Consider the following 72089-nt stretch of genomic DNA (forward strand, 5'->3'; position numbering starts at 1 on the left):
ACTCACAGAAGAAATACAGATGTATAATATTTGCAAATGTTACATTTCATTTGGGTCAATTCAGATAATCTGTGTGAGTTAAAGAAAAGGAAAAAAAAGGTAAGTTCTTTATTTCAGCCACCAAATCAACCATCTATCTATACAAGCACAGTCTAAAATCTGTCAAGAACAGAAATCAAAAAAACATTGTGCAGTCTAGACTAGTGGCATGTAATCACCACATAGAAACAGGAAGATTTTGATGTAGTGATCTTGTGTCAAATTGCTTCTTCCCTTCAAATTCCATGACTTCCACCCTCCCCTGCATTCAGTTTTGGCAAAATTTCAGATTCTAGTATGACATTGTGAAAACTGGGATAAGATATACCTACACTTGGTCTAAGGGACAAACAGGAATGTCACCTACACAGAAAGCCAAGGAACTTATGCATGTTAACTTCATTGAAATTACCTTTTCATAACTTATACAAATTTCCATAATTACTTATATCTACATTTGTATATATTCTGGACATCTAATAGTCTAGACTGGTTATGTCAAGCTTCTCTTGTCAAGTTTCTCTTAAAACAGTATCAAAATGTTTCTTGCAAATAGCCCAGCAGAGAATGAAATCCCTAGATGTTTCATTCCTAATCGTTAAAAGTAATTATTTATAATAACCATTTAAAATATTTTAAATAATGCATGATTTTGAAAAAGGCAGGAACATATTGTTATTATCATCTATTAGAGAAGGAACTTAGAAGTATGAAAATTAAGTTGCACTCTATTTTCGTGCAGTTTCTGTTTTCAAAATAACCATATTTGGGGGTTCACTTTCTGTCTGCCATTTCAGCAACAAACCACTTTACTTACAGTTATTTTGGCATTTTATTTTGGCTCAGAGGAAGATAAACATCCTGAAGGGTGAAGACATAATTCATTTGTCCTCTTGAAAGCTGAACTTCCTTCGCAGTTGGAAAACCAGAGAGCAGGCAACTGAATCCCTGGATTCTCTGACTCCTTCAAACATATTGTGAGTGGTTTATCTGCTTATGTTGAGAAATTCTTTGAATTTGAACACATTTTCTAAGCAGGTTACTTGGTGAGATCAAATAAAACCCCAAGTCAGCTAATTGTTTCTCAGTCAGGTTTGAATTATACCAACATATTCCAGCTAGTAAGGCAATTTGTTAGGCTGCCTAATCATACAGACAAGCTGTAGCAAGTAGCAATCTTAACAGTAATGCATGAAGAGCAATCATAGTTTCCTTTAAATTTGAGAGGTAAAAAAGAACAATCACTTTGGCTTTCAAAACAACTTTTTTAAAAAAGAGTCTTGTTTTTCAGTAATGTGTATGATACAGAAGTCATAAACAGGTTTCCAGGTAGCACGTGGCTAAGCTGTACCATCTTAAGCAGGTCGCAGAAAGCTTTTTTTGGGGGATGAGAGTTTGGAATTCATCTCTTTCTTGGATCTGTGCTGATACAGAGAGGAAGAAAATGAAATAAAGTATGTTTCAGAACAATGTACCAGTAAAGAAAATTTATTTTTCTACTGAGATATAATTTTTATTTTTGTTCAGTACAGAATTCTAGAACATACTGCCAAAGTCTATACCATGGTAAAAACAAGCTGCATTCAAGCCTGAATGCTACAGAAAGTTCAAACTGCAGAGAAAAAAACATAAGTCTTCTTCTGGAGAGCCTGTGACTCTATATTCCAGATGCTAAAGAATTTTAAATGAAGTTATTAAACTGCTGCACCTAAGCAACACATTTTTCCTGCAATAATATAAATTGTGAGCCACAGACATCTTTCTCAATGTGCCTTTTTCTACAATTTCTAAAGTATCTTTTTTGTTTGCCATGTGAAATAAATATACAAGATATTCTGCACCTCAGGTGTTTTCTGGAATCACAGGGAGAAGAATAGTAACCACTGAGGCCACCAATTTGAAAGAAATAAAGAGCAGAAGTATAAACTCACCAACTGTATCTTCCTAGAGATAGGAAATGCTGCTCCCAGCAGCACAGTGACTTGACAGGAGATATTGTTATCACAGCCAAGAGATGCAGTGCTCACATATACATGTGTATACAAAGCATACATTACTCCAGGGTTCTCACTTGCTAATTACTTGGTTTACTTTACCTCACCTACAACTAGCACAGAGAAGTGACAAGGCTGACTGGCACACTAAAGAAAAGGAGTTTTACCTCGTAGATATATATATATATAGATATATATATATATATATATGTATGTATGTATACTTGCATTACATCTGCAAAATAAATCAAGATTTTGTTTGCTACTAAGCCAGGTTTTTTCCATTAAAGAGTTCAACTTAAATTAATTTATTTATTTTTGTTGTGATGTAAATAGAGAACTGAGGATAAACAGAACTTAAGATAATTGCATCCTTAAGTCTAACTTTCAAGGCACCTGCATGTTGGTATGTTGGTAAGGGGTCATTAGATGTGTTGAACATGTATGTGAGACAACAGAACAACTTGAAGAAATATTGGGTAAAATTTAATTTTAGTTAGGTTTATTCTGCTTATTTGGAAAAAGGTTTATGCAGACCTTAATTATGCAGGTCCCTGTTTTGAATTTTTCAAGTAATTAAAAAGCTGCCATGACCTGAGATGAACACTTCCTAGTGTTTATCTTCCCATATACTAACTAAATGAACAACTTCAATTAATGCAGTTATGTAAAAATGAGGATAAGAAATGACATTAACATGCAAAGCTATTAATTTTTTGTTTTAGTTATTCCACAGCTGCAAACAACCATGTGTTGATGTGCTATGAAGCTGAAGAAACCTCTACAATTCATTGACAGTAATTTATTGAATAGCTCAGAGAACTATTTATTAATGGTGGGGTTTTTTTTATTATTTAGGATTATTTTAGGCATGGTTTATGAACTTATTGACTTCCACTGACAGTTAAATATAGGACATCTATATGCCTTCATTTGATGATGATTATAAATAAAGTTACAGAGACTGGATTCAATCTAAGGGTCCTCAGTCATACTTAATAGTTGTGTGAATGCTCTTAGGTTTTTCCTATATCAAAAAATGCATATTCATAAGAAAAAACCCCCATTTTATTTGCAAAAGGTTTGGGATATTTTTTAATTATTATTGTTTCTTTGAAGCAAAATTCAGTGAATTCATAAAAATGGATATTATTAATAGAAGTAGTAGAGAGAAGGATGGTTTTATATAAATTTTTAGTAATTATTCAAGAGTCAAAGCCTTGAATTATTCAAGAGTCTAAGTCAAAAATGTTCATCCTGAATTTAGAGCTTGTGTTGTCTTAACCTCAGCTGGCAGCTCAGCCCCAAATTGCTACTCGTGCACTCAACACTGGTGGGATGTGGAAATGGAGCAGAAGACAAACAGAAAACTGGTGGATGGGATTTGATAGGGAGAGTAAAAGCCAAGTACACAAGTAAAGCAGAGCAAGGAATTAACTCTCCAGGCAGGCCTTCAGCCATCCACAGGAGAGCAGGGAACCCTTACACATAAAACAATGACTTGGGAAATAAATGCCATCCTTTTGAACACGCACTCTGCTATGAGCCATCCCCACAATGGTGAGAGCAACCCAGAGTTTTATTAATAAATCCCTTGGGGTAGATTAAAGTGAAATTACACTGAATGATCATTAAGCCCTGATATATGTAGGGCTTATTTGAGAACAATTTGGTGGTAAGGAAAGTAGTCATATAGCCTTTTGGTTACTATTATATATAGCAATATAGCAATACGAAACATAAAAATATTACCTAGGAAAAGAAGAGAAAGAAAGGATATGAGTAGAAAGATACACAATCACCATTGATCTGATGAGACTTGATTGTTGCAGCTTAGCTTTCCCTTGGTCAAAGTGGTGGTCCATCAGGACTGGGGTAAGAAGCCCACAAAATACAAAGTCTGTAAAGTTAAATTACACTCAGGCTAAGTTAAGAACAGTCTGGTACCTTCCTGTAGGAGTGAGAAGCTTACAGTCCTCTGGTGCAAGACCTCAGAAATGAGTCTGGAGGTGCTTTGGGGTCATTTGATGGTTTTTGACACCTTCTAAAATATGGCAGCTGCCTCTCATGTCAGCACAATTGAGGCAGTTATGCCCGATCAGATCTTCCCTGGAGACAGGAAGGGGGAATTTTACAACTGAGTTCTATGAAGGAGGGCAGGTAGCATGATAAGAGGCACCCTCTTGGCTTGCAGGATTTGCCTCTCATGTGCCTCAAAGCCTGGCTTGGAGCCTCCAGTCAGTGCCAGTTCACCCCCTCAGTCTTTCGGCAGATTGGCCATTACACACCCAAAACCCTCACCACCTTTCCTGAGAGGTTTAAACCTGGCCACAGCAAAGCCACTTGGTGCCTTCACAAATGGGCAAATGTTTTGAGACATTAACTTTAGAAACTCTTGTGCTCCTCCATCTCCTCACTGTGAGGGTTGTGAAGAGCAGAAATGCTGTGTAAGCCCAGCTCAGCAACGACTGAAATATCCCTGGGTTAATCAATGCTGTTTTGGTCACAAATCCAAAACAGAGCACCATAGTAGCTCTTATGAAGAAAAATAGCTCTCATCCCAGCCAAAACCAATAGACAACTTCACTACAAATGGAGTACAATTAACATCAAGTCATGCAAATTTAAGTATCTTTATAAAAATATAGTGGTAGAAATGTATAAGACATTTTAAAGGTCTTGAAAAGAAAGGTAAGCCTTGGAAATTAAAAATTTATTATGAATTGTTCTAAAATCAATCCATCAGTATAAAACTTTAAGAAGTTTTTCTCAGCTATGCTTCACTGATAATAAAAAAAATGCTGAAAAGAAATGCCAAACATGAGTACAATGAAGAAAATATAAGTTGTATTAAAAAAACTCAAACCGTTAAAATAATGAAGAAAAATAAAACATGTAAAATATATGAACTGAAATACACTGACAAATCAATGTTTTTCTCTAGCTACTGAATGTTTCTTCATAAGGTACATTAAACTGAAGTCCAAAACTAGAGCTAACAATCACTAAGTTGATAAGTCCACATTAAACAGAGGGACACTGGGTGAAGAGCACACACCAAAATATTTAAAAAAAATATTAATGAAGTCAAAGTAATTCCTGCACACTCTTTTTCATATTGTAATAGGTCATTGTCAAATGTGATATATTTTTCATATTCTACAAGGTCAGTAGCATGCCTTCTACTTATTGTAACTATTTCTTTGTGCTGCTTTACAATTTGCATCCATAGAATTCAGCATCCATGTGGGTCTCTTATTATAGGACTTTTGAATACATTACCCTTCTCTGTCGTAATTAATCTTTTAATTGCCTGACCCTACTTCAGCAGAAAGAGTTGGTCAATTAATGCAGATACACATGTCTCTGTGTCCTGTCTGTGCCTGCTGATAGCATTCCTTTTGATACTGCATTTCATGAAAACAATCTTAGTGATTTCTTTTTAGGGTTTACAATACCTTCATCAAAACCCTTATGATTTTCAGTAGGAAAATCCATTTGCTCCATTTGATATGGTAAAACTTGATAATTTTCTCTCATTTTCCTTCTATGAAAGAAGTCATTTTCTCATTCCATTTGTGGTCTAGCTCCCTCTACTCAATACACACTCAACATGCATTCTGCTGGCAGTTCTAGGTACCTGAGGCATTAAAGTCATGGATTGAAGTGATCACTTTCTGTGACCTGTGATGCGGAGAAGTTATTTTCTTAGGAATGTGTATTTGAACCAGTATAAAAACTATCATTTCTAAACACCAGGTGGTTGCATTGACTCAAATCCAGTCTGGAAGCAACTTATTTGAACGACATAACAGCAAAAGATCATCTGACAAAAGGGTATGGTCTCCATTGAAATGCACAGTTAAGCTGTGTGATAATAAAAAGTCTAATTAAATGCTACCCATCAAATTTGAAATCAGCTTTCAGATCAGTAAAAATCTGCAGCAAGTGCTTGAAAGCAAACTGAAAAAAAAGAAAAAGCTCTGACCAAGTTGCCAACACTAGGTGACAAAGAAAGAGAAGTATTCAAATTGAAAAATGCAGTAGTTGTTGTATCCAACTTTTCTGTAGCATTTCAATTTACTTATCAATTATGGGGTAAAGGTATTAATTTTCAGTCACCTATTTAAAATGTGCTTGATGGTTTTATTCAAGGTCAATTGAAAATAGGAAATCTCAAGAAGTGAAATATTATTAGTGTTTTTAAAAATAGAAGCAAGGTAGAAAAAGGGGAGGCAAACCAGTTTTTTAAAAGATTTCCACCATGATTTTTGAAAACTCTGATAATCATTGAAACTAAGCAAAAGAAGGATACATTGGAATCCAAGGTTTCAGTACTAGAAGAATAAGCATATGCTTTTGGCAACTACTTTAATATTTTGAGGTCAGATTGTAGAAGAAATATAAATAATTTTTCTAACTAGTAAATGTTGCTGCTAAGAATGCAATAGACCCATTTTTATCAAATGAGAAGTTAAACAGAAGAACAGAATTTTGAAAAATTCAAAATTGTGCCTTTCAGTCCTATAATTCTGCCAGCTTTTATAGTGTTCTCTTTTTACTAAAAGACAATTCATAAGAAAAAAAATAAAGAAAAAAAACCTCACATAAAGAGCTTTTATATCAACAGCATCAAGTTATTCCAGTAAAAAAGGCAAGGAAACAAAGAATTTGAGTGGTTTGTAGGGAGACAGCTTTCTTTTAGTTGAGCTCAGATGAAACAAGCTTTCAAGAAGGTATAAGATTAGATGTGAGATTTTCTGTGGCAGTTCTTTCAAGCATTTCTTAGCTTTCTGCCATGGAAACAAGTCCCCTAAGTTGCATCACCTTCTCTTAGTTATGGCCAAAACCAGTTCAAATTCATGCTGAAATTTACAGATGGTTAACTAGCATACTTGCCCAGCCATGTTTTCCAAATACACTTCAGATTCTACATTACCTGATTTTATACCAGACACTGACACAATGAACCACCAAGGAAAGAAGCCGTATGAAGTACAAGAAAAATGCCTCTATTTTCCCTTTCCATATTTTAGACAGTCTAAATGTACAGACTGCAGCAATATTGATGCAGCAAAAACAAAAATAAGAAATATATATCAAGGTTTCATGACTTAAGGTATGCTTTGGTCGAGTGCCTATTTTCATCTAGTACAGTATTTTTAGGTATTATAAATAAATATGACCTGCCAGCCATTAAGTCTGACTTAGAGACTGTGACATATGGCTGTTATACATACATAGTCTCTTGGATTCTTACAAAACCTGATTAAGGTCAAGGAACCCTGTGCCTTCCCTCTCTCATTTATATTTTATGATTCAGGAACAAGATGAAGTCCTCCAGACAGCTATTACTGAGTCACACAGTAGATGGAGATGTGTCAGATTATGATCTATCAGGGTCAAAAAGTGGTGTGACTCACCAGATTTTGACACAATTGCCTTCACAGACACTTCAATTATTAGGAAACAGCATGAGACAGCTTAGTTTCACTTCAGAAATCCCTAGGACTTGAAGAGGTATTCACATCTTTTTTTTCCACAAGTTGTGATCATAGCATTAGTAATGTTATTATCAATTCTCTAGGTATCACACAATTAATATATTTTGACATATTCATCATGTGCATATTTGTATTGACATGACTAAGAGCTTTTTTAATTTTCATTATATTTCTCAGCCCAAGGCAAAAGTAGGTCCTTTGCCAGTTTTCATTCTATCTGTGCTAAAAATGAAATTCTATACATGGAAAGAAAAAAAAAAAAGTACCATTGACAAATGGGAACTGAATTGTGAGATATGTTCTTTGTTGTCTTATAGAATCTCTAACACAAAAATAATGAGATCGTCTCTGGCCTGGGGCTTGGATCCTAAAGCTTATGCAGCCACAGGACTTTATGAACTTTTACAGTCTCATCAAAATCAATAGTAGAATTCATGATATGAAAGTTATTTGCATGCTTTGGTCTTTTCAAAGTCAATGCTTTTATTATTTGGATTCAGGCTCAAAGTTTTTAGTGACCAACTGTGTCAGTAGCTCACTGAAAGAGTAACAGAAAAATTATGCCTGTCATGCTGAGTTCAAGAAAAATACTTTCTTCTTTTCACCTTCACTTCATCCTCTGTGTGCTTTGAATATATCAACAGCCTGATACAACAAATCAGCATCCCAGTGGTTTATGAATTTTTTTAAAGTACGCTTAAATCAGCATTCAGCAAGTATAGATTTATTTTCTATTATTGTAACATTGGTTTATGGCTGTTGAAGTACAGAAATGTCACAGATTTTATATGTAAATCATGCAAAAGCACAAAAGTAATACAAATAAAAGAGTTAGTGTGTTGAAGACATCTAGGGTTTACATAACAGACAGACATCGAGGAACTTCAATTAAACAAGAGGTGAAGGATGCAGAACAGAGATCGTCTGTTAATGGGACCAACACTGCCAATGCACAGAAATCACCTAGCTCTGATCTTTGCACTTCAGCAACAGCCAGAAAAAGATGCAGCAGCTGGTTAAAACAAAAACAGGAATATCTCACTGACCCCTTGTTAGAGAGTCAGCAGTAGAAGAGTCCTTACAGAAGCACCGGTGAAATTACAATGTCTATTTGTCTATTTTTTTTTTCACTTCCTACAGATGAAAATTGGCTGTTCCTCTTACATATCTCTTCTGTAACAAGAATTTGATAGCCTAGTGCTCCTGTGTTCTTCAGCTAGGAGCTTCAGATGAGGGAGAAGGAAGATAAGAAAGCCAGTCGCTCTTTTTTGAGAACTTAGTCTAGATGAGACCTTACAAGGTGTCAAATCAATCAGGATGCTCAAACCTCCATCCATCCTAGCCTTGAACACTTCCAGCGATGGAGCATCCCCAACATCTCTGGGAAATCCATTTCAGTGTCTCACCACCCTCACAGTAAATAATTTCATTCCAATATCTCATCAAAACCTACAGTATTTCAGTTTGAAGACATTCCCCCTTGCCATATCACTACATGCCCTTGTTGAAAGTCTCTCTCCAGCTCTCTTGTAGACCCTTTAGGTACTGTAAGACTGCTATAAGGTCTCATTTCTCCATGTAGAACAACCCCAACTCAGCCTGTCTTCATAGGGGAGATGCTCCAGATGTCTGATCAGTGTCTCTCCTCTGGACTTTCTCCAACAGGTCCATCTCCTCCTTATGTTGGGGGCCCCAGAGCTGGATGCAGTACTCCAGGTGGTCTCATGAGTTCTGAAGAAAGGGGGAGAATAACCTCCTTCAACCTGCTGCTGGATATACCTTGCCCCTTACAATTTTATTAAAAATACCCATTAAAAATGCTGACATTTAATCCTTAGAGATAAAGATAAATACAGCTATAAGAGTACTCTTGTATTTTTAAAATTTACCTGCCTGACTTGGATTAGTTTCTTTTGCAGGCAAAAATAATGAATATTTGTATTTCTATGCTTAACAAAGCTGGGTTAATATTGTCAGTACTAAATCTCTTAAATAGCAAACAAGAAATACCATAAAGTTCAATGAGCACATCCTCCCTCTCAGAAAACCCCAGAAGAATACACATAAGGACAGTATATGCAATGTACTTACAAATAGCAAAATTGTAGATTCGGAAGTTCCCAAAGGTGATACGATGGTCATATATCTGAGAGTACTATTAGAGGGTATTTTTTATCTCAGTTCTTTAGGAAAGGTGAATAGCAAAATTAGGATTGAAAGAGCAACTGAATGGAGTAAATCCAAAGCATTTGAAAATAATAAATGAGATTATCATTTGCACATATAAAGATACAGAATAGCTTTAACTTATATTTTGATTCATACGTTATAAACCTTTTTTCAGATTTTATCAAACCGTGGTTGTCAATAAAAATATTGTGTATCTAAGCTCCAAAACCTTCATTCTGATTAACTGAATCTTCAGACACACACTCTATTTAGCTACTTTTCACCATCTTACATATACTCTAAGCTATCGATTACATTTGCAACCACCATAAGTCAACTAAATTTTCTTTCAAAGGCTTTCTTTTCTCTATATTTTTTTTAATATCCATTTTTTTCTTTGCAAACATGTGCTACATAGTTTTTATCTCCATTTCTCCTTCTCCCAAAACCAGGAGCATTGTCAGGAACTAAAAAGAAGAGCACACAACCGTTTGATTTTGGTAATAAAAAACGCTCAGGAGAAGTACTGTCACAATTCTCCCAGCTGGCTCCAAACTGAAGGACCTTCTAACATTGCCTGCTTATATCTAGGTGATATGTACAAAATAGACACAGTGAAGCATAACAAGGTGAAAGGGCAAAGAAGATTACACAGGAAGAGGTGAGAGAAGAAAATCCTCAAGGAGACAAAGGCTGGGAATACTGGTTACACAGACTTAAGTAAAGCCTCTGAAGCCATTTCTCACAGCATTCTCCTAGACAAGCTGGCTGCTCATGGCTTGGATTAGCAGACTCATTGCTGAGTAAAAAACCTGGCTGGATGGCCAGGCTCAAAGAGTGCTGAAAGAGGTTGAATCCAGGTGGTGGCTGGTCACCAGTGGTGTTGCCCAAGGCTCAGTGTTGGTTCCAGTCCTGTTTAACATCTTTGTGAATGACTTGGACCAGGGGATCCAGTGTACCCTTGGTGAGTTTGCAGACAACACTAAGTTGGGCAACAATGTTAATCTTCTAGAAGGTAGGAAGACACTATGGAGGGATGTGAACAGCCTGGATCAATGGGACAAGGCCAGTGGTATGAGGTTCAGTAAGGTGAAGTGTCAGGTCCTGCACTTCAATATCAACAACCCCATGGATCCAATTTTAGTTGTGTAGAAGTTCTGAAGCTACACAGACTGCTCAGTTATTCTAATACATAGACTGACTAGTTCAATATACAGTTATCAGAAGCCAGTGGAAATTTCCTCTTTATTTTCAGTTCATACAGGTTTGTTACAAAGTGTGTCTCTACTTTCAGTGTTTCTATTCAGAATGCAGCCTTAAGTATTCTTTCTGCCACTTGCTCAAATTCAAGTAGCTGCTATGAATTCCTCTCTTGTATCCAAAGCAAGTCATTCTCATGTCAAACAGATGGAGAAATATTTTCTTAACACTTGCTAAGTTTCACTGCACCATGTATATGCACTTCAAAAATACAGGAATTTTTTTCTTTGCAAAATTTTGTTTCCTCAAAAATGACTGGGTTAACTGGGATTTCTCCTTATTCTCAGAACGTTAAAACATTACACAACTATGGGAAGGCTGCATCCAATTTCAGTCCTGAAAATGAAGGACTTGTGCATTTGTCCCTCAATGGCTGATTAAAACAATTAAAAAAAAAAGGAACTATTTAAAAAGAACACTGTTCTTTTAGGAGATTCTTGATTTCCTGTCTTACTCTTGGTCCTGGGGTGACTGTGATGCTGAATTGTATTCCCATTTGTCTGTTTAGCCCAGAAATAAGTTCTGCACCTTTAAAACCAGATCCAAGAGCAAACGGAGGGGGAAGTGGCGACAGGCATTTTTGTGTGTGCAGAAACTTCATTTTCACTCCCTCGGAATTCTTTTTCTCTTGAGGTGTGGTGTGCAGCACAGACAGTGGGAGAGAGCTCTCCTTTGCTTTTAGTTGTTTTTTTTAGCTAGCTGAAGCAGAAAAGTTCCCCAGACAATGCCTTTTTATTCTTTTTGGACTGATCAGTCCTGCTCTGGACTGAAAATCCAGAAGAACACCGGGACCTCACACCTGTAGCCATCCAGGGCCCAGGATGCGGCATTTTCCAGCGCAGGAGGGACAGATGAAAGAACGAGCAAGCCAAGCTACAGCCGGTGACAAGGACTTTCTGAATTTGCCATCTCTTCAGAACAGTGAGACATTTTATTTTTTAATATTATTCATTTTTCCATGTTTTTGAGTACTTTGCTTGTTAAATAAACAGTTTTATTCTACTTGTCTCAAAAGAGGTTAACCTCCCAAAGTGACTGGCTGGGAGAAGGGCTGCTTGACTTTGTTTTCTAGAAAAGACCATTTCAGAAGTTTCCTCACAAAATTTGCGCTAAACCAAGACACTCTGTCAAAAGTATTCCAAGCACTTCACCATGAGTTCTGGACTGGGTTCTGTTGGAACCCAGGATATACCTCTGGCTGCCTTGGAGGACTCGAGACCTTGGCACGGAGTCAAAAACACCTGTGCCTTCAATTTTAACCCATGGAAAAAGGTACCAACTTTGTACAAAGAGTTACAAGCCACAAGAGTTTGAATAGAATGATAGTGAATTTATCACGAAGTGAAAATGTAGAATTTTGGGGATTTTTAAAATGGGGGTTCAAGAGGCAAGATGGAGGAATCTGGGTGTGTTCTGTCTTTCTCCTTCTTCTTAGTCTCCATCTTCTGCTGTGGTGGGGTACTTTTGGATTGGTTTAGAGTAGAGACAGACTGTCTAACATAGGTGATAGTTATTGGAAAATTATTGTAAATAAAGTACACATAGTTTTTAGTATAAAAAGATAACACCTTGTCACCCTGAGGACAGTCATTGTGTCCCAAGCCAACCTGCTAGACAGACCTCAGCGGGTCAGAAAGGCAATGCATTAGATAAAAGCAAATAAACAATCTTGAGAACGAGAGCCAAGGAATTCTGTCTTCTTCTTTGGTCTCATTGCTGGGAAAAAGAGACTTTCCAACACCTCTGGGTCATCTCCACACCAGAGACCTCGTCAGACACCTAGTGAATATATTATCTCCACAGCCACTTCTTCACACCTGGGAGACCAACAACAGGGTTTTGTTTAACTTCCACTAACAGCAGTAACTATTGTTCCATGGCAAAAGGAAATATATAAATTACAAAGGGAATTGTCTGGGAGAAAAGTGGAAGTTCTTCGTTCTCCCAGACATGAACAACTAATTGTAGATCATGTGAAGGACATGGTTTTCATTGGAAGGCTCAGCTTCCTCAATATTTAGCTCTGCTGTCTTCGGGACTGTAGTACTGGACTACCTTTTCATAAGCTATTAAAATAATGAAGTTGCCCGGTTTCATTGAGGCCTCATGCCCATGTTTTCTGCAGAAGTCAAGTATGGCAGAGGGTAGCAACTAACATAATAGTTATGTTATAATAGTTATACCAAGATTCTGACATTACTTGTCAAAGTTTTCACAGCTGTCCAGGTAAAAATAGGATGTGTATCCCAAAGATCCAGTCAAAACCAAGCAGTCAAAACCAGGCAGAGTAGCAATGAAATGTGAGAGTAATAGCCATATTCCTCTTCTAGACATACTTTAATCAAGTGCCTGCAATTATACCTCCATCTTGTGTCTGGGTGAAGCAGCTATGTGACCTACTACTGACTGAAATAAAGGAGGTGATCTATAAATAAAGGTGTAGAAATCTACGTCTGATTTTGGCAACTTCCTCTTTGAGACACTCCTTTGTTTTTCTCTAGGAGAGGAAACTTTTTGGCTCTGGAAGGAAAAACTGAAAATTACATAAAATTATCAGTTGTGTTCAAATTACTCCTTCCTCAGAGGTTCACAGGCCAAATGTTCACAAGTCTTCCAAATATTTTGAAGGAGAATACTCAATTCAAGAAACAGGAGAAATACTATGCAAATTTCTTGAAGGAATTACAGCTAATCAGGCACAAAATAACCACAATTCGATATTCTCTTTGAAATCAAGTTGAACAGTTCCAAGATTAAAGAGATTTGACAATGCCTTATATGAATGAAGCTGAGCAATAAATAAAGCAATGGGCTCAGCTAAAATGTATGGATAGATAGTTGTTGATATTTTTAGGAAAAAATAGTTCCTTGCAGAAAGAGAGGAAACAATAAATCAACAATTCTGGAAGAAGTGTAACCAAGATTAAGAAGAGAATTAGCATACACAGATACACTTGACTTTGGTTGGGTGGTGATAATATGCTTTCAATGGCTCATGTCTTACTGGAATTATTTGGTTTTAAGAATATAATTATAATTGGTCTCATAATTAACTGATGTGCATTAGATCAATCTAAGCTTTTGTGTGTGGTACCTTCCTAAAAGTCTGTTCAGAAAACAGAATTAGGTTTGGAAAGGATACTAAACAACCTATAATTAAAATAAAACTAGCTATTTTAGTAGGTTGTATAGTAGGAAACCTTTTTTAAATGAAATGTCACGGCCCCTGGCTACAAAAAGAAGACACTGAACATAAATGAATTAAGTCTAGAAAAAAAAAACAGTATCCTTGTTAAACATTAACACTGGATAACTGTGGAAGAAATTGTGTTACAAACAATCAAAAAATTCTCATATAGCAAAGACTTGATTGGCAACTGCAATTTAGCAGATTTGTGGTGAGAAAACATTGCATTCATTGCTGTTGGAACTTTTTACAGTTATATGGCTGGGACAAGGAAAAAAATATGTAAGACATTAAACCTCTGGAAATTGGTACTGTGCATAAAAAAGGTTTTTTCTTATTTCTACCTAAAAGCTGAGAATAACAAAACCAATAGGATCTCAGCAAGACTGAGAAGCTGCATTCAGAGAAAAGAGGCAAAAACCCACTTGCACGTAACACTCGTCATTCTTGATCTCAAACTGAAAACAAAACAAATTACCAAGTTCTTCGAACTGATTGCAGGCTTGTCCTATGTTTTGCCTTTATGCAACATAAGAGTGTATCAAACCTATAGAACCTCAGATTTTTGCCGCCAAAGCAAAAGGGGTCTTAAGGAATCACTACAATATCAGGTGAATATGTTCTTCAGCAATATAAAGAAGATAACCTCATGGGAAGCTTATCAAGTTGTGACAGGAATAGTTATTCCCAAGAAAACATGACTTAAATGTATTCAGTAGTCTTGAAAATTCAAGAATATGACTGGGCACACAGCACAATACAAAATAACTTGGTCAATTCCTTGCATATGACTACAAATGTGAGTCTAGAAGGCTTTTTTTCAGATTTCTGTGGAGAAAAAAATCTATATGAAATTATGTTGAACTGCAAAATACTGGATTGAAGCAGGAACAATCAACTGCATGATTATCGGATAAGGAACAATATCATAGGATGCAGCTGTTCATGAAAGAGAAGCTGTGAATGAGAGCAAGACATGAGACCAATTGAAATCAGTATTGCCCCAGCATTCTAACCAAGATAGATGCAACACTGGGAAAATAAACAGTATTGTATCTCATTCAATCCTCAGGTATAATACTTTGAATGCTTTTAAAATCTAAATTTTTAGTCAGATAAACCTGCTAGAAAAGCATCAATAGAATAATGTTTCCCAGATCTCCCACTGAAGAAAAACTGAATGAAATAGCCTTTTGTAGGGAAGACTGTGGAGGACATGCAGCAGAAAACACATTCACATTGAGATATGGGCATGGTTGTTGACGAGAGAAATGGAAAAATATACATTCAGATCGCACTGTCATCAGATCACACAGATCATACAGACTTGCATGTACTGGTACCCAAAACCTTTTTATCAAAGGACTTCTAGAAATTGATAAACCGTAGTTCAAACTGATTTTCACATCAGGTAACAAGAGAGTTGTGGTGAATGGTCTTGAAAGGTACAAGTGGCTTGCTGACTGGATAACATAGTTCACCTGAGTGCATCCATACCCATATTCTAAAAACTCTACCTATAATAACTAGTATTCCCAAAGTAATTTTAGCTATGCATCAGTTAGGATGTTTACTCACCTACCAAAAATTTTATTAGATCAGGGCATTAGTTATTATTCTGAAAGGTATTAAAATACCTGTAAGAAATAGGAGAATTAACATGCCAAATTTCAAGTGTATCTTTGCCATTCTTGTTACTTTGATAGTCATCCTCAGGAAAATGGTGTATTGCAAATCAGAATTAAGATAATCATCCCCATGAAGCCATAAGATGTATTTACCAGGAATTTCTGTCTTTTAGATTTATTCCTGAAAAAATAGGAAGGATATGAGCACAGCATGGGCTGTAGAGAAAAAATTACTTGTCAACAATATTGATACTGAGAAAAAAGGTAAAAGAACTATATGAACTTCAGGGAAAGATAACCAAAGTTATTTGGACGGAGCATTGGAAAATGTATAAAATACAGGAAATGAGCCCTAAGCTTCTGTCGAGACCAATCTAAATAGAAGTCTGCCTAGTCATTTAAGGATAGACATGACAGTGTAGCTCTTTCCTTTTCCTTTGCCTTTTCTAACAAGGGAATATTATTTCTAAAGGTCAAAATGTACTATAACTCTAGTCTTCATGCAGAAAGAAAAGGTAACCACTCTTCTAGCCATCCCCAAAAACAGCCTTTTATTCTTCCCAGCAGTTTGATATGTGTTTTATCTGGCTAACAGTAGAGACACAGACTATAGTAAAGATCAATAAATGGGAAGGTGTTGAAAGATAGCAAAGTAGTGTAGCTGGGTAGCCCACAAGGGATGGTGATGACACGGCCAGTAAGAGACCACAAGGAAGGTTCAGGGCCCTCAGGTGGTGTCAGGACACAACTGAACTAATCCTGGCCTGTCTGTAGCCAAGTCTTTGCTTTTCTAAATATAACAGCAGTCATCAAAGCACTGCTTCATTAATTTACCCTTCTATACATCAAACTTTTTCTCAGCTTTATCAATTATGTTGTGACTATTGTTGCATGTACAACTAACTATAGTTGAGGCAGCCCTGTGTTCAGGACCGTGGGCTGGGGCCCCAAAATGGTTCCCCAGCACAAATTTCTCCCAGGACATTTGCACAATTAGTCCTTCACCATCAGACAGGTGCTAAACCACACAATTGCACCATAACCTGGCCCTGAGCCCAGACTGCAAAAGCCACAGAAGGTGGAGAGAAGAGGTTGTGCTCAGGGTGTGACAATCGCTTCATTAAACTGTGTGAATGAAATCTCTGTTATGACCCTAGAATCTAACGCAAGACAGAGAAACACAGGAGGCTCAATGGCTGTTAACAAGCCATCAATTTTCCTTCACTGCTGATTAAAGGAATGTAATCATGGGAGCTGGTAGCTTTCAGGGTAGCAAACCTCCCAAAAGTACTCAGTATCTATGTAGCACACCCATTTTGCTCCTGGTGAAGGAGTCTGAATGCTGATGGCTCACCTCTAATGATCATCTTTACACAGTTATAGGGGGAAAGAGAAGTACACTAATGTCTGCCACAAGGTTCATATCACTATATTGTTGGAGGTTAGGAATTTTTCTGGTTTTTTCCCCCCTTTTCTTTCTCTCAAGGAATTTTCTTCTATTTGTTGCCTAAGAGATGGGAAAAACCAATATTTAAGAGACAAAAATGGCCAAGAGGGGTGAAGGGGTGAAGCTAGCTGCACTATTTTGGCTGGGGGGCTTTCTCTTGGGAAGGGCAGAGATACCATTAGATTTTGGCTGAGTGGGTCAGAGGGCTGGTCTTGGTTCCTCTCTCTTTCTCTCTCAGGACTGAGGAGGAGATGGTGCTCTTGCTGCTCTGGGGAGAAGTCTCTCCCACTGTGAAGTTCAGCCCTTTTACTGTTCCTTTTCCTGTGAGTGAAGTTTTGCTTGTAAGAGCGGTTGCTGGGCTGGGGCCTTATATATCACCTGCTTGCACTGGAAAGGACCCTCACCATCTACTCGGGTGTCCCAGGGGAGAACCTGGGACCCCAAGCCCAGAGGGGTCACCCTCTCAGGGAGCGCATCCCAGCTGTTTGCGGGAGCATTGTTGTGGAAATGAACGAGGCCAAATTTCAGAAAACGGTTGAAAAAGGCTCTCGTTTATTTAAAAACAAGTCAGAGGGAACAGAGAATCTGGGATAAGCCCAGATCCTCACACAACAGCTCAAAATCTAAAACAACGTGCCAAGCGCACGTTGGGTTCTTTCACTAACAAACACGAACACGAAAGAAGAAGAAGAACCCCAAGAACAGCAAACTCCCCTTTTTATAACAGTCCCGGGTCCAGGATTGGTGGGTTTTGGATCTGCACACCGATTGGTGGAATTTGGGCGCTTTGATTGGTCCTTGTCAATGTTAATTCTGGACCAATCATTTCCCCAGGGCATCGAGTGATTGGTTGGCGCTCCTGCCCAATCACTCTCTGAGTTGTCCACCTTCTACCCCACGAAATCTTGGACACTTTTCTTTCCCCCACAAGAAACAACTCCCCATTCTTTTCCCAACATTATTACAACAAACTCATAACAAGCATGGCTGCTACTGTATGGCCAGGCTGTTTTCTGGCACTGCTTCAGGTTTTTTGCTACACTTCAATCCGATATCCCGTGTCTGCCCAATCCCTCACAGCTGCTGCTGTGTCTGCAGAGTTTTTGCTATATTTTGCGTGCCACCCCAGGATCTCCACCCCTAAGCTGTTCCAGCTACTGCTCCGGGGTTCCTGCTACAGCCCATTTCACCATATGGAGGGGCACCGGGACCAGGTGCCCCGGTGGGTTTGTAACAGAAGACGCTTTTTCATCTCCCGCTGGCACCCTGCCATTGTCCATGTGAGAGAGATGGCTGAACTTGCGCCACAGCTCCCCCTGCAGCCGTGGAGGAATCATTGCACCCATCCCGCCCACGGGGAGCCGCCAGCGCCCCTGCAGGCTGTGACTGGAACTGCTCTGACGGGGAAAGCGCCTGTGGCCGAGAGAAGGCTGGGACTGGGTTTGTGTCCTCTTTGTTGCTGCTGTCACTGTGGTTTGCTTGCCATGCTATACATATACAGGTACTAGTGAAGGACTGTTATTCCTTTTCCCATAATCTTTGCCTGAAAGCCCCTTAATTTCAAAGTTATAATAGTATGGAGGGAAGGGAGTCACATGTCCATTCCAAGGGAGGTTTGCACCTTCCTTGGCAGGCCCCTCTTTCAAACCAAGACATATATAAAGGCTTTTTTTTCAGAGAAATATATAGAATCCAAGCCTGTACAGCATGTTGAAACCAAGACATATATACAGGTGGTTTTTTTCGGAGAAATATATAGAATCCAAGACTGTAAAATATATATTGTTTATTGTAGTTTATAAATCCACTAGTAGCTTGCTATTCTAATTTTCACTAAGTATTATTCCCGTTTCAGTCACATTTTACTACATGCCTAATTTTCCCTCTGGTACTTACAATAATTACTTCTGAGAGAAAATACCAGCAGGAGGTTGTAAAAAAGCTAGATGAAAACACAACAATACTTTATCACCTCTATTATTCAAAAAATATTCAGAGACAGGGTCTTCAGAGCTAGACTGAAGATTGAAAGTAAATATTCTAAGCCTCTTCAGGCCTGTGATAGCATTCAGTAACTGAGAAATATCAACATTTTGCTTAAAATACCGTATTATGCCTCACAGTTTTGGTAGGTAGGTGAGGTAAAGAACTGGAGCTTTAAGTAAAGTAGTCATGATTCCAAATTAAATACAACCATAAAAATATCAATTCCATTGATAATTTTGCTTTGAAAAGCTACCCAAACAGTTTATTCTTGTGTATCTGTCAAACTTAAATAATAAAAATTCTTCATAAGGTGCTTGAAATTTTCCTTCTGAGAAATATACAGACTCATAAATTTATCATTCCTTCTCTTTTTTTTTGACTTACATAGTCTAACCAATTCTTTCTCATTGAAACACAAACATAGTGGAAATAGAACATCTCTCAGCTGTTACAATAGAGAATAGCTAATCAGAACTTAATATGCTGTTGTTAGCAAAGAGATGGAAAAAAATGTAAATATTTGTTCAGTAAATCACTGCACTTGACATAATGAGACATTCAAGACATTGCAGCAGAGATAATAACTGCAAAAGCTGTTATTTTTTTAATGTTTTGTCTAGTCTGCACTTTCCCTCCCAAAAAAGTGGCTGTTTCCTTTTTCAGCACTGTCACAAAAAGTTGTGAAATACCTCGAGAGAAAAAATTCTTAAGATCTCATGGTGAATTTCTTCTAAAATGTAGTATTTCTGTCTTAGTTACTATTGCATACACACGTTCTCAATAGTAAAACAAATTATTTCCTGAGAGCTGTGTTTGATATATTGCAAGTCAGAAATGTAGTACATTATCAGAAGTACATGATCAAAAGATATTCATATTGCAGTAAATTATTTACTATATAAGACATGACTGTTTCTTACTATTCATGTAACTGACAAAGAGTTCTTTACCTTTAGCATCATTCTTGAAGCATAAGGCTCTAAAAAAAGCTCTGTTCACACAATTTTTTTCCAGAAAAAGCAGGTAAAAGCATTCTATGTAAACTAAGGTTTGTATATAGTAAATAGTCAAGTGAAGAATAAATTCAGTTGATGTAAAATTATAAGGAGCTTGTGGAGACTAATATAATAGCTGCTTCTTGAAGAAAATCATAGTATTTTTACCCTACACAGACACTGTAGTTTGTTTTTACTACATCTTACTGTTACTAATACTAAAGTTTACAGATTTTAAATATTTATATTAAATATTCAATGCATTCATCTTAGATGAACACCCCCCCCAAAACTCTCTCTTTTTCCATTACTGAGGCTAAAAATCTTCAGAAATCACACAATTTATCAAATAGGCAAATCCTTTCCTAATGTCAAATCTTCAAAGTTCTTCCTTTTAAGAAGAAAAGGAAGACCTTTGTGGTTTGTAATTTAGATCAACTAAACCTCTGATGTGTGACATTTGTCCAAGAAAGGAATTGGGATTAGAATCTCACAGATTGGAAGGGACCTCCAGAATTCCTGTAGTCCAAGACATTGCTAAAAGTCAGACCAGTCAGAGCAGGTGGTTCAGGGCTATGTTCAGTTGAATTTTAAAGATCTCACAGCTTCCTGAGGTACTTTTTCCGGTGTTTGAACATCCTCATGGTAAAAAATTCCTTACATCAAGTAGGTATAGCCTCTTTTTGCAACCTGTATTTTTGGTATCTCATCCTTATTCTGTGAACATCCACAGAAAATCTGACCCTGTATTCAACATGGTCTCTCAACAGAGAGTTGTAGTCAGACTTAAAATTTCCTCCTCACTTTCAGTTCTTTAAATTGGGCAAATCCATTTCCCTCAGTCTCTAATTTCATGTCATACTACAGCCCACTACCATATTTGTGGCCCTCTTCTAGAATCACCCCAGAACATCACTGTACTTCTTGCAGTGAGAAGTCCAAATCAGACCACACCAGAAGGGGTATCACAGGTGGAAGAGATGCTGAACTCCTCATGGCCATCCTTTTCAGACCGTTCTGTGAGCAGGACTCAAAAAAGAGTGGGGCCAGACCCTGCCTCTGAAGAGGAGCATCAGAACTGCAGGCTTCAGAATTATTCAAATATCAGTCATTCAGCATGGAAGTTTGTCAGGACCAGAAGCCAAGACATGAGACACTGCTGTAATTAACTTCTAACAAGGATCACCAGGTGACAGATGTCTATCCTGTGTTTGTTAATTTCAGTAAACCTGGACACTGCCTGCCTCTACCTTCTTTCCTTCCTGTTTCAAAATTCTTCTTCACCAAAATTTCAACATATAAATTCTGTATTCATTGAAAAATTAGCTATCACTTTTGATCTGAGTTTCAAAAATTGACTGTTTAGTATTGACTTTGAATAAGTTAAGCATTTTATCTTCCATGCATGGAGTATCTCAAAGGACCTGATCAGAGGGCATTAGACTCCTATACTCCCTCTCACTTCAATTTCTGGGTATCTGCCAGGTGCAGTGCTGTACCACTCTAATGGTAAGTTATTTACAGGAGGAGCAGTGTGTGCATCATAAAGCTGTAACAGGACACAGACTGTTGCCCATACCTTTTCCTGCTTCTAGTATTGACTTTCATGGGCTTTAGCTAATGATCTCATTGCAGAGGTGGGTACTTGGGATCTGGTTTTGGAAACTTCTTTTAGAGGGCAGGAAGAGTAAGGTTGCACTTCAAGGAATGACAAGGCAGGAGCCAACTCTGACTGCCAGGGCATTATCTTGCAGCCCTTCAGCAGGATAAGCAATGTCAAATGGCAAAACCAGCAGATTCCAACAACAGTCCTGTGATCTTCAACCAAAGGCAAGGTCAAAAATTCAGCACTGAGGTTAATCCATGAAAGTTCAGTGACTGCTCAGGGAGGGCTTGAGACAGGATCAGACCCTGGCACAACTACAGCATAATTCAGGCCGTGCCTGATTACCCTGACCTGAACTGAGACAGAGTCTTTTAATAGATTACATATTTTTTTTTAAATAAATCAGTAATCCATCTTCTTAAAACCTGATCTTTATCCCTGAGCAGAAATCAAATGAATGGAGGAATAAGTTTTTCATGATATGAGTATTTATGATAACATTTTATCTGTCTTGATGCTTTCTGGTAATAAATTGTTCATATTACTTTTATTTTCATTTTAGACTACATTGTATTTTGACAGACTTGTGGATGTTTGTAAACATGTTTTGTAAATCCATACCATGGGACAAGCCAAGTCCACCATAGAAGATAGAGACATCTAACCATTGCATAACATTGGGAAAAAGATGCTGGAAAGTAGTGCTGTGGAAAGGGACCTGGGCTTCCTGGTCAGCAGAAAGTTGAACATGGGTCAGCAGTGCCCTGGCAGCCAGGAGGGCCAATCCTGTCCTGGAGGGCATCGGCACAGCATCACCAGCCAGGCAAGGGAGGGGATTGTCCTGCTCTGCTCTGAGCTGGGACAGCCTCACCTTGAGTGCCATGTGCACTTTTGGATGACACAATATAAGAAAGACATTGAGCTGTTAGAGAATGTCCAAAAAAGGGCAACCAAGGTGGTGAAGGGTGTAGAAGGGAGGCTGTATGAGGAGCAGCTGAGGTCACATGGTCTGTTCAGCCTGGAGAAGAGGAAACTGAGGGGAGATCTTACTGCAGTCAAAAATTTCCTTATGAAGGGAAGAGAAGGGGCAGACTTTGAACTCCTCTCTGTGTTGACCAGGACTTGAGGGAATGACCTGAAGTTGCTTCAGGGAAGGTTTAGGTTGGTTATTAAGAAGTTCTTTACCCCAGAGGGTGTTTGGGCACTGGAAAAGGCTGCCCAGGGAAGTAGTCACAGCTCCAAGCCTGACAGAGCTCAAGGAGCATTTGGGCAATGCTCTCAGGTACATGATGTTACATTTGGGTTGTCTTGCAAAGGTCCAGAAGTGGGACTCAATGATACTTACAAGTCTCTTGCAAGTCAGAATATTCTGTAATTCTGTAATAAAGCTGTCCATCTCCCAAATAGGACATTTCTTGTCATAGTAAGGCACATTATTTTTGAACTTATTATCCTTGGCATTTCTTACAACATGATTCAACCAACAAATTAAACTGCAACACAGTTTTTAGATATAATTACTGACATAATATTGAATTCATATCTAAGAGGACTTGAAATCAGCTAATAGCAGTAAGAGAATCTCTGTGAAGGGTGCTGAATGGACCCTCTCTTTGACCTGAGATTTCAGTTCTATAAAACATTTTTATAAAGACAGATCCTCAGTATTGCATAAAGTCCCTCTAAAACAGATTAGGCTCAGCCCTCAATCCACACAGAGCTGAAGTCTTTTCATTTTGCCAGAGGGAACAAAAGCAGGCACACAAGATTGAGAAATTGCACACTGCTAGTGTGAGTAAATACAAAAGGTATCAATGGTTTTTATTTATAGATGTCAAACCTTTGATTTTCACATCTCTTTTTAACCAAACATTCATTTTCTTTTTTTTCCTCCTTTTTTCCTTTTTTTTTTTTTTTTGTTGAAGATAAGTGGATAAAGAGGAAAATGTTTTCCTGTTAGCAGCCAAAAGTCAAACTCAGCTTGAAAAACCATACCTGTTGCTTTATGAAAGGGTATAAATTTTCAGCTCACAGAGAACAAATATCAACAGACAATACAGCCTCCTATTAGGGAGCAAGCAATATAAGACACAATATGAAAGTAAAACACACAGACTCTACAAAACTTTAGGTTCGGTAATTAACTTAGAACAAGCTGGAGCTTTATGACTGAGCCAACCCACGAAAAAATCATGGCAGAGCTTGTGGAACTGGGTTAATCACTTATAAATGAAAAACAAACAAACAAACAAACAAACAAAAACCCTTTGAAAATGTACATCTATGGTCATATCAGACAGAAAAAAATCATGGAATTGAAAATCATCCTGCTGTGACCTCATATGCTATGTCCTATCTTTTATCCTCATGTACCACTGGATTTCCTGAATATTCTCCTTTCTTTTCATAGCCTGACTAAGCCAAGATCCTACTCTTCAGAGCAAACTCTCTCCCCACATTGTGGGCTATGGGTCAGATCCTCCAGCCTGCTCTGCACAGAACATATGCACAGATAAAGCAGTCTGTCCTCATCACCTCACTCAACAACAGAGCATTCCTTGCTCATATCTGCAAGTAGAACTTAAATCTTAGGCAATAACATTAGGGAGAAAGAAAAGAGGGAGAAATCTCAGCCACAGACTTTTATCAGAATATAACATTGTAAGCTATAAGGCGTGTTGTTTCTGCTCTCTGAGCACTGGTTAAAAGAAAAATTTTGGTTGGCTTTTTTTTAGCTAAAAATAAATTTATAATTTGAAGTTGCTTTTAACAGGAAATGCAGGCTAAGCCTACAGCTAATAAGTGTCTTTGCAGTTTTTCATTCAAATAAGTAATTTTTAGTATTAGTTATATTATTCTATATTATCTCTAAAGAAAAACATGAAACAATAGTGTCCCTAAGCATTAGGCAGTCTAAGCAGGCATGTTCATTCTTTTAACACATATTTTATAAAAACTGAGTAAGCCTGTTTTACAGCAGTGAAAGTGATTTCTACTCAAAGTAAAGCTTATTCTATCTAAGGAATTAATTTCATAGCCTATTTATATTAAGGATGATAAAAACAATTTTGTAGTTACAATAATTGAGCAATAACAGTACCAATTAACATGTACGTGTGATAGTCAGCCATCACAGAACAATGAATGAATTAAACAAAAAAAATTTCCAGGCAGTAGCTACTGTCAACTTGATGTATTTAACAGACATTTAAGCTACAGGTTCATATCAGGAAATTTTACATATTTTTATATTAATCCTTTTCTCTCACAAATTTTATATATACAAATATATGAAATATATATCTAATTTCAGAATAGCTGTTGAATAACATTCTTTTTAAAATGATTAAACAATTCTATAGATTAATGGAATACAGTAGAAGAAAAAACACGAAAATCTAGGTTGGAACATGGTGGGTTAGATGTTGGTTAATAGAACTGCTTCTAGAGGGCAAATTTTTTAGGAGAAAATGTCCATTTAGATGCACTATTGAAGAGCAAAGGAGTCCAGAAAAACTGAATATTCTTTGTGGAAGAAATCTTAAAGTTGTAGCAGCAGGTATTCTCCATGTGCTGAAAAACAAGCTGGCAGGGAAGAAAACCATCCTGGATCCACAGAGAGTTTGGCTGGAACGCCACAATAAAAGACAATTTACCACCTTTGAAAGAAGGGGCAAGCAAAGACTACAATGATGGCAAGGATTTTATGAAAGGTTCTTTCTGACTTGCCTTGCATAATTCACTATAAGGGATTACTTGTCCTTTTTCTTATTTTGCCCTATGATTTCCACTAGCCACTTCTAAGATAGCCAGTCTTGGTAATCACTTATATTCTTCTTAATTTGTAATTTCTAAAAAAGATAATTTCTTTTATGAAGTATAACATAATGAAGAACATTAAAATAAAAGAGTATTAATTTAGAATATATGAAACAAGTTTAGCTGAAAGCAATTTAGTGAGAATTTGTCTTATCACTTACAAGCTGGCACCAGTATAAATTACCACACACACACACATACAGAGGCAAAGTTTTCAGGATATTATAAATATATAGATTGTGATACTAAGATTAACAGGGAACGCAGAAAATAAAAACTAAGTCCCAGTTAGATGTTTTTGAACACAATAAATTTTAAATAGACTTTTAAAATAAATGATTATTTCATTATTAGAATACATTTAAAACAAAATCTAAATTTTTAGTCCCACATAACACAACTGAAACATTTTACATAGAAATGGCAATACGTCTATTTTGCTTGATTTTAATTCAGACAAGAATGTAACATTTTTCTCCCACTACCTGTTGAAAGACATATTGTCAGACTGAATACAGGAAAGTAAAATAGAAAGTGGAAGACTGATGGTTTGCTAAATTTATCTGTATTTCACACTACCCTCCTGTATATTTTCTGCACAAGAATATGCTCAAGGACATGACCACTTAGAATCTCCTTTTAAAGCACTGAAATGATACATTTTGTGAATATTCTGAATACCTCAAAAAAGACTAAGAAGACTTTCCTCTCTCAGGACTAAGGAACATGCCAAAGAAGGTATCTGGAATAATTACTGTGAATAAAAAGAGGGCAAGGGTAAATTGATGAAAAGGTCTTAGTCTACATCAGAGCACATCACTGGGAAAAAGAAGTTAGTGCTGGGAGCTGGATTCGACTGCCTATACAAAAAAACTGGGTATTAAAACATGCAGAAAGCAAAATAAAAAAATTTTTTAATGAGACCAGAATAAGGAGGATAGAAACTATATCCATGAACAATTACATGAGAAATTTAAAGGAAAGTTTTGATTGAGGGAGAAGGAAAATATGTCAAATATGCTCAAACTAGCCTATGTGAGTAAAAAAAACAGACAAGAAGTTGGAGGAAGCAAAATGAGATATCCAAAGTCTGAAAATTACTGAGGCAAGGAGTATGAGCCTGGGGTAAGAACTATAGCTGAAAAGAGACCAGATGGAAACCATTTGGAAAAGGAGCAAATCAAGGTTACATAGGAGGAATCAGCACACATATTCTTTCTCACACTTGACTAAAAGTCTCTGTGACTTCATGAACACAAATTGCAGCATTTTGCATAGTTAATCCCCTATTTCAGGAGTAGGGTTCCACATAATGAAGTTTTCAGGTAAGATAGAGGGAAGGGCATTAGGAAGAAGGGCAAACTGGAAACCAAATGCTTTTTAAAGACTTTAATATAAATGGAAAAAAAATAGAATTTTAGCCTTATTTCATTATTTTTTAAATGCAATCTATATTTATAACCACAGATACAGACCTGTGTGTCATGTTCTAAACCCAGCTAGCAATCAAGCACCACACAGCTGCTCACTCACTTCCCCTGCACTGGTTCAATGTAGAAGGGAAACTGGAGAAGAAAAAGTGGAAAAATTCGTGGATTGAGATAAAGATGGTTTAATAGGGAAAGCAAAAGTCATGCACACAAGTAAAGTAAAACAAGGGATTCATTCCCTACTTCCCACTGGCAGGCAGGTATTCAGCCATCACCCAAGGACTCTGTCACAGGTAACAGTTACTTGAGGAGACAAACACCATCATGCCAAATGATTCCCTATTGCTCTTTCTTCCCTCAGGCTTATATGTAGAGTATGATTTCATATGGTGTGGAATATCTTTTTGATCCTTTGGAGTCAGATGTCCCAGCTGTGTCCTCTCCCATCTCTCCCTCCCATCCCATCCTCTCCGCCAGCCTCTACACTGGGAGGGCAACACAAGAAGCAAAAGGCTGTGGCGTTATGCAAGCCATGCTGCACAGCAGCAAAAAAATCTCTGTATTATACATGCTTTTTCCAGCACAATTTCACAACCTAGTCTGGTATCTAATATTAGTTTCCATGAAGAATATTAAGTCTACCCCAAAACTATTATGTTTTTTCTTGATTTACTGTGAAAAGCATACCAGAAAGTAAAATCATTCACTTTGGCTTTCAGGTCTATAGACTAAAGCATTTAGTATTTTCATTTTTTCTTCTCTTTCTAAGTATATAGTCTAACCATTTTCCAACTTTCTTTCTGATTTACTGTCACAGTTATTTTGGAGGTAAGTGGATGAGTTCATCTGTGCCATTTTCCCCTTTCCAACTGCTCCTGATAGCACTCAATGTTCTCATTAAACTTGATGCTTAGTCAGCTGCTCACTGTCTTCAGATGACTGTTCTTTGCATTCATTCTCTTCACCCAGCAAGGTGGCAAAACATGGCACAAGTACAGCTGATGCACAAACTGCTGATAGAGGCAGCTCCCTTCCTGAACATCCTAACTGTGAACATATGGCTCACAGTTTATGGTTTAGCCCTACTAGCTTGCTACCAAAGTGATTTGAGATAAAAATGATTACAGCTTAATTAGACTACATTTAAATTTTTGTCCTGGAGAATGAACAGAAGCTACATCTTGATTTCTCCTAGTAATGATAACAGAAGTTGCAGCTGCTTCTATTTTTACCGCCAAAGAAACTGTTATGCTAATTTAATTGGATATTCCACATAACAGAGAAAATATTCAACTAGTAATAGTTGAACTATTGCAACTTCTAATTGAGTTAGGATATATTGTTTTTAAAAAAAACTAGTGACAGTTTAAAGAAGATGTCAGCCTATTAATGTTTGTTCATGCTTTAATTAGCATCTATGGATGCCTGCTCTGTGTGAACCAGAACTTCGATCCATGCTGTAAAAAATTGTCCTCCTAACTGAGAAGTTGAATAAGACCATGCAGAGACTATCTGTATTAAAAAGATCTTTACAACTAATACAGTGGGGCTTCTTTGCCTTTTATCAATGTTTAATCTCAGAAATCTATTAGGGGGCTAGCTGGGTAAAATATAATGCTGGTGATACACTGAGAAAACAGGTTAATGATTTGTCTCAGCTTTAAAATTTGTTTCCTCAGACAATAACTCAATATTTCATGAAGAGCACCCTATACTGTCCAGTTTAATTCTCACAGTCATTAGTGTACTGTGGATCAAGGGGATAATTTGAAAAGAAAAATGCCTCAAACACTCACAGGCACTCACCTGGGAAAAACGTTCTGAAGGGGAAGGAAGATTTTGCAAGTTTCTTTGGAGAGATGATACCATACTAGGCATGAAGGATAGAGGTGGTGACTTCATACAGGCCTGAGCCCTTGCCCTCAGAGAAAGCTAATGGCCTTGACAGGATGCAGATTTCTCAGATTTCTCTAATTCTATAGTTTTGGGGGAGTTTTTAAGATTTAATGTGGACTACTGTTGTTAACAATATCTTCAGAAAGCTATTTTCCCCCATTCTAATGTAAAGTTATAATTACTCTTCAGTGCCCAAAAACTTCATGTTTGTATAACAAAAAAAAGAAACATCAGAACAGTTTATGACTTTGTGTGACTCCAACCTGCTGCTAAAAACCAAAAAAATAAAAAACAAAAAACAAAGCAAAGCAAAACAGAAAACGAACATACAAAACAAACAAACACCACTGAAAACCAAAAGACCAAAACCAATTTTTTTTCAGTGACTAGTTTCTGAAACATTTTACACAATAGTATTTAAATAAATTACTCTTTTTTAAATTATGTTTTTAGAGAAATAGAAAGGAAATCACATTTTCATCCAAAATAGTGATATGGAATTAATATGGAATTACCTTCAAAATTACTATATTTTTGTGGAGTCTTGAGAAATAAAATGCATTCAACTTTTTTTAACAAGTTGCATCAGTGCAGAAAACATTAGTAAGGTGAAAAGTAAATATTTATGACTGAAATTCTACAAATTTTTCTCCCCCAAAATTTTGAGACAAGTGCATAAAAGGATAAAGGATAGAAGCAATACCTGTTTCCAGTCCTGTGGAAGAGAATAACATGGAATGGAATGGAATGGAATGGAATAGAATAGAATAGAATAGAATAGAATAGAATAGAATGGTTTCATTTGGAAAGGACCTAAAATGATCATTTAGTGCAATTGCTTAACCATTTTAGGGCTGACCAAAAGCTAGAGCATTGTTTAAAGGCCATTATCCAAATGCTGGTTCAACACTGACATTCTTGGGGCATTGAGCGCCTCTCTCTTAGTAAAAAAATGCTTTCTAAGGTTCAGTCAAAACCATGCCTGGTGCACTTTTGAACCATTTCCATTCCCACACATGTTTTCACTGGATATGAAGGAGAAGAGATCAGAGCTTCAATCTCCACATTCCGTCCTCAGTAAGATAAGAAAGAGAGCAATAAGGTGACGCCTCAGCCTCCTTTTCTCCAAACTGAGTGAATCCAAAGTCCTCAACTGCTTTCTGCAGGACATTTCTTCCAGCCCTTTCACCAGCTTTGTTGCCCTTTGTGCCAGACCTTTACATCCACCTGAAATGCTGGAGCCCAGAACTACATATAGTACTCTAGATGCCTCCTCCCACATTTCCACACAACCCCAGCCTCCTCACCGGTGTGGCAGCATGGGAAAGAAAAGAGGACTTGCTGTTGTGCAAGTACTGTTAAGCAATATCTAAAACATCCCTGAATTATCAATACTGTTCCCAGCACAAATGCAAAACATAGCCCCATACCAGCCACTCTGAAGAAAATGAACTCTTTTGCAGTCAAAACTAGCATACAACTTCATGAAATACATCTGTGTTTTGGCCTTGCCCAACAGGTTTGTTAAGAGTAATTTACTTCCTTTCCTTCAGTGTTTCAGAAAAACAAAATCATTGTAAGCAAAAGTAGGAAAAAAAAACGAAAACCACCCTCGATGAATAGCATTTCTTTTCCCCAGTTTTCACCATGGCATTTAATTGCCTCCCTAACCAGCAATTCTTTTTTCATTTTAACCCCGTCATAAAAATAAAGAAAAAAATCAGAAAACATAAAATCCAGAAACAAAACAAAAGCGAGATTAAAAGATTCTATAAAGAAAGGAGCCATCTGTTACATACGCACAGTTCACTCTGATCATTAGAACATGATCAGAAACCCAAAACTAGAATGACCTTATCAAGCATTTACATCCTCCATGGAGCGATAAGAAAATAATAATTCTATGCCTCAGAGAGATCTTATAAAAAGCACAATCACAGACTAAACAAATAAACAAGGAAAAACCTTATTTTCCCAATCTACTGCCCATTGGTAAAAGAGATTTTGATTTTGGTGTTGGTTTCTTTTTTTTCCTCCCTTCAACTCATATATAGATATATAACTGACAAATAAGTACTAGGTTCTGCTCCACTGAATGATATCCATATGAAAACAGATATACAAGCAAATAAAATTATTTTGCACATGAGGATGGACAGACTTCAAATGCATTACCACTTTCAACAGAAGCAATACATTCTGTTGCTAAAAATATTTGGGTATGTTTTTTTCTTTAAAAATTACTGCCTCTATTGTGACTACAATCTACTGTAAAATGCCTGCAGCTACTGAGGAATATACTGTTATCTAAATGTTGCATTACAGTGACTTTTCTTTCAAATTCTGGTGCTCTTGGGTTTCACACTAGCCAGAAGGCAATTTCAGTGCAGAGCAGCAGATCACACAATGTGATTCTACTTCTAGATCTTATATCACCTAGTAATAAAAGCCCATACCATACAGTTCCTTTACAAGATTCTTAGCTAAAAGATACCAAACCTTCTCATATAGCAAAATAATCCATGGAATGTAGTTTGTGTGACTACTTGATCCAATGTCAAGCTAGTAAAATTGATAAAATTCTCTGTTATTTCCAAAGGCCAGTCTATTTCATGTAAATGTAGATGGTCTAGGTTTCCCTAATGGAAGCTTTTATGTGAAAATGAACATTTTTATTGCAACCCCTAAATTCTAAATTACGGGTACCAACTCTGACAAAAACACCTCTCTGTGGCCTCAGCAGGCAATTATTACCACATTTAGCAGTAAAGTCCTTCTGAGGTTTAGTAGCAGTGTCAAAAGTAGCAGTGTTAACTTATAAGGAGACCATGTTGCTAAATTATAAGGTAATCTGAGAACAGTAAAATAATTATAGCTTGCTCTATAAGGGACTGTGACAAGTTTCATTCATCTGTTATTTCTCAAAGTGATAATGTGGAAGAGGACCTTGTTATACATGTTCTTTCTTCCATGCCTCTCCTTATTTCACTCTCTGTGAACTGGCAAAGCAAATGATGAGGATAAACTTGCTCTGCATACTGGCATATAGAACCTTTTCCCCCTATCCTTTGCTCATGCCTACCCTCTCCTTCATTCTTTAGCTATTAAATGGATATTATTTTTCCATGTTTACAGTCACTTTCTGACAGATTCAAAGATACTACTTTTACTACAACCGGGACAATTGCTTTATTAGGGAGTGGTAATAACTTTTTAGAACAGTAAAATGACAGGGGTGTGTTACCCAGGAAAAACAATGCAGGCAGAGTAATTGGCCAAAACTAAAGATTTATGTCTTACAGCAGTTATCAATAAGTAGTAAAATGAGGATCCTGTTAGAATATATGATGTGTTCATGGATTATTCTAGGAAAAAATCTAACAATGTGTGTTCAAAAGCATACTGAAGCTAGAGGGAAGTCATTAAAGAACACCTAATTTCTTTAATTTTGAGCTTTGTACTCAGGACTGGTAGGGCTTTATTAATATACAACATATTTAAGGCTTTTATTACTTATTCATGCTACAGGATGATCCTCCAGAGTCTTCCTAGGATTCACAAAAGGCTGCTTGTTAAACAAGAAGCAATAACCTACTGATCTCTAAACAGGGAGAGGATACACAGCCTGTCACTAAACACATCAAAAAAAACTAAATCCACCAGCTAATTAAATAAGTGTCTACAGATAAACAGATGATGACTAAACTATGTTTCAGAAGAAAATCTCTATGTAGTGCCTTCATTATTTCAACATATTTGTTACCTGAATAAATACGACATTCTTCAGACTCCATTCATCTTCTGTCTGATTAATGAAATTGCATTCTACAAACTGAGTTAATTACCCTTGCTCCATACTAACCCTGTGAATATCCCCAGGAAGGTACCTGAGGTTTCCATTCAGTGCCAGAGGACCACGAAAAGGAGGGTTGGCGACATAGCTGTTTTTGGATTGCTGTCAGAAATACTTTGACAAATCAAAGCATTAATCCTGCTTATTGCTTTTCACTCTCGGGCACCACATTTCACCTCTGGATGAAGATTTGATCCATAGGTTTTTAAAAATCCATTAATTCAAACGTATTTAATGTGCAGTCAAAGTTTTTCTGTCTGACCGTTTGTTCTTTTAGTAGAAACTTTTTCTATTAGAGAAACTCTGGAACACAAGGTTGCCATTGCATCAAAGGCTTCGGGTCATGACTCTGTCTGCTAGCAAAAAGATATTTAGATTGTATTTTTTCTCAGAAAAGATAAAACTTACACATACTTAAAGGAGTCCAAAAGCTAAACCTCCAAAGAAAATATAGTTAGAGTGGTGGCAATGTTACAAAAATCTTCGGATTTAATATTAAAATACTTCAAGAAGAGTTATTGAGATTTACTTTCAGCACACTTCCTAATTTATTCAGAGAAATGGACACTTCACAAGAGAAGGAAAAATCCTACATATGCAGGTAGCTCTTTTATGTTGGTGTTGGTATTTGGTTTTTGGTTTTTTTCTTGTTTGTTTGTTTTTCTTCTTCATCACTCATTGACCATTTCCTTAAAACCACTTATTCCCATTTGTGAAAACTCCAAAACAGCAACTTGTTTTGGAGTTTTCACAAATGGGAAAGAGAGAAATTCAAAATTGTCAATTCTCCATTCAGAGAGAATGGAGAGAAATTCTCAGAGAGAAATTCAATATTGTCAATTCTCCATTCAGAGAGAATGGAGAGAAATTCTCAGAGAGAAATTCAAAATTGTCAATTCTCCATTCCATGGCATGAATTCATAAACATGATATTTATTAAGAATACAAATATTTTGATTTATACTGAATACAGCTTCAGTACATGGTATTGAATGTAGACAGAAGGCATGGAATGATTAGAAATGTAGCCTATATTCAGAGATGAGCAAGGCTAACAAAATATTTATTGATTCAAAGAAGCTTAGGGAAAAAAAGCTTTGAAATAAAAAGAAGCACTTTTAAACAACTATATAAATTATACTGTATTTGGAAAAAATTGATCTTTAAAGCTGAGAACAGTAGAAGAGTAACTCAGTAACAAACAGGGTATGAAAGCCAAAGCAGCAATTTCCAAGCCTGTTGCCAGGTTTGGAAATTGCTGCAATTTAATGACATTCCAGCAGCACCTCAATAGATCTCGGGAAGCCTGTTCTCGTGAGGTGTACCAGCAGAAGAAATAGAAACTCTACGCATGTTTTGCAGAAGTTAGGCAATATCTTCATTCCCAAGAAGCTGCTCTGAATATTATTCTGACTGAAATGTAATTCTTTATCCCATATCACTGTGGGTTTCATCCAGCTTCTTCTTAACTATTGGTATATTGTTGATTCATTAGTGGGCATTTTGAAAGGTTGATCACTGATTGCTTTGTACATATTACAGCAGAAAATGAAGGCTGAAGGGTAGGACATATATTTTTATATCAACCCTCTATTTTCATCCCTAGTTATGTTAATATACTGGTGTGTACTTTGGTGAATAAACTTTATCAATTACCAATACAGTGTTTCTTCATTGACACATCCTACTGCTTTTCACTTACATTAATAGTGCTATCCAAAATTACTCCTTTACTGTTTTATAATACACACTGTACTCTTTTCCCATTTGTCTCTATTGTGTTGAATTGTCTCTGTTGTCTTCCCAGGCTAAGATTCGTCCATACAGTTGTATTGAGAAAACAAGGGAGTCAACAGACATCCACACATCTATAATCATACTGATTATATATTTTCTGTCATCTGTTCTGATGACACAGAGAAGCCATGCATGAGAGTGACTCAGTTAATTCAGTAAACTAGACACTGTAAAAAGCATATAGTAACAGATTTTAGTCAAGTAAATTAGGAAAGTACTCATAAGGTACATGAAAATGCCTGATATTGGAATAAAATTATGGCTATTCCATTACTGGAGGAGCATGAAAAGTATCATAATTTACACAGGAATGTTTTTCAGCAAATCATACCATTAACTAATCCACATACAAGAAAGAAAATAAAAGCAAAAATGTTTAGCATGTTGTATCAAAGCCTGGAAAGAGAAATTCTAATCCCTCTCCCCAGATGGTTAAAATAAATTACCTTAAATAAAATTCATTCATACTGAAAAAATATGTCAAAATGGGATATCATAAATTGTATTGACTGCAAAGTTCACACTTACAGCCAATCAAGACTTCTAAAAAATTCTCACTGTTGATATAGCTGGGATGAAATCACTCCTACATAGAGCAGCACAGGAAGGACAGAAAAAGAACCCAAATGCAATTTTGTTGAAATAGATGAGAAATCCTTCCTTATTCCCTTTGAAAAGATCATGATTAAGAACAACATTCTGTCAGACCCAAAGGGGAGAAATATCTGTAATACTGCTGTGATAAAGTATACTGCCACTGTTTCCCCATGAAATATGTTGCAAACATAATTCTTCCTCTGTGATATGAAGTTGAAAATTAGCTTTCATGTCAGTGCTACTAAATCAGAGTAGATTTGTAGCAAGCATGGAATGTCCAAAAACTTAATTAGTTCACTCACTATTAATTGAAAATACCAAAGGAAATGGGTTTCCAGTGACAGAACTCTAAATTTCCAATGTCTCTGCAGTTCTACCGTATCAACAAGTTCTGCTGAGTTCTGCAGTGCCCCCAGTTCAAAATAGTTTAATATAGAGAGTTTGGGCATTTTGAAAGATTTGTTACTGCTTTGTATGCATTACAACAGAAAATTAAGGCACATGGAAAATAAGGAATTGACACAGTCAGTGTGGCTTCAGCAAGGAAAAGTAATGCCTGACAAATTTGGTGTCTTTCTATGATGGGACTGGAACATTGGTGGATGAGAAAAGAGAAATTGACCTAATTTATCTGGTCTTGTGCAAAGCCTTTGCTGCTGTCCTGCTTGCCATCCTTGTCCCTAAAGTGAAGACACATGGATTTGACAGATGGGACACACAGCTGATAAGAAATTGGCTGTATGGTCATCCTCAAAGATTTGCAGTCAATGGTTTGATATCTAAGTAGACACCAACAACAAGTGGCATTCCTTGGGCATTGATATTAGGATCAGCACCATTTAACATCTTTGTCAGTGATGCGTACTGTCGGATCGAGTTCATTCTCAGTAAATTTGCTGATGACACCAAGCTGTGTGGTGCGGTCCACATGGTGGAATGAAGGGATGCAAATTCCAGAGGCACCTTGACAGGTTTGAGAGGTCAACCTGTGAAAATCTCACAATGTTCAACTAGGCCAAGTGTAAGGCCATGGTCCTGGGTCAGGACAACCCCAAGCACAAATATACAGGCTGGGCAGAAAGTGGATGGGGAGCAGCCCTGCGGAGAAGGACTTTGGAATGTTCATGGATGAGAAGCTCAACATGACACATCATTGTTTACTTGCAGCCCAGAGAGCCAGCTGCATCCTGGACTGCATCAAAAGCAGTGTGACCAGCAGGGCAAAGGGGGGAATGGCCCCTCTACCCCGCAGTTGTGAGACCCTACCTGGAGTGCTGCATCCAACTCTGGGGTCCCCAACAGAGGAGGGACATAGATCTGTTTGACTGAGTCCAGAAGAGGATGACAAAGATGACCAACAGGCTGGATCACCTCTCCTTTGAAGACCCGCAGAGAGAATTAGAGTTATTCAGCCTGGAGAATAGAAGGTTCTGAGGAAACCTCATATCACCTTCCAGTAATTGAAGGGACATTACAAGACAGATGGAGAGAAACTTTACAGAGGTGTCCTATAGTGATAGGACAAAGGGGAATGGCCTCAAATTGAAAGAGGGTGGGATTCACATGGGATATTGGGTAGACTCACATGAAGAAATTCTTCACTGTGAGGATGGTGAAGCAGTGGAAGAAGTTGCCCAAAGAAGCTGTGGATGCCCCATCCATGGAAGCATTAAATGACATGTTAGATAGAGCTTTGAGCAAACAGGTCTAATGGAAGGAGTCCCTGCCCATAGCAGGGGTGTTGGAACCAGACAGTCTTTATAGTCTCTTTCAACCCAAACCATTTAATGATTCTATGATAGAGGACCTTCTTCAGGAAGAAACATAAAAATATGACAAACATCTGCTGTTTAAGCATAGGAAGGTTACAGACAATTACGTGAGGTCCTTTAGCAAAAATGAATAAACTATTGAGAAAATGAAAAAGATTCAGAGAAAGTTGAAAATATGCTTTAAAAAGGCAAATTGGGAAATTTCTTCACTTGCACAACAATTCATTACGAGAATGCTTATTTTTCTGAAGCAGCTAGCAGTTTGCTGGTAATGATTCCCAGATGAGTAGGAAGCAGACTGATTTCTACATTAAGAGAAAGCAGTGATGCCATGGTGAAATGGTTTCTACATAAGAACAGTATTCATATGAGATAATAAAGCACTGTGTGATCAAAATAGAGCTGAATGCATTTAAACCTGGTTAAACCATAATTAGTTTGCATTAAGACAACTTTTATTCTTTTTGAATGTCAGTCTTTCTGTATTATAAATTCAAAACAAATGGGAGCAAGGAAATTAAGTTTTTTTCAGATTATAGATATTAACATATAATTGAAAATGAAACAAGAAATTTTAATAGTGTTTCAGAAATATGCCCCTTCCCCATGCTGTACCCTCCTCAGCATGCTGTAAATTTTAAACTTCTTATTTAAGTCTTTCAGTTCTTATACAAAAATCTGGAGGCACCTTTAATATTGATCTGTGTTCTAACAGACTAAATGTGAACCCTAATTATATGTCATAGAATTATAGAAACATAGAATTATAGAATTATAGACTTATAGAATTATAGAATTATTATAGAATGTCCTGCGCTGGAAGGGACCAAGACAGGACAAAATTCATCTAGTTCCAAAATCTAGCAACCAAAAATCATATTGTTCCAAATCCCTTGCCACTGACAGAAAGCCTTCCACTAGACTACATTACTCAGAGCCCTATCCAGCCTGGTCTTGAATGCCTCCAGGGATGAGGAGTCCACAACCTCCCTGGGCAATCTGTTTCAGTGCATCACCACCCTTACAGTAAAAAATGAATTCATAATATCTATTCTCAAACTATCTAACTTCATATTAAAGTCATTGCCCCCTGTTCTATGACTACGTGGCCTTGTATTTATAAATTCCCTCTACACATTCCTTGTAGGCCCCCTTCACATACAGGAAGGCTGCCATAAAGTCACTCTGAATCCTTCTCTTTTCCTGAACCACCCCAACGCTTTCTGTCTATTTTTGTGGGAGAGATGCTTGCAGCCCTAGGATCAACTTAGTGGCCCTCCTCTGGACTCATTCCAATAGGTCCAAGTCCTTCTTGTGTTGAGCCTACTTGATAATTTAATTTAATCTCGTACTTGCTATTAATCTTCCAGTATCTGCTTAAATCACTCTGAAGATCAAAGAGATGCAACAAGTGCCTTTAGATAAACATAACTTAAACAATACAGACTTAGATGGGATATCAGACATCTGAATTAGGTTCTGAGACAAGAAGAAAAGATGCCATGTGATGCTCAAAACAACTAAGGCAGTTAAAAGGACAAATTACGAATACAAGTGTGAGGGTTATTTCAATGATCAGTTTTTTTATAGGACATTTATATTTACTCTGTAATATATGGACCCATATAAAATATATGGACCCATATAAAAATATCATAATTATCTATCATTCACAGGTAGCTTATAAAAAAGTATTATGCATGAAAGTACCATTCACAGGTAGTTTATAAAAAGGCATTCATCTCAGTATATTCACTGAGTAGAATTTGAGCACCATTTCCCACGTGCGCAATTCAAGTGCACTATTATATGTTTGGTGGTGTTTTCAGAGCATTGTTGCATTCCTTCCAAAGAAAAAACTGTTTTAGAATTCCAAGTATGTAGCACTAACATGTATTTAGCTTATTTTGAAACAGCATGACCTCTAAAGAATGAAGCTATCTATTCTTATTGTTACAACTTATTATGCTCCATCAGGTCATCACACAGGTATTTATTTTTATGCCATGAATATGAACCAGCATTCATATTATTCAGAATTTTTTTCACTGCCATATATTCTATTTTATCAATTTAACAATGATTACACTTTTGGAAATAAAGTGTATTGTTTGTTTCATGTAAAGCTTGACATCTCAAGTCAGCAATGCTCTAAGAGCTATGGCACCAATTCAATGGCAACAAATGAGAAACTCTCATTTGGGAATATGTAGGGATAAGCAAAGTCCAATTAAGCTATAAAAAGGGAGTAATCATATTTAAAATGAAGGTTTGAAACAAAAAAAATCCTTAATAACAAAATCATATTATTATTTGTATTTTTAGGCAAATATATATTTTGACTTCCAGGGACTTTTAACATAAGACAGTCAAAAAGAACATAATTATTTTTATGACTGTTTATTTCATAAAGCTGAACTCTAGCTCTAAGGAATGCTTAGCACTTGGCTGCTATGTCTGAAGGGCAGTTTGGCCACCTTGGATTATTTTATGACACTGAACCTCCTGTTTTCATTTGTAATTCTTTCCCTTGCTGCAAGGCTGGGAAAGTTACATACTAAAGAGGTCTTTAGCTTGGTAGAAATTATGGAAGTACTTTTGCAAATGTATTGAACATAATAAACACAAGCAATTCACTTTCAATATTTTCAGTGCCTTAATTGAACTGAAGAATCTCCTTAAAATTTAACATTCTACCAGCCATGTTATATATGGAGAAAGTAGCTTGCCTTTTTTTCACTAATTCTACATGTTAATCTCATTTTCAGTACTGTTAATCTAATTAATTTTCAGTGGTATTCATCAAGTTACTGGTTTTAGTAAGGCTAGCTGCTTTGAGGGGTTTCTCATAGGTTTTATATTTAACATGGAATCACACAGGTGTTGAGCTTCTACTTCATTTTACGGTATTATACAGCTTGAATGCAAACAGGAAAAGCACAGTTGGAGCCAGCAAGAACAGCCAAGTAGTTCCGATTCACACAAATTACTCAAGATGAAACAGCCTTGAGGTGATGTTGTTTGAATTCTTTATGGGGCTCTCAAAAGTGACAGATGCCTGCAGGCCTACAAATTAGAAAACTTGGATCTGCTTCTAGAAAAATCACAGTTTGTGCCTTCTTGTAGTCTAGTCTCAGGAAAAAAGTATTGCATATTCAGCTACTCAAATGGAAAGTTGTAGGTCTTTGAAAGGATCAAATCATGAGCTGCAGTGACCACCACATTTCTTAAAGCTTCTCTGCTCTGTAATGATCTCTTCAGTTTGCTATTCTCTTTTTCTGGTCATTCTATATATTGAATTAAGTTAAATATATTGAATAAGTGAAACAGGAAAAATTCCAAAACCACTTTCCTTTAATTTGAACTAGGCTTAAATACCACTGATGTGTACACCTAGTGTATGCAAGGTTTTTCCTTATAAGAGATATACATGGAAATATATATAAAGTAATTCTACTTTAGTATTCTCAAGATGGTATGAGGCATAGTATCCCACTGCAATTTCTGAAAGTTTGCTTAGACCAAGTATAAGGAACTCTTATTCCTCCTGGCTGTGGGACTGAATCACCAGATTTGTGTCTGTAAGACATAAAAGTGCCAATAGATGATACTTAAACTTTGTTTTAGAATGCTGCTACAAAAAGTGGCTTTGGCCCTGCCCCAACCACACCAGCCAAAAGGTCTCCTACTGGCTCAAGTCAGCATCAACCTGCTTGAGGCCTCACCTGGACATACCTATCCCACAGGATTCTAAGATCTTTTAACTTCCTTGCCCTTCTTCTTTTTTTTTTTTTTTTTTTCCTGAGAAAAAGTACTTTAACACAACTTTATTTGTGTTTGATGGGTAAACCTAGCAGGCAGCTCAGGAACGATAGAACTTTACCACCTGTTGCCACAATTTAGCAATTCTAGAAAGCTTCATACAAATGTAGATAAAAAGCCCCTCATAACAAAATATCATTAGAGTTCTTCTACAGTAAGCCAAAAGTCCTAACACATTTAGTGATATTTTACACCCAATTTTTTTTGTCTGTGAGCAAATTGGAGCAATGAGTGTGCCTACCTTTGCCCAAAAGCCAAAAACTTCAGAAGAAATTTTGTCTGAAAAATTGAGGAAAAGTTCTTTAACTATCTCATTTAAGCTAATATTGATTGTTGGTCAATATAAATAGTTTTTTTTAATGAAAGGGCAAGTCTATTCTTCTAAGCTAAGCATGACATGGAAATAACCTGGAAATAATTCTGGGCATAAATGTTTCAAGACTTCTATATGTATGAAAAGAATTTCCAAATTGTCATTTCAAAAGCTGAAATATTAGCATGAATTAGAAATCTAAAAGAAGAAGAAAGAAGAGGATCTATGGGATACACACTCTTTGGAACTAATTCAATAATTCTAAAGTAATTAGAATGTCTCCTCTGTTGGAAAGCAAAGCACAGAAAGCTACCTTGGCACTCTATTAGTGATGAGTACATAATCAGACAAAATAAAACTGAAAAAAGCTTTATTAAGGATTCCAAATATGAAATATTGAAATAGACTGTAGTGTCATTTGCAGGGATGTACCAAAAAATGTCTGCTTTTTCTACTGCAGACATTTTCATAATAATTAAATATTTCTTTTCTTAATTAAAAGTTTCCAAGGAATCTTTCCAGTCTTTCTTCAGTATAGTGGGAAATACCTAGTTTGATTTTTCTTAGTGTTTCAAAACACTTTAGTGGTACTTTCCTGTTCTGACCATATGGCATAAATATGAACACTTCTAAATTCTTTTTACAACTGAATTCACAATAAGTTGAATAGATGGGTACAAGATTAGATACCCCTGTTTTTGTTTTTTTCCAAGCTAAAGACAATGCTAGACTTTTATTTGTCTTTCATTCCTTTTACGTCTGTAAATAGCCGTAGCTTCTCAGAAAACATGGGTATTTGAGGGAGCATTTTCTGGCTTGACTTAATTAAGAAGCTGCTGCAACTACAAAAAGCAGTTACAAAACTGCCAAACACAAAAGAGAGCACGTGGTGAAGACCATGGTGAGGAGGGCTGTCCTGTGCAGCCCATGGAGGTTAATGGTGGAGCAGGGATCCAACTGCAGACGCTGGAGGACCCCATGTTGGAGCAGCTGGATGAATGAAGGAAGCCACGGGAAGTCTATGATGGAGCAGATTCCTGACAGGACCTGTGGCCTGGTGGAGAGATAGGATCTCACACTGGAGCAAGTTTGCTGTCAGGAGTTGTGACCCTGTGAGGAACCCGTGCTGGATCAGTTTGTGAAGAACTGCAACCAGTGGGAAGGACCCCCATGAGGGAAGCTCATGAAGAAATGTCTCCCACCAGAGGGACCTCATGCTGGAGCATGGGGAGAGTATGAGGAAGGGGGAGTGGATGAGACAGCATGTAATGAACTGACCACAACCTCAATTTCCTGTGCACGTGTGCCACTAGGGGGATAATGGTAGAGAAGTCAGATGAGAAGCTGAGCCCAGGAAGAAGGATGGGAGGAAAAGGTTTTAATATTTGATTTTACTCCTTTTTGTTCTGCTTTGATTTGCTTGATAATAAACTAAATTAATTTCCTCTTGTTTGTTTTGCCCATGACAGTAATTGCTGAGTGATCTCTGCTTGCCTTTATCTCAGCCACTGAGCTTTTCATTGTATTTTCTCTCCCCTGTGAAACTTAGAAGGGGAGTGAGTGGCTTTGGTGGGCACATGACATCCAACCAGGGTCAAACCATGACATCCGTAGAAGATTTCTGTAGGGTAATGGTAGCTTAATTAGATCCCATAACAATTTGTGATGTTTGAGAGATCTAAATTATTACTGTAGGTTGGTGAGCAGTTAATTTTTTTTCCAGATGAAGTCTTCTAAAATAAATATTTTACCTCCAGAGGATTACATGCAACCATTCAAGGTGTTCCTTAAAGTGTGTTTGTAAATTATTGATAAATATTTGTGTAACAGCCTGTTTCTATCTATACAGAGTTTGCATATAGAGAATATACCAATGTATAGATAAATAATCAGTATGTAGTCCCTTGCAGGTATTTTTCAGGGATCAGCATAAAGAAGTGACACCAAGCAGGGAACAAGGACAGATTTCTATGGAAGCTGAGAACAAATCTTAATTTCTTGTCAAATATATTTATTTTTCCACTGTGGGTTTTTTTTTTTTTTTTGGGTTTATTTTTTTCTTGTTTGGTTTGGTTTTCTTTTGTTAGTTTTTTTTGGTTGTGTTGTTGTTTGGGTTTTTTTATTATTTTTTAAGAATGTAGAGACAGCCTATTATCTGGCTTTTTTTTTTTTTGTCTCTGCTGTTTGGCTGTAGGCTTCAATTTAGCCCTGTACCACTACTTCATATTTGCCCCCCATGCCCCCCAGCAGACCTAGCTGAAAACAAATACCAATCTCAACAAATCTAGCTGAAACTGTAGAGAAGAAGAGAAGCTTCCAGACCAAAGTGATCCCTGTCTCCAAGACTATATACAACAAGCTAGTTTCAAGAGCCAAAGAAGAGTAACAGGAAGGAAATCAAAGGCAACTGAGGACCAAAATACTGTTTTGCACCCAGTAGGATACCTTTCCAATATGGTTGCCCATGGACTATGGCAGATTGGGAAATAGTGCTTATTCTGAGAAGTAGGGGAGAAGTAGGGGACATAAAACTTGTACAGTATCTTATTATTTCCCTGCTGCTATGATAGCTCACTAGGATCACAAGAAACTTGAAAGTTTTCATAATTTGCATTTAAAGGAACAGCCTGAAGATAGTCTATTCAGCTTATTCATTCAGCTTTTTCCTAATACCTTTATACATATTACCTGCTACTCCTCCGTAGCAAAGGGGATACCTTTGTTATATCCTCCTTGATGCTGGAATTGAAATACATGGATAACAAGATGTCCAGTATTTTAGTGGTGACAAGCCTTGCTACTTTCCATTCAAAAGGCAGATGTTCTCTAAGAATATTTTATTTTGAAACTTTTTTTTTCCATGTGCATATCAGGCAGTCAGCAAAAGCCATGGTATTGCTGCATTCAACCCTATCCTTATGTTGAAGCTTTCAATTCACCTGAAGAAGTAGGTAACTGATATTAATATTCCACAACACTAAAGAATTTTAAGAATCTACAAGTTAGTGTATGAATAAAACAATATTGTTTCCCCACACCTCTTTCCCCAGTACATTATAAATAATTTCTTAGTTTAAAGCATTAAAGTAGAAAGAAGAAAGAATAATCCTGTAATTACAATAAAATTACTAGTTTAATCTAGCAAGTTTTATTATTTAATCTTTATTGTATTCAATTCTCACCCTCTTACATTTAATCTCAGAAAGGGCGGAGACCCTGTTCAAGCCTCAGAAACACAGATATGAATTGTAATAATTCTTTGTATATTGACGATGCACAGGTTTGTATTCCATTTGGGTTAGTCTGTCTGTCACTTTTTTCCTGATATTAATATCCAGTCAACATTGCTTTTTGTATACTGTGACCATAAACTCTCTGACAGACAGAAATTCATTAAGTGGTATATTGGGGGAAAAAAAAGGTAAGAAATTTTCTGCTGACACTGGAAAAACCTCTATGTGTTGGTGCAAGTTTAATCACAACAGATGACTTCTGAAAGCATTTTCCAAACCCTTTAATTCTGTGAGATCTGATTTCATACTTCTGCTTTAGAATATTTCAAAACTGACTCACATTCTTTCAAAGACTTAAGAACAATACTGGAAAAGGAAGGAAAATTGAAAAGGTAAAGATAATATTCAGGTTTGGTTATAGGCAAATGATATGAATTATTCACAATTGCATGTTCTAGTCCTTAGCATTAAATTTGTCACAATTTCTCTCCCTGGAGTTCCTCAGATCTCATAGTGAGTGCACCACAGAAATATCAAACACCCAAAAAAACCCAGAAAAATATTTCTTTTTCTTTCTTCTACTCACTGAGTGAGCACTTGATCAGATGGAGACATAAGGGCCAAATATAAATCTGTGATGATGGAAAGGATGAAAGTTCATTATGTACATAATGCCCTGAAATAAGGTTCCCAATAATACTTCCTCAGCAAGTGATATGCCTTGCACACATAGGACAAAAGAAAATATTTCATCTTTAGTACTCTCTCAATTCACTTTCTCCTTTGTCAGTAAGCTCTTGCTTTTTGTCTGTTTGCTGCTGGGCTTTGACAGTGAATAAATCATCAGCTGTGATGCAGTCATCTGCAGTCTGTGGTGCAGACTCAGGTGGCCTAATTTCCACCTGGGGGTTTTTCCAGCAGTCTTCTACTGGTTTAGTGCTTCTAAAAGTCTGGAGCAAGTCAATAGAAGGGCACTGCAGCTGGAGTGGAATCTGGACTTCAGTGCACTTCTGCTTAGAGATTTGATTTCTATTTGATTTCCTTCAAAGCTGTGTTAACATCATTGCACCCACAGTTCCAATGAAGCAATTTCCAGAAACCTGAGCCCACCAGAAGCACAGCTCCTACTCTAAAGGATGTTTTCAGAGCAGGACATTTTCAAGGCCAAATTCCCTCCAAAATACAGCTCAGTCTGTCTTCTACTTTTACTAGAGACAATTAAAACAGACATAAAGATTACTTTTTTTTTTTCTATTTCATCCTATTCCCTTTTGTCTGTGATAGGAAAGAAATTATATTTAATCCTATCTAAGAATAAAGTTTGTTTTAGGTAAAAATTCCATTCTTTTTCAAAGCTTTCAGCATTTGACTTCCACTAGCTGAACTGGATCCCTTACATTCCTCTCAACTCAAGAGTTTATTAAATTGGTACTTTTTGTGCATCATTTGTGAAGAATGCAAATAAAAAAAAAGGAAAGCAAAAAAAAAATAAAAAGCAACCAAACACCAGAAAACTACAAAACCCCACAAACCAACCCCAAAAAATTGCAGAACACAATTATTGTGCTTTATGTATTTTACTGTTTGCAGAACTCAGTAATTAAATCCATTTTCTGAATTCCCAGGGTCTAAACACCAGAGCAAAAAATACAGAGAGACATTTGGTGAGGCTGTGACTCATATTCCTTCCTCAGCTACTAGAGGATATATTTAAATTACCGTACCTAGAAATTTTCTGAGATCCTTGGAATCCAGGTGCTTGGTCCCCTTTCTGTAACAGACACAACAGAGCTATTTTTTTTTTTTTTTTTTTTTGCTTCAGGCTTAAAAAGGAAACCTGAAAACACAAAGCAGATGCAGGCTGTTACATGCACTAATTTCATTTGGCTTCCAGTTATGATTTCCAAGAATTTACTGGAAATATGATTATAGCCGAACCGTAAACTAATGCCTTGAGTGGTTTTTCAGATATTTCTTTACATAAGGAAAAAAATGCCTTTTTCTCCTTGTTCTTTTTCTGTCTTGCCTGTGTGAACCCATATCTTATAAATGTAAACATGTCTGATTGCAATGGCATCACGTGCAAAATGAGAAGAACAACGGGACCCCCCAGACACATGCAGCCAATCTCCCACATAAGGGTTTCTGGGATGCAGGTCTTAGCCTGTAAACAGTTCAAGGCAAGAATGCTCTCTTAATAAGGTGCACATTTGCCTAACGTAGAGGATTTGATTCAGTCTAAGCATTACTACTACAAGTCACAAGTAACAATGAATTTTATATTTATAATTACATGGAACTCAAAACTGTGCACCTGTGTTTGGACAAATCTAATTTATTTGATAATCATCTCTGTTGGTATTATTAAGAGTTTTTTTCAAAGGTCAGGCAGGACATAAATTCATTTAAAACCCCTATTTAAGTTAGTTTCTTTTATTTCCCCAGAGGCATGAATGAATTGCTTACAATTTTCAGCTTTTTATTTTGCCTGAATAATAGAGAGTACACATGACAGAATGTTTTATTGCTTTTAGACATGAGTCTAACATTCTTGCTATTTTTTTTGAAACAAATAAAGCTCTATTAAAGTAAAATGCGTATTTTTGTTCTTTGATGTATGGACTGTATCAGCTAATTACTCCTTTCTAGTCAAAGTAAATTTTTAAGAATGTCATAGGTTATACTTAATTTATCTGTAATCTTGCAGTTTGTTTTCTGCTGAAACAGAGAACAAGTGAGGCCTTTTTTCCATCACAGTCATTGTTCTGATGGTTAAATTGTGTGCATGGAGGAAAGTAATGTTCCTTGTTTCAAATTCCTGGATATTTCAGATTCTTAGTATCTGTTCTATGTACTACACTGTTCCACATTTTAAGCTCTTTTTCTTTCTATACAGAAGATAATTATTTCTCTTTTTTGTCAAAACACATATTTTGGAAATCTTTTTAATTAACTTTCACTTTTTTTCTTTTACTAAATTATAATTATGTAATTATTTTTCATGTGTGTATATAACTTTGTCTGTTAAAATTAAATGAAACTTCCTTAAAACTTATGAAAACTAGCAGATTTACAATGAATGTAAAGCAGTTGAATTTATGAGTGTGATCAATATTTTAAAGACAGGAATATATCTTCTCCCTCAGCCTACATCAGCTCTATACCCTGTGCACTTACTTTCTTTTACAAACTATTATCAAAAAAAAGCAGGGTATCAGTGGTCAGAGAAATTACTCCTGTTTCTTTCTTAGAGTATTCTGATTTTACATGCTTTAATCATTAATTGGTATATACTTTTTTTTTAACCTTCCAGCAGTCTTGGAATCTGGGTCTTTTTTCCTGTTGTCTGAGTCACTTTAATGCTTCTTTTCTGAGTTTCTATTTTCACACCTCTTCTGCCATTACTTTTGTGTTTGCTTTTGTTCAAGCCCTGAGTTGTAACAGTTTGACAGATGCTTTATCATTTTTGCCCCATCTGTGATGAATGGAGTCCCTGATAAACATATCAATTTATTGATATAGAACAATATAGGCTTTCATTTTAAACCAGTGGTGCATTTTATAGTTGACATGTACTCTCTGTGGAAGCACTACCCCTGTCAGTTGTCTTCAGCTTCCCTTTCCAGTGCAGATAAAACAGGTTTCATCGTAAAGTGCTTTGAAAAGCAGTGGCCTGCTGCTTTGACCTATGGATGCCCTGCAGTCCCTGGGCACTGTAAGACACAAAGACCTACCAATGATTTTTTTCAGTTTAAAATGGTATCAGAGAGCACTCACTTTGTTTAGGCTTGATAGTCCATCATCACTTATATTTTGTCATTGTTGTCAGTTCAGGTCTCCAATTTCATACTCAACAGAGCTTAAGTAAAGCCAAAGGTTTAGAAGATTGTATGCTATTAGGAAGCATATGCCCTCTGTAGGTTTATGTGCCCTTAAACCCTTCCATTAAGAGCTCTGATTTGTATTTCTGCAGGAAAAGGAAAGGCAGAAAAACATAGGTGCAGTTTTCCCTTTGGCTTCCCTATGTCCCCTGACTCAAAAAACAAAGCCTGCATCCACAGACTCTCACCCATTTACAAGGGGTGGTTCTTACTTTCTGGGTCCATTTGTCTTCTTCATTACATCTGTCCCTCTGTGATCCCTCCACAGTTCAGCACCACTTTCCAAGTTAACCTACAGGTTTCTCTGTTTCTCTGCTGTTGGGAGGAAAGGGTTAAAACCAGAAGATTTGGTGAGGAGGGGGGAATAGTCTTAGCTCATAGTGACCTTGCAGCTGGCTATGCTAATAATATTGGTGTGGGAAAATTCTGTGTATTGCGCCCAATGTTGCTCATCCTCTGCCTATTTTGAGAGGTAGAATTCTTCTGTAGATGCAACACACTCTCACAGACCTGTGAGCCTTCTGCTGGGAGAGAGAGATCACAAAAAAGCACAGCCTTGTGTTTAACTGCAGGTGCCTTTGGTGGCAGGCAGTGGACTTCCCTGCCCCAGCCTTTAAGATGAACTAAAGCTGGTGGAGCGTGTGACCCCCTGTGTCTCTGATGCCCAGTGTTGCTAGCAAGGTAATGAAATAAATCTGCTCTCTGCATTTCAGCTGTGGCTTGGTGGTTGTCCTGGCTACCTGAATGTGTCAATTCACACACCTACTCATTATATCTAGGCTGTAGGTGTTTCAAAACAGGTGTTTCCCATTACAAAATGGGATATACTCAGCTCCTTCATTGATTTAATTGAAATCAACTTTGACTTGGTCATTAATTTTGTTTCAGTAACACTTGTTTTCCCCGTATGTGTCCATCATACCCGGGGGTTTTTTGCTTGTTTGGTTATTTTTTTGGGTTGTGTTTGGTTTTTTTTTTTTTTTTGTTTGTGTTTTTTTGTTGTTGTTGTTGTTGTTTTGATTTTTTTTTTTTAATATAAGAAAAAAAATCCCAAAATGCTGTGTAAAAAAATTCAGGTATTTTATTATTTGTTTTGACCAATATTCAGGATTGAAAGACAAATACTGTCATTTTATATCAAGTAAAAGAAGTGAATTTACACATTTGTAAGCAAAAATTATGATATTAGCTATATCAACAGCTTGAACTAAAATGCTGCTTTCAGATGATATTCAAAGTTGTAAATTTGAGCTCAAATATCTAGCTCAAGCTAGAAACTTCCTAGAACAGAAGACCTGTGATCAACAGAAGCAGAACCTCAGAATATCCCATAGAAAAGTGTAGTGTTTTAGTACAGGGGATGAAAAGAACTGGAATAAAATTGCAACATTTGGGAAGAATAATATTTTGGTGCATTTTTCTGATGATCAAGACATTTCTTCAGCAGTGTTGTGGCTTCTATATGAACAAAACTGGACTGTGTGAAACATACTGTGTTTAATCTTGCCTGAACGCTGTTGAACCCATTTATTAGTAGGAATTCATAGGAATTCAAAGTATCCAAAGCAATTAAACCAGGATTTCATGAAAATGAATAGGAAGAATTTACTTTACAGGCAAATGGCACCAAAAACCACAAAGACTTTTGCAAACTCCATATGACACTACAATTTTTTTTTCTACAGACCTATTTAGGAAACTTATGTATGTGACGATTATGTAACTAAAGAATGATATATAAAGTAATATTATGCAAATCTATGGAATAATGATTCTTTCAAATTAAAAATAGGCAGGTTATTTATTAAACTAGAAATCTTGCAAGATTTAAGCTTATCATTTTCAAGAATTTGGGACACTGTAAATGGAAACCTTTTCATTAGCAGAAAGCATGTAAGGTAATTGGACATCAGATTTCAATTTGAATGTTTTATGAAAATTCATAGTATCTACTGTTCTCAGGCCTGCCAAAAAACAGGATTGAATCATACACCTATAAATCTATCTATTAGCTTTGAAAATACCAACCATTCTAGTGACTAAGTAAACTGCTAAAAAAATCTAATTTACCCCTAAATAAAACAAAAGTCAGTTAACGTGAATACAGAAATATGTTTGCCAGAGCTATGCTGTCAAACAGCTTGCAGAATTCTCATTCTACTTGGACTGATTCAACAAAAACTAAGACCTAATGAAAACAAAACTAAAAAAAAGAAACAATGCAAATGTCAAAAAGCAGTTGTATTACTTATACTGATATATCTTTAAGGAAAAATAAGTTTATATTCTAGTCAGTATGTCTTCTACATCAAGCCTGCAGCCCAAATCCACCTAAAATATTTTTTATTGGATGCTGTACTTGTAGAATCTACATGATTATCCAAGCCTTCTACCTTCTGAAAAGCTGTTGAAGATCTCTATGGTTCTCAAAATTTTCTAGCAGCTATATGGTTATATAACATGAGTCACTGGAAACACTTTGAGACTTGTATCTCAACAGGTATAAGGAGACATACCTGATGACATTAGGAAATCCAAGCTGAAAGTGAAAATGGAAAAAAAAGACACAAAAGAATGGGAGATAATCCACCAAGATTTCTGCATGTTACAGCAAATTTTATTATCAGATTGCCAATGGAAGAGATCAAGGATAAAATTTGATACTGTGGAAGACAGTAACAGAAGGGTCTGAATCCACATTAAGCAGGACCATTCTCTAAAAATGTGTCTCAGAGCTAATGAAGGTGAAGAAATGTGTCATTTCAGTGTATCTAGTACTCAGGTTGGTGATATAATTGGAAATAATATAGTATTTCAAAACCCTCATGGAAAGAAGATGCAGTGATTAGAAAAAAAGGAAATTAAATTTCTAAGTGCTAAAACCAGGATCTTAAATAAATAAAACAGAGTTACTGATGAAGTGTATCAGCAAATAATAAATCACCAATCATTCACCAGATAAAATAATAAAATCATAATTGAAACATAAATATAAAATAAAATATTGATTTTCAGAGGGAAAAAAAAAACAAAAACAGAGCAACAAGGTAATGTTTTTAAGTTAGAATTGGGTTTAAAAGGCAAAACCCATGTTTGACCCTCAGTAAGACTGAGAACTATGTAATTTTTAAAATCTTTATAAACTCAGATAAAAATACGGGAAGAAATACTTAAAAAAATAATACGGTCAAATATTATACTTGATTACCAACATTGCTTTACCAGACAAAAATATACAATGCTCTTCATGTTATTTTATTTATGCTTATTTTGGTAAGCCATGACAGTTCAAGAAAATGAAGGCTATGGAATGCAGGAGGCTTGAGTAAATGGAGCTGATTTGGAGTAAACTAAACAATATTCCTTGTCTTACATGTAAGGTGTTTTTATTAATCTCATATCAAATGGAACACTGTGAAACTAAGGGAAAACTCATAGGCTCACCAGCTCTAGGACAAAATATCTCTCTGTCTCAAAAAAAATAAGCTTTTGTACTGCTATCAAAGGGGAATAAAATCCAGGGACAAGGCTCCCAATTATTCCTTACAACCTCAAAATCATATTGTACAAATGTAGCAGGAAAAGATCAGAGGCAAAACCTGTATTTAAGTGGTAAATCTATCACAGCAGAGTAGTCTCATGATGAGTAAATGGCCACAGAGACAGGCAACCTTCCTCTCTTGTACTCGGAAAGTACCTTCGTCTCTTGTTTCTTGAAAGAACAAATTTAATTTAGGAACCTGTACTGCTTCTTACACCAAAATTAGAGTATTTAGAACTAGATTGCACATCTTAGATAGTACTAGCCAGATATTCTGAAGTTTTCTGTCTCTACAGTACCACAAATACATTCTTTTTTTCCACATAAAATCCCACAGGAAATAGATTTTTAACCTCTGAAAACTGGACTTACCCTAAGATCTGCAGAGCCCTTCGGTAACCCATACTGGTCAGAATCATTCTGGGGAATTCCAAGGGCCCATTTCTCTTCCACAAGCAGTTAGCAAAGCAAAACTTGTGTTACTATGAGATAACACAGAGCACTGGAATCTCTTTCTTGGAATCATCCACACAGGAACACCTACAAAAAAAACCACACTAAAACAAAAAAAAAATCACCAAACAAACAAAAAACCCACAACATTTTGGTTCAACAAATAGCTTTTCATAATGATACTAGAAATATCTTCACCAAAATCAACAAGGAACAAACATGAAATTGATGCTGTCCATAGTAACTCTACCATGTAGTTCAAACCTCAAAACAGAAAGTGCATTTCTTTTCTGGAGGCAAAAGAAGAATGTGTAGGATTGCTTCACTGTCTGCCACCTTTTGTACCGTGCAGATTTCTATTTAACTTTGAAATGACAACACTTTGTCTTTCAGAAGATAAATTAATCCAATTCTTTCACTTTTAAATAAGAAATCATCCACTTAGTAAACAAAATATATTAGGTATTGTTTCTCAGCTGCATATATCATAAATGGTCATTCCTGTTAAGAAAATGTTGGCTTATGTGGTATCCCTGAAAGGAGAGGAAAAATACAGCATCCCTTGCTTTGAAATTTATCTATTTCAAGCAAAGAAATTTCTAGGAGTCCCAGGGTCTGGCGGTTAAAGGAAGGGAGTCAGATGTCTCAAGTTCAGTCAAATGCACTTGGCCAAATATCTGGTAAAAAGATGAAAGTCTCAGAAGATCTGAGAGTTTCCACACAAGCACAGTCTTCTGTAGGCACAGCTTTATGAGGGCAGCAGATGGCCAGGCTTGGCTAACATTCCTCCTAGCCACCAGAGAAGCTTCTACAGGTTTAGATAGAATTTAGGAGGCCATTGAGCTGACTGAAGAAAAACCTGGAAATAAAGGATCACCCCACAAAGAATCCTATATTAATTCACTTAACTCCCTTATAATCCATCAAACATTGATGAATCATTATCATATGAGAGGAGTAAGAATCAATCTTAGCAACAGTGAACATCTTCCTGTACTGCACAAGGAACCGTTTCCAAAGGTGTAAAATAATACATTTAAAACATTCTTCTAAAAAGTTTTGTATTTCACATTCATTAAACTTGTGAGCAAGAGAGCAAGTTTTTCATTTTTGTGTGAACATTGTCCAAGGCATTGCACATATTTTTAAGATGCTGAAGGAAAAAAAAAAAAAAAAAACTTTGTTTGATTTGCACCAAAACGAATTTGATTTCAGAACTTACATCAACAGTATACAGTTAGGCAAAAGTAACATATTTAGAAAAAAAATATTTAAGTGATGAAATGTTCAAGAGTTCCGTGCTCATTCATTGATTTGTTACTGGGTGAACTTAGGCAAATAATTTAAGCTATGTCTGCACTAATCCAAAGATAGTGAAATGCTTCTGACCTCGTATGTTCAACTGAAATTCTTGTCTGCAGAATGCCTCTATACAGGGTTAAAATTGTATATAGTCACTTATGCAATTTGTCAGAATACAATGTCTTTCTTCATTCTGAGATCTATGAAAAACTCTCTCTTACATAATTACAATGAAAATCTGTTTCTTGCCAGACTGTCTTTTGCCCCAGTTATATACATCTGAAACAGGGAGAATTTAATTTTATTTGAGATATTTTGTGCCACTACAAAAAATAATCAGCATTTCTTTTTCTCTCTCTACTTGTGTATGTTATAAAGGAGGGAAATTCTCCACTAATTCTTTATCCTTTAAAGTATATTTTGTCATCATGCTGCTTTTATGGCCAAAAATTTATAGCAAAATAGATACAAAATAAAATATTTTTTCCTTTCCTAGCAAGGTTTTCATTCATATAGATTCAGAAAAGGCAGAATTGAACACCTGCAATTTTCCTTTAAGCTGGCTAAAGTAAATATTCTTTCTGAAAGCAATTTGTTATAAATATCTTTGAAATACCCAACATTTGAGAAGATATTTGACTTGTAGTTTCTTCTACTGGGGGAAGCTCAGGGTCTTTGTAGTAAATTATTTGCCAGTAGAGAGGAAGCCAGATGTTCCGAAATATTCTCTCCTGCTGGAGTTTTTAGGAAATATTTTAGCTATGTACCAGAATTAGCAATTAGTATTCAGTAAGCTACTCTTCAAACACCAGTGGTATAAACCTATTTGCTTTAAAAATTATTTATATACAAGAGAGGTGGGAAAAAATCATCAAATCCCTAGTGTCGTGGGAAAAAACCTTAGTTAGACTTTAATTAGCGCTTAGCAGTCATTTAATGAATGTGTCCTCAAAGCCTAATCCATCAAACTGTAACTAGCATTATCACTGGTTTAAAAACTATGTATTAACAAAAATTTTTTACACAAATTGTGCAGAAGAGCACCAGGGAACTGCAGCACTATGAATTACAAGTTGGTGAGCCAGGTCTGATTCCCTTGGGGAATCAAATTCTGTGAATTTGGCTGGAGTGAGACTTATTGTAAGCAAGCTGGAGGCTGGTCTAGTGCTTTTGATTCTTAGAAGTGTAAGATATCTCAGATTATCACAAAGATATTATGACAGTAAAATTAACTACCTGCTGAAGTTTCTAGAATAATTAAGAAAATTATCTGTTAATTTTTAAAAATATTTCAATAATTGATAATTGGCACTCAGAGCCTTAGTAGAATCATCACACTGACATCCTAAGTACTGGAGTCACTGCTACTTTGGGGAGTAGCTGTAATTAAGGCATAAAATCATGAAATATATGGGTATAAAAGTTGGATTTTGCAACTTTTATGCATGAGGAAAACATGCTTTTCTGAGCTCCTAGGATCATTAGAAAAGTCTTTAAAGAGAAGTATTGCAGAAAAATCTATACTGATCAGAATTTTAGGAAAAGAATTCGTGTTTTTGGAAGAGAGGACAGATATAATGCCAGTAAATTGTAGAGAATGCATTGATCTGTTGAGTCCATGAACTAGAAACCTACTGTGCATAAAGTAATTAATATTAGCTTGCCTTGGACATGAGCTGCATCTCAGAAAGCTAATTGAATCTGGAACTGCATCTCACAAAGAAGTGTGACCAAAAGGTGGGGGAGGTGATTCTGCTTTCTGCTCTAATGAGGCCCTGGATGGAGTGCTGTATCCAGGACTGGTGCCTTCAACATAAGTGCAGGAACCTGCTGGAGGAGGGCCATGGAGATGATCAGAGTGCTGGAGCACCTTTCCTATGAGGAAAAGCTGAGAGAGTTGTGATATTTTAACCTGAAGAAGAGAATGCTCTAGGGAGACATTATAGCAGCCTTTCAGTTCCTGAATGGGGCTTACAAGAAAGATAGAGAGGAAGTATTTGAATGGACATGTAGTTCTAGAACAAGTGGTAATGGCTTTAAACTGAAAGATGGAAGGTTTACATTGGTTATTAGGAAGGAATTCTTTACTGTGAGGGTGGTGAGGCACAGGAACATGTCGTCCCAGAGAAGCTGCGGATGCCTCATCCCCAAGTGTCCGAGACCAGGCTGGATGGAAATTTGGTCTAGTGAAAAATATTCCTGTCCATGGCAAGGCAGTATCAAATGGATGGCTTTAGGGTCACTTCCAAACCAAACCATTCTTTGATTCCATGATTAAATAGTTAACTCCCAAAGCAATTAACATGACCAAAACTTATGTAATTACCTGAAACATAGTAAAGATAATATAGGAAGAAATCTCTCGTCTCTTTTTTATTAGTAAATTAGTAGTAATCTACAGAGATTATTTGGGTTTAGTGGAATTGTTTTGTACATAATGCAGGCAAGGCCCTTGGAAAGATTCTGAAAGGCCAATACTAAAATCCTTCAAGGGCTGAGGAATGTGCTTGCCAGCCTGCATTAAGTCTTCCTTTCATATCTTTCTCCTTGGTATTTTAGCTTCACTGTACAGCCAAAAATTATGACTTCAGAAGGCTTTGTATTATTCTATGGGTTTAGCTGTTATGTTACTGGCAAGATGTGGCATGTATTATAACAAGATTTGAGGCCATGTAAGTAACTATTTTCAAGAAAGTGATTCATTGTAGATCAAGTTCAAGAAATAAGCCTCCAGCTTAGATCTTGTTGATAAATATTAATACAGGCTTGCTCCTGATAGTTATCTTTTTTTACTTTCCTCTGCCTATGAGTGCAATGTCTTTTTTCCTACACTTTTTCTTCTATTTCCTAGCAAATCCAAAAAAATTATAATAATAATAAAAATATATACACATGAGCACTATTTATGTTTGTTTAAACCAGCTATTGGTGCATGCTGGTAAAGCTCCACTATGGCTGATAGAATACTTAGGTTCAAGACACCTAAATTATTAATTGTATCATTCTGTCCATACTTTTCTTTTTATATAATGATGGATTTTGTTTTGTCAAGACCTATGACACTCAAATCCATGAAGACCAGCAGATAAGTGTGGTGTTTGAACTGGAAGTGCTGAGAACTGACGTGAGGAATAGTTGTAATGTAAAAGATTATACATACCTCATTGTGCATTAGTTGTTATGTCAATCATCCTCAAACAGAACCACAAGACCTAAAAACATAAAGCAAGAAAACAAAGGATGCCTGCACTGGTATTTGTTTCTGAGAAATCACTGGGAGTGTATAGTGTATTTTAGATTTTTTAGGAAAAAATTAAGTGATAATTGTTTTCACATTGCCAGTTTGTGCTGAGATATGCTTGAGATATACTATATTACCTCTGAAAATTCATTGCCTGCAAATATATGTCCACATAGTTCAGCAAATTGAGAATCACTTTTCTGTCTGTGGCAAAATTTTTAGGAAGTGTTGCATAACATTGCTTTATGAGAAATATCATATTTTGATTTTTTTTTTTTAAGAAACTTGATAGGAGTATTCCTAGCTGTCCAGTAAAATCTACCACTCTGTTAATCATGCATACATGACTCCCATATTTCTCAACTAGAATTTAGGCATGTGAACTAGATTAGGCATAGTTTTAAGATATGGTATCTTTTTCATGCAGGTTGCTCATGTTCAGTCACAACAGACTGCAGTTCAGATGTTAAGTATTGTACTTCTAACAATGCCACTGCCACTTCAAGCTTCAGGTTACAACCCTTATAGTTAATATTACAATGGGTTGACATAATAGGAAATGGAATTTGGGATGATGGAGGGAGGGAAACAAAGCAACACAAAAGAAGTCCATAACTTCAGATGTCAACTTAGATTGGAATTGGCCATAAAGAAGTAGCAAATATGATTTAACATTTGCTAGCAGACTGTTAAGGAAAATGTGATGAAGCCAAAATATTATTCCCCTGGAAACTCTTTAATTTACAACTCTGCATTCAGACACAGATTTCTGTAAAACTGAAAACAAACAACTGCTGATTGCAAGACTGGTAGAATTAAAATTAATCTATTGTACATTAAGTAACTGGGATGATGATGAAACACTTAGTAGATAGTAACTTCTCCTGTGCCAGTCATTTTCTCCAAATTCTTATTAAACAGATGGAAACTTTATACTTGTGAACTAAAGAAAGTGCATCTCAGAGTTTTTGATGAAAGCCAATTGAAAATGAAAGAATTTGTTGCACGTGTGGCAGCTTTCTCCCTTTATAGCTACTGACACACAAGATTGCTATTTGAAAGAGCTTGCTTCTCCATGAATTACAAGCAGAAAAGCAATATTATCTAGGGCAGAAATTATGGTTGCAAAACCAGTTAAATTTGCTGTCAATTAATTCCTTCTCTGTGCCTAGGTCAAATAAAAACTTGATAGAATCACAGAATAGTATGAATTGGAAGGGACTTTAAAAATTGTATACTTCCAGCACCTCTGCCATGGACAGGGACACCTTTCACTACACCTGGTTGTTCAGAGGCTGTCCAACCTGGCCTTGAAAACTTCCATCATCGGGCATCCACAGTTTCACTGGCAACTCCTTCCAGTGCCTCATCGCCCTCACAGTGAAGAATTTCTTCCTAATACCTAATATAAACTGACCCTCTTTCAGTGTAAAGCCATTTCCCCTTGTCATAAGACCACATGCTTTTGTAAATACTCTGTCTCCATCTTTCTTGTAGGCCCCCTTCAGGAAATTGAAAGCTGCTACAAGGTCTCCTTGAAGCCTTCTCTTCTCCAGGATGAAAAACCCCAGCTCTTTCAGCCTGTCGTTGTAAGAGAGGTGCTTCAGTCCTTTGATCACCTTTGTGGTCCTCCTCTGCATACACTCAAAAAAGTCCACATCCTCCCTATGCTGGGACCACCAGACTCAATGCCCTGTTCCAGGTGGGATCTCATGAGAGAATAGCAGAGGGGGAGAATCACCTCGCTCGACCTCCTGGTGATACTTCTTTTGAACAGCCCAGGATACAGTTGGTTATTTTAAATATGTCTGAGTATAATTTGTGGGAGGATCTGCTCCATTGTCTTGCCAGGAAGAGAGATGAGACTTACAGGCCTGTAGTTCCATGGCTCTTGCTCCTTTTCCATTTTAAAAACTGGGGTTATGTTTTCCTTTTCCACAAGGTGGGAACTTCACTCAACTGCCACATCTTCTCAAATATGATGAGTTGCAGCTTAGCCAGTTTCTCCACTAGTTCCACTAGTGGGTGCATCTCATGAGGTTCCATGGACTTGTGCACCTTTTGTTTCCTTAGAGGGTCCCGAAACTGATCTCCTACAGCAGGTTCTTCTTCATTCTCTCAGTCCTTGCCTTTGCCTTTTTGGGCTTGTGTGGCATGGCTGGAGCACTTGCCAAGGAAAACAGAGACAAAAAAAGTTCTTGATTACTTCAGACTTCTTTTCAGGTAATCAAGTTTTCTGCTTTCATCAGGAGAGGGGTCATGTTTCCCTGGTCTTCTTATTGACACAAATGTATCTATAGTTGTTTTTCATGTTGTCCTTGATGTCCCTGAACAGATTTAATTCTAGCAGGGCTTCAGCTTTCTTAAGTAGATCCTGGCTGTTCATATTCCTGCCAGCTTACCTGTCCTTGCATCCACCCCTGTAGGCTTTCCTCCTGAGAGTTTGTCAAGGAGCTCCTTACACATCCATGCAGGCCTCCTGGTGGCTTTCCTTGACTTCTTCATCCTGAGCTTGGAGGAGGTGGTCCTTAAACATCAAACGCCTTTAGTGTGCACTTCTTCCCTCCAGGGTTCTATCCCATGGTACTCTGGTGAGCCAGAGTCCTGAAGAGGCCACAGTCTCCAAGTCCACCATAATGAGCTTCCTGTGAACCCTCCTTGTTGCCCTAAGGATATTAGTGCCATTCCATGGTCACTGCAGCCCTTGAGCTGCCCTTGAGCTTTGCATTCTCCACCTTGTGGTTGCAGTCTCTCCTTGTGTTCCAGCACCTCTCCTAATTGTTTTCTTTATCATCTGGAGAAAGAATTTATTCTCAACTCATTCCAGGAACACCGTGGATTGCTTAAGCCCTGAAGTATTGCACCTCCAACAGATAATTTGGGTAGTGCAAGTCCCCCATGTGGACTAGAAGGACCATGAGTACACAAGGCTGCTCTTATCACTCTTTAGAGGGCCTCATCCTCTTAGCCATCCTGATAGGGAGCCTGTAGTGCTTCCCCACCATAATGTCACCTGTCCCTGCTCTTGCTTTAATCCTGACCCATAAGATCTAGGCTGGCTCCTTGTCTAAGTCCAAGCAAAGCTCCATGCATTCTGGTCATTGACAGGGAGGGCTATACTACTTCCTCAGCTTCCCTGCCTGTCCTTCCTGAATAGCTGGTGTTCTTCCATTCCAGCATTCCAGTAACAGGTGCCACCCTACCATGTCTCTGGGATGCCAATAAGATCATAACCCTGTAGGTGTGTGCACATCTCTAACTGGTTTTACTTGTACCTTATGCTGCATGCTTTTCCATAGAGGCCTTGAGTTGTGGCCCCAATGAAGTGACTTTACTGGGTGGAACAACAGGAATTCCTTTGTGTTGCAGACAAACACTAAGTGTTGGCCACTTGCTGTGAGAAATCAATGGTTGCAGGGAAATTTAAGGAAAAGGTCCATATCAACCTTGACATGCTTGTGCTGTCTGTAGGATTTAAGTTCTAGGAACAAAGCTGGTCAGGACAGCTAACAAATAAGGTGTAGCACAGTCATGAGAGAAACTTTACAATGCACCATTGCATACAGTAATGCTACCTAGAATATTACTAATTCAACTCATAAATCACAAAGACTGGTCTTTGCAAGCATGATTAAATCAGAACTTCACTGAAAAAAAGAAAAAGATAAAAAAATGGATACGTGCAGACCAATATGTAATTACTCATTCCATAATGTACAACAACAAAATTTACTTAGAATTGTTTAAAAAATATTTAAATATTTCTGTGGCCTGTCCAGGATCTTGCCCAGAAGAAAAATCTCTCCACTCCCCAGGAAGAGCAGCCACTTCTGCTCCACTACCTGCTCTGCCTAATCACCACTAATCACTAGCTGCTACTGGTGGTTACTTTGGGGTTTTAGTAACAGTAAACAGAATAGAAAGCGTTGTTGCCTGTCGTGTTTTGGGGTTTTTTTTTTGTCTTTTTAATGGCTCATCTCTTCTGCCCTCAAAATCATAGAACCAATGCCTTTAGCCTCCTTTTTATACTAATTCCGATGATATGGGTACCTTTCAGGTCAGGCATGTTTAGATATATTTTCCCCAGTTTTGAATACTGTCTGAGCTAGATATTGTTCTGTACTTTATGGCAGATCTACTTTATATATAAATTTATAATGCATAATTACAAATGTTCAGTGTTAATTGAGAATGTTTAAGGTCTAAACTCTTGTTCACTTCTTTATTTCTCAGCCAGGTTTGAAAAATATTTCTTTACTTCTTAGCAGTCAAGGGAATAATTTTTTAAAGACTCCACCACCAGGCTTATTAACACCAAGCAAATATGCACTGTGAGTTCGCAGTGAGCATTCAAGTCAATGGTGCTAATTTTGTTGTGGTTATGAAGAACATGAAGCTGCTAATCAGATCTGAAGTACATTTAGGTCCCTAGACAGCTTTGATTCTTTGAAGAGAAAAAAAAGAAAAGGAAAAAACAAAACCCACCACCACCACAAAAAAAAAAAAAAAAAACAAAAACCCAAACCAGACCAAAACAAAAAACAGCAAAAAACCCTTACCAAAACAAACAAAAAACCACAAACAAAAAAAAAAAAAAAAAAAAAAAAAAAAAAAAAAGAACAAGTAAAGATTTGGCTGTTTGTTTAGTCAAGAAAGCTTTTGGAAGTCTTTATTTCTTTGCATCTTGTGTCCCCTTTTGCTCCATATCACTCTAACTTTTTTCTTAACATTGTGTAGATTTTGAGAATTATTTCATTAATTCTGTAAATAAATGGAAGTGTAATGAAATGGGAGCAGTATAAATATTTAAAAGGATTAGAGACTAGTACAAACTCATTAAGAAATCTTGTGCTTAAACCAGCAGTGCCTTGGTTTGTAGCCCATTACTGCCACTGCTGTAAGTAATAAAATAATAGTGTGTGCCTTAAAAATCAATGTCAAGTTACCAGAAGAAAGTAGTAGTGCCTTGAAATACTGCAGGGCAATCCTATTATGTACAAGATTGGCTTTGACAGTTCTGTGGGTTCAGGAACAAAGCCTGAAACTGTCTTCCTCTGCTAAACGTCTTTAGCATTAGGCACTACATGCAGTGAGTGTGCAAAGCTGAATTAAGTGTCATGCTATTTTTTTTCTCTAAAAAATTCAACCAGAGGATGTGGATTTAGAAATCTTGTAAGCAGTTCTCTTTAAAAAAAAATTTAATAAACTAGAGAAAATTAATTTCTATTCACTGAAATACTTTCTAAATATTTTCTGTTCAAATAATTTGAATGCTAAAAATCTCAACATACCTTACCTAAGAAAAATGATTGATAAAATTAGAAACTGAAGTACTAGAGCAGACCTAACCTTCAACACTGTTTTGTATAATTCCAGTCTGGATGCAAGCAGGTAGTTCAGGCCTATGTCTGATTTCACATATGAAGAACAATCTTCTTCATTTACCCTTCTACCTAGTTTTGTTGCTCTTTCTATTTCTTTCTCTCCTTTAACATGAAAAAACCTCAGAGTTTATCTTCACCCACTGCTGTTGTTTCAAGACTTTCTCAAGGATTTGACTTGGACTTCATGAATATCCATGTTGACCAAAAAAATGGAAAAAAAAAAAGTCTGAGTCCAGAAAACTTTTGGAGAAGGTTTTATGACAGATTAAATTTCTCATGGTAAAGCTGAAATATATTCTGGAAAATCCGAAAAAGGAAAAATATATTAGTATTCCAATTTTCTTGTTATTATTTTAAAGCATATTAGATCTATTCTAAATATATATATTACTCTCTTTAAAATTACTATGACTGTTTATTTTTATTATCTGCACACTGAGGAGGAAGACATGAAGGCCACAAGGAATCAAGGACATACTGTGTTACTACAAAAAAACAAAGAAAACAAAGAATTTCTGCTTAAAAAAAAAAAAAAAATGATTGCATTTTTATCAGGAGACACAAGCTAAATCTATAAATGCAAACTCTTTGCAGCTATTCCAGTTAGCCTATGTTTGCCCTGTGAAATAATTCAAGGCACTCCAGACAAAAGCCACAATGCACAAAATAAGAACAAAGACTGTGAAAAAGTAGCATTAAGAGATTTTGGAAATTACAGCTGTCTGTCCTAAGATGGACACAATGTGTGAGTGTCCATCTCTCATTTATAGAAACTGAAATACCTGGGAAATGAAAACCTACTTGAAATATGTACAAATAGTTACAGGCACTGAAATTATTTCTCAGAGTAACAGAGTACAATGATCGTTTCAAGGACTACAAAATTAACAGTATGCCAAAAAATGATGAAGGTAAATTTGAGGAGCAATATCTATTGGAGGCTGATGACAAATACAAGATTTATGTATATGCAAACCTTATTTTGGAAGGTTATGTTATATGCCAGAATGTAAAAAATGACAAAACACAGATCTGAATTTGCTGAGAGCCTGCCATTTAATTTTAGGGAGTTAGACGATGGGGTATGGTGTTTCAACACTGTGGATCTATAGGGATTAATCTTAAAATCTGGTTTTGCAGGTTTTCCTTCCATAATGCCATTATCAGAATGCTGTAAAAAAAAGCAGATTGATTTTTCTTTTTAGTAAAACATAAAGCTTTGAGGAACAAACATTTCTCTTTGCAACTTCTCTGCAGTGTGATGAGCATTTTAAATAAGCACCAAAAAGAAAACAGGAAAAAACATCCAGACACATCTGAAATTAAGCCTTGCATGAGGCTTAATTTCAGACGTCATTATTAACTGTGAGAAAAAGAAAAAGAAGAAATAAGAATAAAGCCTAGAATATGAAACATGCACCAATAGTTATTTCTGTTTATCAAAATCCAAGCTTTCCATAAATATAATTTTGCTGACTGATACCATTAAGAAAGACATGTTATGTGCTTTAGGAATCCTAAATTGAACTAAGAATGTATTTTAGAAATTTAATGAAAAAAATTGTTTTACCAATAAAAGTTAATATAGGCACATTTCCTGTCTTCATTACAAAGGGAGTTTGAATTATGACTTTTGGCTTAGTCAAAAGAAATTATTATTATGTTAGCAAAGAATAAAAGCACAAAAAAATAAATAAAACATCATTCTAGTTTAGATTCTCTTGAAGAACTTTGAAAATCTAAATGGAAAAACATGTGTCAGTAGCTACAGATAAAATTTTCTCTTGTTTTTGGATAGCAATGACCCGGCCTATATATTGAAGCAAAAGTCTTCAATGAAAATTGCATTATAAAACACATAGATGAAGAAATTTACTGTCTTAGCATTTCAGAAAAATCAGAATTGATTCTAGAGGGAACGCAATTGATAAAAGAATTATATTTACTCAGGAATGTGCAGACTTCAATGGAAGTTGATTTGAAACAGAAATTAACATTCTGAGTACAAGGAAGATAAGCAGGAGGTAGATGAAAATGCAAGAAATTATCCAAATCAGGAAACGAATTAGAAAATGAGACATTAATGATTTCCCATCTAGTAGATAATCAGTTGTTGCAGTGACACCTGCAAAAATAAAGTCTGATGGGAACTAGATGCAGCAAACATGTATTTCACATTTCCTAATATTTAATATTTGGTTTGAGAGACATGCTGGGTTTTTAATGCTTATGTGCATCTTTACTTAGATCTACAGGAAATACGTATTTTTACATCAGCAGCAAGGAGAACCTGTAATTAAACCTGCAATTAAAAATATTAAGCTTAAATATCAAAATGTATAGAGCAGAAAAGTGATGTCAACTACTTTCAGTTTTTGTCCTTTGATCTTGACTCCCCTTAGAGGGCAAGTGAAAAAAAAAAAAAAGAGGACAAATCCCTGCTTGCACTGTACATACCTGTGAGAAAATTTGTATCACTTGATATTATATAGAATGCATTTCCCTTTTATTTAAAATTTTCTCAGTGTTTCTTTTGCTTTTAATTTTACTTTGGTATTTAATTAAGTTTTCTGAGTTCATGATGTTTCAACATATCATCACAGAACATAAAACAGTTGCCTCATAAAGCAGAGCTGAATGTAAACTTCTTATTTATTTATTTAGACATTGTACCAAAGAAAAACACACAGCCTTTCATTTTAATAGGTGACATTAAACATGTACTTTATCAGGCTGCAGTCACTAGTGAGTACCCAAGAGTAACCGCAAAATCAATTTCTTTTCATTTTTTAACTTTTAAAAAATATTGTGTATAACATTTCCATGTACAGAAACATAAAGAAATTTCATAGATTTTGAGGCTGAATGCCCCTCCTTTTAGTGACTCATGGACAACTGTAGAACCACTGTTCTGCAGGACTGTAAAACTGAAGGTTCTCTCACAAATCTTTACCACAATAACGTGTGGTGTCATTGAAATTTTTCCCCTCTATTTTCATGATATCAGCTGAATATTGTAGGATACAAATAATCTGATAAATTCCAATAAAACCAGGAATATGTCTAAAGTATTGTGCAAACCATTATTGTTTTGAATAATTTACTTTGATCTGAAATAAGGTTTTCAAATGCCATAAACTGGCAATTTAAATCCAATAGCAGGCTGTATCTCCTACTATAGGAATTTTACTTGGGATTAGAATTTAGGAGATTACAGTACACTTTGGGAACAGATGAAATAATGAGTAATGCTCAGGACAATAAAGGATAATGCAGTGGCATTTCACAAGGCATATACTTCTGCAATATTTTGGAGAAATCTTGCCCTCTTTTAAATTGTAGAGGGATTTGACATAGATTTTAATGCAGTTAGGACTTCAGCTGACACTCTTAAGACATGAAAAAAGACCATGTGTTCTTGAACTCAAAAGTCAGTACAAAGACAAAGAATCAGAGGGTATGAAAACAGTTTTTATCTTGTCAGTATTCAGTGTAAGGTAATTGGCTTTCACCCATGAGAAACTGAACAGTAGGCAGAGAGGAAGAGATCTGTGGAGAGAAGAAGGAAATAAATTTAATGAGGTGTGCAACTAAAAGAAAAGCATTTTAATCCACCAACAGAAACAGGACTTCAAAATAGCAGGCATAAAAAAAGGAGCTGAAAACAAAGAACACTTGGAGATATTTGTCCTCCAAAACAAACCATGAGAAAGTCTGAGCATCATTTAATGGAACTTGTAAACACGCTTTAGTCACTATTCTGCTGTACTAAGAACAGACTGAGTTCAAGAGGAACAGAAGCTAAAAGAGAAAACAAGTATTTATATAATAAGTAATTATACTAGTTTTATACTAAATTTGCTGATGATACTAAATTTCTAATAACTCGAGGGTGGAGAGATTGTGCAGAGAGACCTGGGCAAACTGGAGGGCTGAGCAATCATCAGCTATAGGAAGTTGAATAAAAACTTCCTGGTGTGCTGGATTTTGAATCTGGGATGGTGCAGCTCTGGATGTACAGACAGACTGGGAAATGAGAGGCTGGGGAAATCAGTGTTCCAGAAAGGGACCTGGGGGTCCTGGTCCATGGCAAGTTGAACATGAGCCAGCAGAGCCTTGGCAGCCAGGAGGGCCAACCCTGTCCTGGGGGGCATCAGGCACAGCATCACCAGCCGGGCAAGGGAAGGGATTGTCCTGCTCTGCTCTGAGCTGGGGCAGCCTCAGCTCGAGTGCTGGGGGCAGGTTTGGGTTACACAATATGAAAATGACATTGAAGTATTAGAGAGTGTCCAAAGGAAGACAATGAGAAAGGTGAGAGGCCTTGAGGGGAAGCTGTATGAGGAGCAACTGAGATCACTCCTTCTGTTCAGCCTGGAGAGGAAGAGACTGAGGACAGAGCTCATTGCACATACAACTTCCTTGTGAGGGGAAGGGAAAGGCAGGTACAAATCTTGTCTCTGTGGTTACCAAGGGAAGGGTCTGAAGTTGTATCAGGGGAGGTTTAGGTCAGATATCAGGAAAAGGTTTTTCACCCAGAGAGTGACAGGGAACTGGAACATGCTTCCCAGGGAAGTGGTTGCTGCACCATCCTGGCAGATACTCCTCTAGAGGCTGCTCAGCGCACTGCTGGCTGCCTTCGACTTGGGGACAAAAATTTCTTAGTTTATCAGCAAGCAGAGAGCCTGAGTTTTGCAATAATCATGTGTTCAAGTCTTTTTTTCATGATGATGGCTGATAACAACAACAAAAAATTCTAATTCATCTACAATGAAATAACTCTGTGAACTTGAACACAGAGCATGATGCTACACTACCTGACCAGATTTTTTAATTTATTGTTGGTGAAACCGATGTCTTAGAAACATTTTCCACCAATGAACAAGATGGCTTTGCTCATCTCTCCTTTTAAATTTAGACAGTAATTTAATCCATTGCAATTTTGGTAGAACAGGTTGTTGACCAAAAATCCCTGCCTGAAATTTCAAAATATAGCCCTCAAATCTGAAAGCATATTTTAAATTTTTAAGGCATCTTTCTCTGTCTAAAAATTACTATAGAGTTGCAGATTGTGAAACTCTATAGTAGAAATGGGTTATGGTTGGTATTTTTCTCTCTCAGTTGAAAACCTGACTCATTTCCAATCCTATGATGCTCATCTTGTCTGATAAAGAGTAAGTTTTTTTAAAAAAAGTTTTATATTTGTTACTATTTTTTTTTTCCAAATAAAACCTCTTATATTTTATAGTCATAAATTTAGAGGTACTCTTAAGTTTGGTGGTTTCTTTAAAATCTACTTTAAAGTTGTTTTTATTAATCACTCTGGTTATGGTGTTGATATTCTGATGCTCATTAAAATTCACAAAATGTTTGTTCAAGTACCAGAAATGGAGAAACACAGAGAAATTCACACTGAATTTATGCTATCATTCCATAATTCCAACAAATGCTCATTGTTAAACAGAAAAAGTTTACATTGAGAAAGATATTAAGAGTATTGAAGGATTCTAGTCTTAACTGAAAGTCTAAGAAAAGTAAATAATCTACTTAGATTTGCACCACTACAGAAGATACTTAACTCAGATTTTTCAAGTTGTAACCTAAAAGACTATTTGAATTTTACATGCTCCTGCTTTGATCCACATTTTGTAATAGACTCCTCACAAGTTCCTCACAATAAGTGTGAAATTTTTTTTGTTCGTTTTCCTCTTAAAGCCATGTCTTTTGCCGTCATATCATACTGGCAAGTAGATGTTCAACAATATTTTAACTCAGTTCTGTCAAGAAGATGGAAAGAATAATCAGGAGTTATATCCATTCAGCTAAATACCTTTTCTATTATTCATAAAAATCTTTAAGTTATCTGGATATATCGAACATAGAAACGCCAAATTGCTACCATTTTTTCTGATTAAAGTGAAGAATTATGAATAATTTTAAAATTGTTTCACAGTTCAATAAAATACCTAAAAACAATTACATAAAACTACCTTTAAAATCTATTAGTATGAGTAACTTAGTCTTTTAGAATGCCTGCTGATGTACAAATAAATTGCTGTTTCAAAAACATTTTCTTTAAAGTGAATACTACTCAGACAGCTAGACTGCTAGATAGTCTAGCTAGACAGCTAGACTACTCAGACTACTATCCAGACAGCTAGATAGATAACTAGTAAAAAAATTTAAGTACTATTGACATACAGAAATTTTAATTTTCTACTTTTCTATTCTGGTCTTGTAAAAAAACTCTGATAAATGGCAAACTAAATCTGCACCAATAATACAAAGTAACATAAACAAGGAATTAATAACTATTTGAGGAAAAAAAAAAGTTATTGCTGTCTTCTATAAACATATCTCTTTCCACTGTTCTAATTGCTGTCTTCTTTAAAACATATGTCTTTCCACTATTCTATCAGAAATTTTTATCACACAACAGATGAAGAGACTACACACACTCAGTGGATTTATTGGAAAAAAGGGTTTCTAGGGTCATTCTTTCATTGCTGTGTTTGGGAATCCAGACAAAAGCAAATAGTAAAAAATGCTAAGTAGTACTAATGACTTAGTATACAAATATGAAAATAACACTTGTAATCAAAGTCAATGTTTTTCATTTGACAGGAAAAGAGCTTTTAGTTGTCTCAATGGGTTCTGATCATATTTTGTAGCAGGAGGATGTACTAATTATGCATTTTACACCATTCATTTGAGCTAGAGAAAATTTATCTAAATTGCTGTATTTCCATCTCTGGCCTTCCAAATAACTTGCAAAGGCATGTGATGTTGCTAGACGTTCCTCTTTTGAGCAGCTTCAAGGCAAAGGTTATATCTGCCATATAAAATTTGCTGTCATCTTTAGAGCACTCATCAGTTTAGGCTTCACATGTGTTTATTTTTACAGGCTCTGCTGTTGCTGCACTCCTCTCTGCAGTGCAGCAGCTGTACCCTGGGGTTCAGCCAGCATTATACTGCAGAACCTCTGCCTGGCTCCTTTCAAGGACAAATATGTTATGAATACTTAAAACTTGTATTGCCCCCATTTTCTACTTCATATACCTTTCCTGCAACACTTGAACAAAGAATGTGAGAAACTGTTCCAGTGTCTGTTATTAAAATAAATTACTGCTTCCCTCTTCAGCTCCCCTGTTCTATCAATCAACATCAAAATATTTATCCATACATTCTTGTGTCAGTACTGTCCCACCACAAACTGTGAGAAGGCATACTGTGAGAAGTCTAATCCAACTGAAGTGAGCCAAGAAAAGGATAGACTATATCTAGAAACTACCCAATCTATTTAAAAGGCTTTGAAAATCCCTCTACTTTGCTAAATTCCTGAAGCAAGTTCTAGGAGAGAGTATGAAGTGAAAGATGTTTCCTGTGTTCAGAGTCACTGAAAGAATTAATTTAAAATTAAAAAGGTTCAACCACAACTGTAATTCAGAGCGAGATGGTCAGTTCCACTGCCACATTAAAGCAATTTATACTGCATAGTTCACATAAGCCTACATTTAATATTACCATCAGAACAGGTTGCATAGTGTTAATCAAATTTCTAAGTCAGATTTTTATTGGATGGGCTTTACTGCACAATCTGTAACAAACCCACGTCTATAAGTGAGTTTCTTTTTGCTTACTGAACAAACTTGATGAAGAAATGACTCCTGAATTTGTGCAGTCCACGATTTCCACAATCCAGCTACCTGGAGTGGTGGTGTATGAGAGGATGCCTAAAACATCAACCATGAAAGTGTGTTTTGTTTCTAACAGTTAGTATTTAATCTGATGGTCAGGAAAAGCTGGACAATAAAAACTCATTTTAATGAAGATGTGATAGTTCAGGAAATGAAAGCCAAATACGCTCCAGAATAGATAAATTAAATAAACCAACCCTGTTAGGTGACTGAGAATTCTGGACCCATTTATCTCACATTTTCTGGGGAGTTATGACATTTGATTCTTTATTTGTTTCTGAGGGAGAATTTGAATTAAGCATAGAATCCAGAACCACCAGAAACACAGAGTAACCATATAGCAACAAAATAGAAAATGTGCTTATATGGTAATTCTTACAAACATTCACTTTGAACTGAAAATTTGTGCTTTTTTTCCTTTATTCTTTTTTTAGTTTTTTTTTTTTTTTCTCTTGGAAGAATGAAGGGTGATTTCTTTATTCTCCTTGATACAGAAGAATGCTCTTTTCAAATATCAAGTGCCTCTTCCTTTTCAGGCTGGAGTACATCAGCATTGCTCTAGTGTTCATCATTCTCTCAGAGAAGTCATTAGGAAAACTTCAACATGCTGAAGTTTTTTTTAAACCACAACAACCACCACAACAAAAACCATTCATGTTCTTTTCCTTAAAAACCTGTGAGCACGTCTAACTCTCCAGTTGTTGATCCTGATGGTACTGTTACCTTTGAGGATATGTACAGTTTCAACAGTGCCTGGTCCCTTGAAACTTACACCAGTGAGGAATGTCAGCAGCACTCTACCTTCTATGCCTAGTCTTTTCAGAGTGAATTCTTTATATCCTCAAGGTCTCTTCTCTGCTGCTCCCTTTTCCTGTAGTAGGTAGTGCAAAAAATTGCCTGATAAAAACATGTGAACTCTGCTCATCCACTGACTCCTCAAGAAACTTAAAAAAACCCTTAGTAACTCTCGCTATCCTAACCACACCTTAAGGAGAGTCTGCAAAATTGTTTTCAATTTTCAGAATATCTTTCTCTGCTGTTCTTTTCCACCTTTCTTTCTTTCCTCATACCACTTATGTAGACACATTTTTTCAAGAGATCTTGTCAATATTTCCATTCCACATGTTTTTCAGAAAAAAAAAAGATAGATTTCTATCACTACTTTTGTGCCATTTACCAGAGAAAGACATTAAAATGCATTAACCTTTTTTCTATAAGAATAAAATTCTGCAGTTTAGTTTGTGCATTGCGACTGTCTCATCTCTGTCTCCTCTGAAAACTGGAGCAATATTGTTGTCTTATGTGTAAAGAACTTAGCAAACATTTAATAGGGCTCAATTTTAAGGCTGAAATTCTAATCCGATTTTAAAATGAACTCTCTACAGAATTTTTTTTTTCCTGTGAATATAGAAATTCCTTAGTAATTTCAAAGATACATAGTCACAGAAATAGTTCAACTATCCTTACAAGTATGTTATTATTTCTATCCTTCCCAACCTGAACAACATGTGGTTCTTTCTTATGGCGCTAGAAGCACCATCTGCCTAATCATAATAAAATTTTTGTAAAGTATCATTAGTATAGTACTATACAAAATTCTCATCATCTCAATAGCAGAAACTTTTACTTTCTTTCTGATTATTTTTCCCATTCATTGTATAAATTGAAGGCAGAGAATTCTTTTCTTTTTCTTAAATTAACTGCTCTCTCCCTCCCTCTTCCTCACTTAGTCTCTTGTTCCAGTAAAGAGCTGGTATCTTCCTTATGTGTTATTTTAGATTAAAAAAAAAATCTAATCTTTATTTCTAACAAGTTTTGATATTTTAATAATTCTTGAAAGGCAGTGTTCAGAGATAAAGTATTTGGATTTTTCTAAGCAAAAATTAAATCACAGTTATTTCTCATGTCTTCTAATATATTTTGGCGCTTTACACTTTTGTTGCTTCCTTAGATTTCAGAAATAGGATTTTTTAAACTGTAGACTGGAGAATATAAATTTTCTCATATGAAGTGTTTGCATATGTTTGCAAAATAAAGACATGAGTGGCAATGCATGGAGAGAACCTGCAAAAAAGCCTCCCATTTATTTTTTAAAATACACTGTATGGTAATTAAAACACAATGGTAGGGCAGAGTAATGTTCATGAATGCAATGTAATAAAAAAAGAAAGAAACAACACTTGGAATGTTGTTATATGCATGCTTTATATCGTCAGCAATATGACATGACTCTAAAGTAAATGCCC

The sequence above is a fragment of the Serinus canaria genome, chromosome 2, assembly GCF_022539315.1.
Source record: "Serinus canaria isolate serCan28SL12 chromosome 2, serCan2020, whole genome shotgun sequence".
In the NCBI taxonomy this organism is placed as follows: domain Eukaryota; kingdom Metazoa; phylum Chordata; class Aves; order Passeriformes; family Fringillidae; genus Serinus; species Serinus canaria.